This window comes from Topomyia yanbarensis, chromosome 2 (genome assembly GCF_030247195.1).
Source record: "Topomyia yanbarensis strain Yona2022 chromosome 2, ASM3024719v1, whole genome shotgun sequence".
Classification (NCBI taxonomy): domain Eukaryota; kingdom Metazoa; phylum Arthropoda; class Insecta; order Diptera; family Culicidae; genus Topomyia; species Topomyia yanbarensis.
In genome coordinates, this window is record NC_080671.1 from 449,647,759 (window position 1) to 449,714,807 (window position 67,049).

A 67,049-nucleotide genomic window follows, 5' to 3' on the forward strand; every position below is an offset into this window, starting at 1 on the left:
TCACGCTTGAGACTGCGTTTGAGTGATTACAAGTGCGGAGACGTTCATGTTATCACCGGGATGTTATAATGTCTGGAAGAGCGCGGGTATAGGTTGCGTGGATGGTCGCGAAGGGCTCAAGCATTTTTATATTTGTTTGTGGCGTGTATGTGACTTGGTCCACCTGAAGGCATTGGACTTATGCTACTAGGGCCGAGAATAGGAGATTCCGGACGAAACCGATTCATGATCGCGCGAACACATTTGGAGGTACACTCTCGAGACCGGGATTGTTAATTTATAAGTGCTAAACCATTCCCTTAGTCACCGGGGTGTTATACTTTTACGAGATCGTGGCTGTGGTCGTGCGTGGATGATCGCGAAGGACTCGAGCGTTTGTATGTGGACGTTTTTGTCGCGTGTGCTAGTATGTATGTAACTTCGCGTGGACACATTACTTTTATAAGCGTGTGGCCATTCGCATGTTCGCGTATTCTTCAATGATCGCGCGTTCATTTGAGCTCTAATGGTTGTAAGTATTATGCGTATGACTGAAGCTATTGCAATCAACCTCATTGGATTGCGCTGAAGTAGTGCTGTCAGGGACAGTTTCAGTTAACCGTGATAAATTTTATATTGGGATATCTTCCTTGTCTTACAATATTATTGAAAACTGATGACACTTATCAATTTCGGCTGTTTTCAGCCATCTTTTCCGTGCAATTGAGTAATTGTAAAAATTATAGAAGTGCATTGAGCACTGAAATGTAAAACTTGAACTGCTTTTAGCACTGCCAGAGAAACATATATCTTGGTCAAAATAGGTTTTTCGTGTTTCTTTATCTCAACAGACTTAAAATTTTTGTACAGAATAGAATTTTCAGGTCTAGTACTTTAAAGCGTGATTGGAAATAGTAAGCTGAGATAAAGTAAATCCTTCCAAACCCATTAAAGGAGAGCGACAGAGAGAGAGAAAGAATTCTATTCGTGCATGGGACAGGTAAATATTTCAAAGTATTCATTTGCATTGAATTAAATAGAAAAGAGTATTAATTGTCAAGGCTATGTCGGCGATTATGTTTTTGTCGATAGCATAAAAGCCGTGGATACAGTCAATTTCAATGCAGTCTCTTTCCAGTCATCCTTATCGCTTACAAATTGATTACTTCAGAATTCTCGTTGCGGAGATATGAATAAATGAATCCTATTTAAACGGATTCCATGAAAAAGATTACTAATTGTGACTGTTATTGAAACATCAATTGAAACGTTCTCAGCATAAGGCAAATATGGATAACTAAAAACTTCCCTATAAGTTGGAAGAATCGTAATACTTGCATCTCCTATCGAGAGTTCAGTGGGTCTGTGGAAGACTTTTTCCCGGATCTAATTTGTAGATATTTTTTTAACTTTTATCCGTTATTTTTCATAAAAGTTCATATTAATATAATGAATAAATATTATCAATCAGTCTATTTTCAACCATCAAAGACAGCGGTCACGATACTCAGTGTGCTCCTGCTTCTGTCCGAGTCAGTTTAAAGCGAACGAAAAAAAAACAAATAGTTACTTGTGTGCATTGTTTGAAGAACAAAGGATACCGTTATTTGTATTCTTGGGTGATTTTTCAAGATGACTGAGTCTCATCAACAAAACGTGATTATTCGGCCTAACACAGTGGCGATTGACTTCAGGTCTTTTCGCGTAAGACCAAGTATTCGTGATGTGGAACATCTGCTGAAGGTGAAATTGCAGCTCCGGTTTTCGGAAGTCACCTCCATACAGCTTGAACACGTCAGGCATGCGGTGCTGATAACCTTCAACAAATTCGCCCAGGCGAAAAGATTCATTTCGCAGAACAGCTTAAAACAGGTTCTTGTTTGTGACAACGTTGAAATCAAGATCCCTATATACATGGATAATGGAAATATAGAAGTTAAATTACATGATTTACTTCCAAGTGGCAATTAAAAAATTCATGTCGAATTTCGGAGCAGTGGAATCTATTACGGAGGACTCATGGAGAAACTATTTCCCAGGTATTTCAAATGGTGTCTTTGTGGTGAGAATGCGGGTAGACCAACCCATTCCCTCCTACCTTACCCTGCAGTACAACACAGAAGGGGGTGATACCATTACACAGCGAACTCTTTGTACATATCAAGGACAAACGAATACGTGCCAGTTCTGTGAACAAACGGCACACTACGGACAACCCTGCCAAGAAACCGCTGAGGAAAGCTCAGTTGCAGAAAGAAATGTCATCACCCAAGCTCCAATATCATCACCTGAACACACTACCACCAAGGATGTAGTGTTTACGAGTATCAAGGCAGTAATCAAGATGCTAATACGGGCGTAAACGACAACGAGAGAGACGTGGATAACCCCGAAATTTGCGAGAGAAGGAACATCTTCCCGACGCGAAAAAAGATTTCCGCTCGCAATAGCAAGTTGCGCGCACGGGATCTTACAGGCTTAAAATAAAATGTATTGTAATTTTAATTTTTTACATCTTGCAAATACATAAAACACCCATGGCTCCTCTAAGCTAACGCATTGAGCCGTGTCAAATGAACGAATTAAAAAAAGTATTATCAATAATATCACAAAACAGGTACTCTTTGCTTTCAAATGACATATTTGAACAAATTCAATGAGAGATACGAAAAGTTTAAAAAATACAAGTGGAATGAACGATTTCAAAATTTTCATCTTCAAACATCCACATTATCTAGTTTAATTTTATTTTTCTGAGCTACCCCAGGTTTCCTTTATTATAGTATATGTAAGCACTCAGAATTGAATTAAATTTAAGTTGATGTATAATTCAATTTTGGGCACATGCCTTCCCATAGTGCAACGTTTCGAAGGGAGAACATGAAGGGATTCAGGGGAAAGCAAGGTTTGAACATTAATTATTCATAATTTTCTAATCATACAAACATTTTGAAAATTTTGGCATTTGCTTTGCCGAGTAGGATGTGATATTAAATTTGTTTCCATGTGTAGCTCTGTTGTACACTAAAATGTAAAAAACTATTTTTAAGGATACAGCAGACAAAAATTGTGAATTCTGACAATTCTGAAACCTATACAATCCTATCGCACACATCAAACCAGCTTGGATATTAACAAATATTTAAGATTAGCTGATACATTTTTGAAATGGACAGAGAAATAGCAATGCGAGGCATGACAGTTGGCCACGACTACAAAGAGAGAGAGAGATAGAGAGAGATGGGTGGGAAATTGATGAATGGTATCTGATGGTTAGTGCCGTGACATTATTTTTATATATTATACAATATTTTGATTCCCTGCAACCTTATTATAAATAATGCAACTGGTAATGGCATGAGATGGAGGTAAGGTAAGGTAAGGTAATGACATTAAGCTAAGGAAATAGGTATTTCGTAAATGAAAGGCGCGTCGCTAAACACGAAATCAATGTCAATTTTCTTCTCCCAAAAATCATTTTAGAGATTCTTTTGAAAACATTTTTAAAGCTAGAATTTTCTTTTCGTTTCATCTTTGGCTTGTAACCCGGAAAATATACCTGCTTTACCGTACGACCAGATGCTGATGAATGTGTCTTAAACGATGATGAACCATATGCGAAAGCCGATTTCAAACAAATCCTGGAGCTCAAGTGTTACAAAGTTCCTGCTCACGGAATGTTTCCTAGCAGATTCAAGTTTGTACTCATGAAAAAGGATTATGGTTTGGCAAGGAATCTGTTCCCGTCGCAAGAAAACCAGCGTTTTTATCGTGGATAATGAACTATGAAAACGGAGGGGTTCAAAGCGCCTTAACAAATGTCGAGGTAAATTCCACTAACAATATTCTTTTCAAAATAAATTGTTGAAATTTTTTTGACCAACTTTAATTTGTACAATTCAAGATTGATTTTGTGCGATATTATAGTTTTCCAATGGAAATGTAGTATGGGAATATGCAATGAAAAACTACTAAATTTTGTATTGTATAAAGTAGTTCACATGCAAAAGTTATTTTCTCACAATTGTTTTTGTGAATATCACTAAACAAACCTACTATTCTTGAATGTTTTCTGTCATAAACATTTTATTTAAAATAATAAATGTTGAGTATTTCAAATTTCGGGCCCTGACGCTTGCTACGCCCTTGTCCGTAGCTTCACGTTTTGTTTATGGTATTCGCTCATCTTGACAGATCACTATGGCACGGGTTCATTTGTTCTTCAGAGAATCAGTCACGTAACCCTCTCTTCTAAATGGATTCATGGGTGTTCAATATTTTATCGACATTTATTCTCATCTTTTAAATCATTTTCTAATAACATACGATAGAGTGGGGCTTCAAAAGATTAAAAACAATTGACATGGTGGTGAAGAGATCGACCGAAAAACTCATTTCAATGGTCGGATCTCCATTATTTTATCATCATATAATTGTATTTTAAATTCGCTGCCGCCCAGATTGTGTGTGATCTCTCTTTAGAGACAGTCATCGCCCAGTGATAGCATAAGGGTTTGTGCATTGGGCCAGAGTCCCAAGGGTTGCAGGTTCGAATTCTGCCTCTGGGAGATTTTTTTCACATTGTTGCTTTCGTTTAACTCACCATTTTCGATCTGTTTTCCCCGTTGGATACCACCAAAACGTCTTTATACTTTCACGTTGCCAGTGAAGCATATCGGAATCTCAACGCTGTTCTGTATAGATAGTATGTACAACGAGTTCAAGTAGGCTTACGAAGTAATCCTAAAGGATTTTGGAACTTTGTGAATTCTAAACGGAAAAATTACAGCGTTCCTTCCTATGTGTACCTCGATGGAAAGGCAGCGTCGTCCACTGCAACAGCCTGTGAATTGTTTGCCAATCATTTCGCCTCCGTCTTTGCTCTCTGTTCAGAGTCTGATCAGGAAACCGAAATCGCATTAGGAACTGTTCCGCAAGATATCGCTGATTTAAGTATCTTTTTGGTTTCACCCGACATGGTAATAACAGCTGCAAGAAAGCTAAAAAGCTCTTTCTCCCCTGGACCGGATGGGATTCCAGCTGCTGTTTACTGTCGCTGTGCCGTCGCTTTGGCTGAACCTTTGTCTCGCATCTTCAACCAATCATTTGACCAGGCTAAGTTCCCCGACGTTTGGAAGCAATCCTACATGTTCCCGGTGTTCAAAGCGAAATATCAAGCAGTACCGCGGAATAACGAATCTTTCAGCTGGATCTAAGTTGTTTGAAATTGTTGTCAATCAATTCATCCTCAGCCGTACAGGAAGTTTCATCTCCCCAGACCAACATGGCTTCATGCCCGGGCGATCCGTTTTAACAAACCTGCTCGAATTTACGTCAACTTGCATCAATTGCATGGAGAAGAAAATATAAGTGGACACTATATACACAGATTTGAAAGCAGCTTTTGACCGAATCGACCATGAAATTCTTCTCAAGAAGTTGTACAAGTTAGGAGCGTCCGACAAGCTTACATCGTGGCTACGCTCCTATCTTACGTACAGAACGCTTTGTGTGAAATTGGACTCTTGTATATCGGCTCCGTTTACCAATAGATCAGGTGTACCGCAAGGCAGCAATCTGGGCCCATTACTTTTCTCACTGTTTTTTAATGATGTAGCAGTAGTGTTAGGTTCCGAGTGCATAAATATGCGATCAGGGGCAGATTAGTTCCATTAGGAAATTTTGGTTGAAACAATTAAGACTATATTGAAATTTTTCGATTGTGGAGGTTTCTATGAACAAACTTCTCTTAAAACAAAATTTTTAAGCGTGTCATATTCTGCCGTGATACGTACAACACAGCATCCATTCCAAATGGGACTGGTATGCTTATCAATGTAGTATTCTCGACCCACACAAGATGAAACTCAATTACCGCCTGCGGTACGAACAATGAAAGTACAATAATTCTACAATTTCAAACAACAACAAATACGCCGACAGTATCGCCAAAATCTTTCCCAATTGATTCTCCAAGTAGCAAACGTACACGTATTTCGAAAACTTTGCTCCTAATACGCGAACGGTAGATTTCACCGGTGGTTCACCCCGCGCCAGCAACCAGTCCGTATCAGAATAGAGAAACTTTTCCTTCCGTTCTGCTGAACGGAATCGATGCTAAGATTTTGTCGAACGAATCCTTGCCAGGTTGTGCTCTGTGCGATGAAGGTAAAACTGGTGCCGACGAGGTGTAAAGCACAAAGAAAACCACTTATCAAAAGCTTTTATCGTCAATGTTTCATAATTTAATAAGACAAAACCAATAAATGAACCACCTGTTGAACCTCGCTCGCTTGTAAAATGTCTCACTGTCGGCCTGGTTTGCTGCCAAAGGAATGCTCTACGGGTGGAAGCGGTTGTAGAATTGGCCGCAACCGGAGGGGGTAGCAATTCTAAACAAATTGAACACCTTGATTGTTTTGCTATCAGCAACGTGTCTCGCTTCCAGCCAGTCGTCAGAAGGTGTAGAAGGTTCGAAGTGGCAGCCAGTTCGAGCAGAGCCCTTCCAACGTCCCACCACCCAAAACCAAAGCTGTGCGGTGAGGTTTGTAAACTAGATCAAAATTTGATACTCTCTGCTAGTCGCCCAGCCGCATGGTCCCTGCCACCGCTTTACTAGGGGGAGAGAGTGTGTGTTTCTTTGAAAGAAAACTTTGTTCCCCCCGCCTGTTTCCAACAAATAATCGTGTGCAGCCAAGGATCCGTGTTTGTAAAACTTACATGAAATCCGGAGCTGCCTGATTCGAGACGAGATGAAGGTAAGATGATAGTGTAGCCGTTTTCCGGAGATGGTCGGAAGAAAGGAGGAACCGATATCTGGAACCAGGATCTCCGACACGACCGACGTCGATGTCATTTAATTGAAGCTTTTTGCATATAGATTGGGAAAATTTCCTCGTAATTTGATTAAATGGATGGTGATCGTTATCCTGTTTGGGGATTCGCTGCGATGCGCTGGCTGCTTTACAGTAATAGTAAGTGTAGGTACGTACCTAGTTCTAGCCGAGTGTCGACAAAGGCGATGATAGTTTGGTACTCCGCAGTGCAAATTGGAATCTGGTGACAGTCAATTTTTGATGTGGTTTGTCTAGCCTGAGGGTGGGTGAGACCAATTACCGGTGATTGCTGTTGCGGTTTTTGGGCGAGTGTAGTGCCCCGGATCTGGTAGTTTAGTTGTTGGAGAAACGATTGGGCGACTGAGCGGTTACTGTGTCAACTCTGCATACCTGAGATCAGTCCCCCTTGTTAATTACGACAGTATTGATGTTTGACTAAATTATTAGGAAATCTTACCTGCCGGTATGGAAACATATACACCAGACCAAAATATTTTGATAACTGCAATATTTCAGCAGTTTTTTTTCCACGGCCTACTAAAACACAAAGAGTGAAAAAAAAATCCATCTCGATGGCAAAACTCATCAAAGCATTTCAAATTTATATCAACAAGCACCCAGACGGGATCCAGTTAACGTCAAAAACTAGTCATTTGTCAATAATTACTAATTTATATACGGTTACCCATCAACCACCGGGTGATGCGAGTTTGTATGTTTCCTGATGAGCAAATCGGGAAGCCCCGGTTACAACGAAGAAGCAAAGCAAGAAGATGATGACAAAGAAAAAAAACGACTGCCAACTAGATCGAAATGGTGATAAGATTGTGTGTGCTCCTCTACAGCGCCAATTTCGCACATCGACTTTGGGTTGATGTTTAGCGCTTGGTTGGCTTCCGAGACCCTGGGCTGGGTGTGCGATTACGCCCCACTTACACTGGCAGACACTACTGCCACCGATCGTCTCTGGGTGGCAGAAATAACAGCCAACCTTCTGACATTATAAATGGCAGCCCTGGCGATTGAACAACTACCGGAGTATGAGTATGCTACCAACTCTTATGCCATCCACGCAAGCACAGGGAAGCGACTTTGGGGCATAATTTAAGTCGTGTTCCCTCGTGGCACCTCCGCACACCCACCCACGGTCGTCGTCGTCGTCATTGATTGTCATCATCTTCGTCTATATCCATAGGCTGACTGCCATCAATTCGCTCATCCATCCATTCAGTCGATGTGCGCGCATTCATCGGTAATTGCCGTTGTCAGTTGGTTCAGGCCTCCTCCTTTGTCACCATCGCCCCATGATTACTAACCGACCGACTGAAAGAGGGGTAGAGAGGAAATCACTCACATTCTGTACACATGGGGTACTTAAAGACCCGAACGTATGCAATATAGGCAGCAAATCATAATGATTTCCAAGCGCAGCATTGGTCGAGAGTGAACTACATAGAAAAAAAGAAAGAAAAGAAACAACACTTCTTGAACTGCTTCCTGGCGATATGCTGCCGGTTGATGGGTAGGAAGAGGCAGATACCTGTCCAAGTGGTGTGTGCAAGTCGCATGGAGAGGAAAAATTAATGTTGAATTTTCCACTTCAAATACGGACGCTTTGTGTCTCGCTGAATGGCGACGTCTCTGTGCGCCGTTTGCTGATGTAAATCTATGTATTGTTGGGCCTCCTCCATAGAGTAAAGGGAAGGAAACGGTGCTCAGCCAACGAGACCCTACTATCCACCTGGCTTTGTTCGTATATCATGCTTAAACACGTCGTAATTTTTAATTGCAAGTTTACTAACTGATAAATTTGAATTATTACAGATAGCTTCTGCGGTTTAGATATTCCTTCTGTACTGGATCTCGACGATCTAATTTGACAAATGCAAATAAATGTTTAGGGTCACTACTTTCTTCTTGTTTTTTTCTACCTCCACTTATCTTATCGAGTCTCACGGGTGAGTACCTCATTATGATTCAGTGTTTATGCAAAAAAATATTGGCACTTCGAAGCTTTCCTCCAGGGTCCATTTCGAATTAAACTCTGGTATGAGAATGTAAAAAAAAAAAATGAATCACAATACACTTTCTTGAAAATAGATCGACTCATTTAGCTTCGTTAAAAATATTATATCTAGATTTAAAGTACACAGCATCAATAGCAAATGAACTTTATCTGACTAAGGGTTAAGTCGTCCATTTCCAAGCTTACTCATGTGTCCCTATTCTATGCTTTTCTCAACTTCTTTCCTTCACCGTCTCACTCTTCCAAGAGTACTATGGCTTTTAATGCAGAAAAAAACTTCATATCTTCCAGTCCCTTGCTAATTGAATGTCGTTAAAACATAAAAAGTTCAAAACTAAATTGCCCTTGAAATATTTCACGCATTATCGAAATACGTAGAAATAGTGAACATATTCTTGATCTCGAATGACGATTTAGCCATCGCTGGATACGATCGCTGTCAAATGGTAGAATTCGACATAATTGCTTTAAAAATGTTCTCACTGTTGGGAGAATTGCTATTAAAGGTGAATGAGAGAATCAGAAATGTCGAAGACTTTGAAAGACCAGGCCAGAAAATTCACCAAATTCACTTCCTGATGGAGTCCCTGATTGTACAACAGAGATTGTTGGGGTTTCGGTCTCTTCGATAGTACTATACGGCTCTGCGTGTTCTATTTGGTTCTTAACATTTTTTAAAAGTATTTTTATACTTGTTTCGATCCCATCAGATCATTTTAAAAGTTCAGAGTGAAAAATCCTTTCCGCATAGAACATATTCCGTAATTTTTGGATTTTCCTTTATTTGATGTAATTTTTTATCAAATTTTGTATGGACAAATCCACTAGAGTAAATAATCTTTTTATAAATCTCAAATACCATGTTAATTCTTATGAAGTAGTGAAAAATTCTACATTAATCGGAATATTGGAATAGTTTTTTTTAATTAGCATGACATTGAACTTAAAAACTAATGTTGGCTTTTCCAAGCTTCCACGGAAGCGTTTTCAAGCTTCCGGGGAAGATTTTCCAAGATTCCAAGGAAGCTTTTTTAAGTTTCCGTGGAAGCTTTACCAACCTTCAAGGAAAAGCTTCCCCGGAAGCTTGGAAAAGCTTCCTCAGAATCTTGGAAAGTCTTCACCGGAAACTGCTGTGAAAGCTTGAAAAAAAGATTCTGCGGAAGCTTGAAAAACGCTCACACGAAAGCTCGAAAAAGGTTCTACGAAAGCTTGAAAAAGGGTCTACGGAAGTTTTGAAAAAAGATTCCACGGAAATGTGAAAAAAGCTTCCACAGAAGCATGCAAAAAAGTTTCCTCAAGAGCTTAAAAAAAGTTTCTAATGAAGCTGAAGCTCGAAAAAAGCTTCAATCTAAGCTGAAAAATTGCTTCCAAAACAGCTATAACAGAATCTTGAAAAAAAAGCTTCGATGAACGGATGAAAAAATGCTTAAACGGATGGTTAAAAAACTCACACCAGAAGCTTAGAAAACCTTCAACAGGAAATTTAGAAAACCTTCAAACGGAAACTTGGAAAAGCTTCCCCGAAATATTGGAAAACTTCTCCGGAAACTTTAAAAGCTTCCTCAGAAGCGTGGAAAATTGTTCCCAAAGGCATGGAAAAGCTTCCCCACAGGCATGGAAGAGCTTCCCCGGAAGCTTGCAAGAGCTTCCCCGGAAGCTTGCAAGAGTTTTTTTAATTAAGAACTAATGTTGGATTTTCAAGCTTCCGGGAAAGCGTTTCCAAGCTTCCGAGGAAGCTTTTCTAAGCTTTCGTGGAAGCTTTACCAACCTTCCGGGAAAAGCTTCCCAGGAATCTTGGAAAAGCTTTCCCGGAATCTTGGAAAGTCTTCACAGGAAACTTCTACGAAAGCTTAAAAAATGATTCTAAGGAAGCTTGAAAAAAGCTCACACGAAAGCTCGAAAAAAAGTTCTGCGAAAGCTTGAAAAAGGGACTACGGAAGTTTTGAAAAAAGCTTCCACGGAAATTTGAAAAAAAGCTTCCACAGAAGCATGCAAAAAAGTTTCCTCAAGAGCTTAAAAAAAGTTTCTAATGAAACTGAAGCTCGAAAAAAGCTTCAATCCAAGCTGAAAAACTGCTTCCAAAAAAGCTATAACAGAAACTTCGACGGACGGTTGAAAAAATGCTTCAACGGATGGTTAAACACTCACACTGGAAGCATAGAAAAGCTTCAACCGAAAATTTAGAAAACCTTCAAACGGAAGCTTGGAAAAGCTTCCCCGAAACGTTGGAAAAGCTTCCCCGGGAGCTTTAAAAAGGTTCCTCAGAAGCGTGGAAAAGCATCCTTAAAGGCATGGAAAAGCTTCCCCATAGGCTTGGAAAAGCTTCCCCGGAAGCTTGGAGAAGCTTCCCCGGAAGCTTGGAGAAGCATCTCCGGAATCTTGGAATGGCTTCCCCGGAAGCGTGGCATGGCTTCCCCGGAAGCGTGGAATGGCTTCCCCGGAAGCGTGGAATGGCTTCCCCGGAAGCGTGGAATGGCTTCCCCGGAAGCGTGGAATGGCTTCCCCGGAAGCGTGGAATGGCTTCCCCGGAAGCGTGGAATGGCTTCCCCGGAAGCGTGGAATGGCTTCCCCGGAAGCGTGGAATGGCTTCCCCGGAAGCGTGGAATGGCTTCCCCGGAAGCGTGGAATGGCTTCCCCGGAAGCGTGGAATGGCTTCCCCGGAAGCGTGGAATGGCTTCCCCGGAAGCGTGGAATGGCTTCCCCGGAAGCGTGGAATGGCTTCCCCGGAAGCGTGGAATGGCTTCCCCGGAAGCGTGGAATGGCTTCCCCGGAAGCGTGGAATGGCTTCCCCGGAATCTTTGAAGAGCTTCCCCGGAAGCTTTGAAGAGCTTCCCCAGAAGCTTTGAAGAGCTTCCCCGGAAGCTTTGAAGAGCTTCCCCGGAAGCTTTGAAGAGCTTCCTCGGAAGCATTGAAGAGCTTCCTCGGAAGCTTTGAAGAGCTTCCTCGGAAGCCTTGAAGATCTTCCCCGGAAGCTTGGAGGAGCTTCGCCAGAAGCTTGGAAAAGCTTACCATGAAGCTTGGAAAAGCTTCCCAGGAAGCTTGGAAAGGCTTCCCGAAATGTTGGGAAAGCTTCCCCGGAAGTTTGGGAAGGCTTCTTCAGAGCTTGGAAAAGCTTCTCCAGAGCTTGGAAAAGCTTCTTCAGAGCTTGGAAAAGCTTCTTCAGAGCTTGGAAGAGCTTCCTCGGAAACTTAGAAAAGCTTCCACGGAAGCTTGGAAAAGTTTCCCCAGAGCTTGGAAAAGCTTCTCCAGAGCTTGGAAAAGCTTCTTCAGAGCTTGGAAAAGTTTCCACGGAAGCTTGGAAAAGCTTTGAAGCTTGGAAAAGCTTCACGGAAGCTTGGAAAAGCTTCCCCGGAAGCTTGGAAAATTTTCCCAGGAAGCTTGAAAAAGCTTCTTCAGAGCGTGGAAGAGCTTCCCCGGAAGCTTTGAAGAGCTTCCCCGGAAGCTTTGAAGAGCTTCCCCGGAAGCTTTGAAGAGCTTCCCCGGAAGCTTTGAAGAGCTTCCTCGGAAGCTTTGAAGATCTTCCCCGGAGCTTGGAGGAGCTTCGCCAGAAGCTTGGAAAAGCTTACCCGGAAGCTTGGAAAAGCTTCCCTGGAAGCTTGGAACAGCTTCCCTGGAAGCTTGGAAAGGCTTCTCCAAAATGTTGGGAAAGCTTCCCCAGAAGTTTGGGAAGGCTTCTTCAGAGTTTGGAAAAGCTTCTCCAGAGCTTGGAAGAGCTTCTTCAGAGCTTGGAAGAGCTTCCTCGGAAACTTAGAAAAGCTTCCACGGAAGCTTGGAAAAGCTTCTCCAGAGCTTGGAAAAGCTTCTCCAGAGCTTGGAAAAGCTTCTTCAGAGCTTGGAAAAGCTTCTACGGAAGCTTGGAAAAGCTTCCACGGAAGCCTGGAAAAGCTTCCACGGAAGCTTGGAAAAGCTTCCACGGAAGCTTGGAAAAGCTTTCCCGGAAGCTTGGAATAGCTTCCCCGGAAGCTTGGAATAGCTTCCCCGGAAGCTTGGAATAGCTTCCCCGGAAGCTTGGAATAGCTTCCCCGGAAGCTTGGAAAAGCTTCCCCGGAAGCTTGGAAAAGCTTCCCCGGAAGCTTGGAAAAGCTTCCACGGAAGCTTGGAAAAGCTTTGAAACTTGGAAAAGCTTCCCCGGAAGCTTGGAAAATCTTCCCAGGAAGCTTGAAAAAGCTTTTTCAGAGCGTGGAAGAGCTTCCCCGGAAGCTTTGAAGAGCTTCCCCGGAAGCTTTGAAGAGCTTCCCCGGAAGCTTTGAAGAGTTTCCCCGGAAGCTTTGAAGAGCTTCCCCGGAAGCTTTGAAGAGCTTCCCCGGAAGCTTTGAAGAGCTTCCCTGGAAGCTTTGAAGAGCTTCCCCGGAAGCTTTGAAGAGCTTCCCCGGAAGCTTTGAAGAGCTTCCCCGGAAGCTTTGAAGAGCTTCCCCGGAAGCTTTGAAGAGTTTCCCCGGAAGCTTTGAAGAGCTTCCCCGGAAGCTTGGAAAAGCTTCCCCGGAAGCTTGGAAAAGCTTCCCCGGAAGCTTGGAAAAGCTTCCCCGGAAGCTTGGAAAAGCTTCCCCGGAAGCTTGGAAAAGCTTCCCCGGAAGCTTGGAAAAGCTTCCCCGGAAGCTTGGAAAAGCTTCCCCGGAAGCTTGGAAAAGCTTCCCCGGAAGCTTTAAGCCGGCGCTAATCTATTCCGACAATAAGTTAGTGTCGGTTTCTGATGAGGCGAAGCCGAAACGCAACAGAGCTTGAAGAAGCTTCCCCGGTAGCTTGAAAAAGCTTTCCCAGAAGTTTGAAGAAGCTTCCCCGGAAGCTTGAAGAAGCTTCCCCGGAACCTTGAAGAAGCTTGCGCGGAAGCTTAAAGAAGCTTCCTCGGAAGCTTGAAGAAGCTTCCTCGGAAGCTTGAAGAAGCTTCCCCGGAAGCTTGAAGAATCTTCCCCGGAAGCTTGAAAAAGTTTCCCCGGAAGCTTGAAGAATCTTCCTCGGAAGCTTGAAGAAGCTTCCCCGGAAGCTTAAAGAAGCTTCCGCGGAAGCTTAAAGAAGCTTCCCCGGAAGCTTGAAGAAGCTTCCCCGGAAGCTTGAAGAAGCTTCCCCGAAAGTTTGAAGAAGCTTCCCCGGAAACTTGAAGAAGCTTCCCCGGAAGCTTGAAGAAGCTTCCCCGGAAGCTTGGAAAAGCTTCTTCGAAAACTTGGAAAAGTTTCCCCAGAAGCTTGGAAAAGTTTCACCGGTAGCTGAAAGAGCAATGTCAAAATAATATGCTATTAAATAGGAAAACTTCTCTTAAATGACTAAATTAATTCGTGCGACCAACGAAATCGTTCGTAATATACTAAAATATTTATAAAAATAAACGAATCATTTCGTTTCATTCACGAATAATAATGTCGTTATCAACGATAACATTTGTACAGTGTACGCTAAAAATTTAAAATTTTTGAAAGCTTTCTTTCACCAAGCGTCCATTTTTGTTCATGAAATGAACGAAATCTACTATTTACAATACACGAAAATACTTCGTTGCAGAAAACGACGAGTGAACTCGTGCATTGCATGATCAATTTAATTAAATTTACGATTTTTTATTACCAGTGAACTTACCAGTGGCCAAGTCTGTCAGATACTAATGATTTACTATGGTTATGGATATTGTGCTCTTTCGGCTCAAAATGGTTTTAATACAATTTTCTTTTAACTAAAAATACAAATGCATTTTCCCTCTACCTATCGTACCTTGAATTGCATCGGTATTCATCATTTGCTCATCGAAGTGGGAAACAATTTGTGTCGCCAGAAATTCACTCATCCATTCAGTCACTCACTCACGGCGAAAATAACAGGTTTCCAAGAGTGTAGATTTTCGTCACACGAAAGCTCTCATCCGGCGAATGGAGAGAAATGTTTGTTTGAGAAAGAGTGAAGGGGGCAGCAAGGGACTCGATGACACTGTTGCTATCTCATAGCATTTATCTGCCTTTCTTCGTTCACTAGTGAACGAACAATATGGTGGCAATTAGGTAGAAGAACAATAATTATTATGTAACTTGACGATGACTTGCTGCGGTGACGGCAATGAAGCAAGTCCGTTTCTCCGTTTTACGTTGTTGGACAGGAGAAAAAATATGATATCTAAGCATTTACCTAGTAGGTAAAATTACAAATCTAGAAGTGACGTGAAACATAATCCGTGCACAATGGAAAGGTCTCATACAAACATGTGAACAAACAAAGTTTGGTCCTTTATTCCTTCAAAGTTGCTTGTATGAATCATTCATTGATGCTAATCGTCGACGGGTTTTCAGTTTCGGTTGTCACGGTAAAGATGGACTTGTCTGTCTATACCAGGACACAAGCTAGTGAACTCGGGTGATTCGTAGTTATGCTGCCTAAGATATTTGAATTCTTTCCAATCTTGTACCCTACCCCATCGATTTTCACCTTGAAACCAACACTGCTCGGACTATATCATTCTTTACCAGCTACAGTGCACTGTATCTTGTCAGAGTTTATAGTCACTCCGATCCTTGCGACCTCCCTTTTAAAATGAATGACTCTTCCACTACTCTATGATCAACGCAAATGATGGCAATGCCGTCCGTGAAACCAAGAAGCATGTTCCTTTGCACATCAGGTCTTCGTAGATTAGAGAGTGCATCACCCTAATTCAATCTGTGAAACGTCTCACTCAAACGAGTCGGTTGTCAGCGGCTATTTGATCCATATACTAATATATACACACACGCATCCATACACTTTTACCATTTTCAATTTCTCAAGTTTACTCGCCGGTGATAGTACTGATAGTTCCTACGAAATCGTTAAGTATTTAATTAGGTGGTTTCTCACTATGCGCAATTTCTTCTTGATGAAAAGTAGTTCGTCATAATGAAGTTATCACAAACCTGTTTTAAACCGGACCGAACGGTTCCTTTTTCTAAGAAAAGCGTCAATGTGTGATAGTATTTACATGAGCTTGTTTTGTTAGTAGAGAATTATGAACTACACATTACAATTTCTTCCGAGAGTCATATTCATGTTCGACATCGGGGCAAAGCGATACCGTGTTTGTCCACGACGTCACCCCTCAGCAGATCTCATGATTATCAACCGCGACAATCATTGACAAAGCAGAAGGGCAACCAAGCGAGAGAGTGTCTTCAACTGCCTACCGGTCGCAATGTCGCTAGCAATTTCCGAGGCGTTCATGTGTGCATTGTGCCCCTCCCAGGACGGCGTGGCACATCGACAACGTGCAAAAATGATGCTCCGATTGTACCCGGAAGCTTGCCGATTGAATTTAATTAAACACGCATTTTCAAAACAAACTAAAAAAAAATTATGCATTATCCATATTTCGTCTTCCGACCCGAGAAAGTCTGGCGACCCTCAATCCAGAAGCCTAAACGGCCGACAAAACTTGCGCCTCCGAAAACACCGGAAGCTACCGCGGCAATTTGTCTCGATCACGACCCTTTCGCATCGCTCGCATTCCTTTGGCAAACGCCAACGCCACGTTCGAGCACGGCTGCCCAACACCACGCAGTAGGCATCGGATATCGGTTGCCAAGGTAGACAGCAACAAAACAAACAAAAAAATGTGCGCCAAATCGAACATCTCTGGAATGGCATCAGCAAACGAACGAGAACCCATATTGTATCGAACATTAAGGGTTCGAGCAGGAGGAGAAAGAGGACACATACGAATCGACGTGAAGCAACGGGAAACAAAGACCAGAAACATTTTATTGGCGACATGTTCACAAATAAAGCTCACCCCAAGTGGTCCTTGTCCGGTTGCAGCCTCCTCGGGACACTTCCCCCGCCCGACCCCGGTCAGAACTTATGAACTTGGTTGCTTGGCGTTTCCTGTCCGTTTGTAAGAGGCGAGAGATTCCAATTGCCATAAATTCAATCGATACCAATAGCAACGGGGGTTGGATCGGTGCCAACTGCGATCCAAGTGCGGGCCGCTGGCAAGAGTTCGACTCTGTCGCGGTTCGGTCGGAGGCACCCAGCAGCTTCATGCCCATTGACTTATTTGTAATTTCGCATGTTACTGGTCATGTTTCGCTTTCTCGATTAAAATAAAAGTTAGTGTGTGCGATTTATGGTACTGGTTTATCGATAATTTTTAATTGCGGTCTATGAATTTATTGGATTGACTTAAAGTGTTGCATTTCTCCTGCATCGAACGGTCGTCCGCGTCCGGACTACCTTCCGTTCAGGGAGCAGAGTGCGACCGGGCCGATCGATTTATGGACATCATAAAACCACTAAACTACATTCAAATGACTTTCGGAACGCGAATCTCAAATTTCAGCTGAAACAATTCAATTAGATATCTACCGTTTCTGCGGGCCGCGGAATTTGACCTTTGCGGTTATCTCGTTGTCGAAACCGAACGAAACGAAACAAAACGTGACGATACGTTTTCGAGCCCCCAACACAGAACTCATAATAATAAAGAGCTCAGCGTTCTTTACGATCTTCGCCAAGTTTGTGCTGCTCGTACTACCGACGACGGTCGCGAACCACGTGAGCTTTCCGAGGAGAATCCCATGCTTCCAGGCTGCTGTCCGATGGTTCTGGTGGAGATTATTAAGAATTCATATTTTTCGATACTTGCTCACAACAGAAGGGGCAGATGCTATCAGCAGCATACCGAGCGCATCTTGTTGGCCGACTTGGTCCACACGGTGGCGGTGATAGTTTATGAGCTGAGTCATCTCACATATTAGCCTTTCAGTGCGCAACATATGAGACACGATGGCCACGGGAATGAGCGAGCTGCTGGCATGCAAGAAATGTGGAAGCCCTTTTATCCCCGATCGGTATCGGGAGTACGTGCTTTGCGACTTTTGGAGGGGGTTTTGGCTGCTACTCGATTTTGATGCGAGTTGGTCTGGCGACAAATTATTTGGGGAGAATGTGCACCGAAGGGTTGGTTCAGTGATTTCTGTTTAGCGGTCAGGAGCGTTTTTCGTTCAAATGTCTTTGAATAGTGAATAACAATTCTGTACCACTTTGATTTCTAATGGCAAAAAAAATTAATATTAGCATAAGAACTTCAATTTTTATCAAACATCAATCAAATTATGAATTTTTATTAACCAAATCAATTCGTCAATTTGTTTTGTTAAGAAAATTTCAATTAATCTTTTGCTTCACGTTCAAACAACGGACAAAAGTCACAGAACCACATAACCCATTGCCGTCAGACTCTGGTGAAAGAATTTGGCACGGCCATTGTTTCGAAAGATACAAGGGTTAATATTTTAACCACAACTTTTTGAAAATATGGGGATGAACCTGTACAGAATCCATTTTACTGAACTTTACACTAAGCCACGTTTTTTTCTCTTGATTAATCCAGTCCAAGATCGATCCGCACCTTAAATTATCCCGAAATTAATATAGAGTTAAATAGGGCGCAATCTTCTACCAATCGTGCTGGCAGGTGCCTCGACTACAGGAAACAATACATTATCAAGGATCTTACATTTTTACCATCAATAAAGTAATATAAAAGAAGAACTTGTTTCTAAATTATCTACTAGTATAAATACCATACTATCGTTTCGCCAACCGCAATATGGAAAAGTTTTTTTCCTCAAAAATAAATCGCGGATTTTCCCTTAGACATTCTCAACGGCATTCGATTGGCGAGAATGCGATTGAAACACCTTATTCCTTCCTTCGTGACCCTGCAACCCAGATATGCCTATTCTCAGACCTCGCTGTGTACTTTTGGTGATCAGTTTCTCGCGTGTCAATACTGCAAATAATCTGCACTCTACGAAAACCTTATGTTAAAGAATCCAAAACAAAAAATCTACCGTAACGAAAACAATGTCAGAACCATCAACATTTACTAGATAAATCAGCAATGTCATCATCCTGCGCTTTTTGAAAAAAACTACTAGCACCACCAAAGAGAAGACAAAAAACCTAAGAATATGGTTGCACTACTATAACCCGCGAACCGAAGAAACAAATCAAAACAATTAAGAAGAATCGCCGCACGGACCAGTAAATTGCGACTGAAGAATGCGATGGATACGCAATAAATATGGTTGAATTAGTATTAAACTGCACCAAATAAACAAAAGGTACATGGATCTGTTAAGCACGCCCATCGAGTCTTGTTGATTAAATTAAATTGGAGAAAGAATCACCGATGAGCAATAGCTTTTAGAAGAAACTTTATTTGATGAGATTTTTTAATCTACTTTCTTCTACACAAACCTAGGTGTAAGCTTTGTGGAGTCATGGATATTTTACATTTTCAGTGAATAAACAAATGAAAGTTGTAGTTGGATTATTGAATTTATCGTACACAGTTTTTCAGTAAGGACGAAGATTCTTTTCCGCTGCGTTGTAACTTTTTCAAACCTTCGCGTTCTTCGCTTCACTTTTTTTGAAAACTTTAACAATACGTTTGTTGGATGGATGATTTTACCTATTGTTCTGTAGGGTCATGATGTGGGGACAGGGAGAGGTTACCCACTCGAAAGTTTAGAACAAACCAAAAATTGAGATTAACCACGTTGTGTGCCGCGCACAAAATGCATGCGTCTGAAATTCTTGTACAACAATTTCATATTTTTATTCAGATACAAATTTTATTACTTTACAATTAAATTTATTTGAAAATATGAGATAATATTTAGGATTTGTTTTTAAATTTGAAATTATTTTTTCATATTTCATCACATCTACATATATCTTAAAACAAGGAATGCAGATCGAAATATAAAATAAAATATAAGAAATATTTTTAAAGACTAGATATGCAATTTATAATTTTTTAACAAGAACCCAGAAGATCACAGCCATGAACCGGATCGCTGACTGGCCCACTTAGATCTGCTGGGAATTCTTTTAAGGATCAGATTTCCATGTAGCCATATAGGGAAGATCGAGGTTAGCCAGCGCATCTCGGACAGGAACGAATCCGAAGGGATTTGGTTGGCGGTGATCTGGCGTTAGGACACTAGGTGCACGACCAGACAACATGTTCAATGTCGCGATAACCGGCACCACAAGCGCAGGGATCGCTTTCCACGACCCCAATACGCCCAAGATGTGCATTCAAGATATAAGATTGGACTTGACCCGAGATATCACCTGAAGGAAGTCACGACCTGCATCCATTCCCTTTAACCAACGTTTGTTGATACCTTTGGGATCCCTAAACTTCCATTGTCCCACGAAATTTGCCAATTTGCGAGCGTCTTCGGACAAGAAATACTGAACAACTCGTTGAAGCTATGAGATCGACCTTCTAATGCGCAAATGTCCGCCTTCTCATTATATTCTAATATAAGTGTCCCCTTTCTTATTACCCGGAATGAAGCAATACGAAAGAACTCAAACTAATATATGTATCTGGTAATCTGGTACGATTTTTCAGATAAAGCACTCGGAAACTGTCATTTTTCATGATCCATAGAATGGAGAGCCTCCTTGGAACTGTAACGATGTGGGCATACTCGTTGATAGGTAATGTTTTGTAGGGAGAATGTTTGCAGCACAGCCTCTTTTATGATCACCTTTACAACTACTGTCATAAAAATTAGTATAAAGGCTATCCACAGCTTTCATCATCTGACGAAAGTTACGGTGATATGCACACTAAAATGCTTAGCGCGAGCATCTTTATTTTCAGAAAAATCTGTGTGTTTAACGATCAATCGTTACGTTTATATACAGAATTATAATTTCATTGTGAAGCGTCTATCGTTTGCGTACTGATCAACATGGAATGCTGCTGTCGCCGAAAAAGGATTCTTCGTTCGGTATATTCCGATTAAAAATTGAATCGAATACATAACGTAGGCTCTAGCCACCAGACGAAACTTTGTTTCTCTCGTTAGTCCGTTGGCGAACCGGTGCCAATAACCGCGTTTTTCAGCTTTAATCAAGTTTTTTATTTGCGTTTCCAGTGTCACGTATATTCGGAAAAATTCGGGCGCATCAACGTTTGAAAAGTCCTTATAGGATCTTTTCACATAAAATTCAAAGCAATCTGGCCCATTACGGAATGGGGGTCTGTTGACGGTTGTTCGCGCCAGCCACTCGTTTTGTCTGACCTTTAATCGTAGTGTCGAGAATCAAGCCATCCAAAACCTTGTATGCTTTCACCGGAGGAATTGCTTGTTTTGATTCGATTGTTTCGGATATAGTGGACATGTAGCTCTTTCAATCGATGGGCACACTAGGTGTAGAAAGGTCGAGTACGATTATAAAACTAACGCGCTAGAATGCGCTAGTGGAGTAGGCATTCGTGTCATTTCCACCGTATTCCTGATGATCATATTGAAACTGTCGCGAATATCATGCAGTAAGATAAAAAGGTTATCATTGTGAAGACAACGCCATGGCATACCGTGAGAGTTTAAATCTTCTGGAACCAGCTGAAGTGCGATGTGTATAGAAACAATGTCAATAAGCCTTTGTCTTTGATTTGGGCTTGACAAGCGAGCAAAGGCGAATCCGATTGAAATAATAGTGCGTTTTGATTCCCAAAATGCTTCTCTAAAGTGTTTTTTCGGCCCTGGCGAATAATGTTAAAATTGTAAAAGATCTACGCGAGAAGTTTACGTTGTGAAAAACCTAGAAAAATAATAGGACTAAATTATAGAGACATTTGGAGTTTTGGATATCCCATGTGAACTTTCCGATACCAGGAGCCACTTATTTCGGTTTTGTAAAAGCATCCATCAAGGGACTCTCTTAGGCCTTTACGAGGAAGCTTAGGATAGGAAATGATTCTCCTCTTTTAAAACTTTTTAGACACATTAGAAGATGTTTCCTCAATAGGATTGCCAGAATCTCGCTCATTAGTGAACAAGGGAGCGCAGAAACTAGTCGTGGCCGGTGGCGTAGCCTTCCTTTGCGTTTCTTCTCGAAGGTTTCCACAAAAGAATGCTTCAGTTTTCCCCGTATGCGGGATATGTCAACAGTTCATTAGGAGGAGTCTCTCCACAGAAGAAAAACTTTTGGTGATTTTCTCCGTATTTTCCAAACCGTACTTTGTTTCTGCAATGGGTAGGGGAAAGAGGGTAACAGTGGAACTATGAAAACGTATTGTTTTCATAGTTACACTGTTACCCTCTTTCCCTTAACTCTATGGCAAACAGGTAGACGAGCCCTGTTCAAAAGAATAAAGTTTGGAAGAATAGATCCGGTGAAAGACTCGAAATGAGGCTCATGGAAAATAAATGGATTACTTATTTCTCGAGTTTCACTTAACGCAATTGCTAGCATACCAGAATTTTCACTGACCGAAGCAAAAGGTTCTGGGAGGAGCTAACCCCATATTTTGTAATTAAGACCCCTTCCGGAGACTACTCCATCAATCTCTATTGCCCGGACGGGTACGTAGACTAAATCCTTCTTCGTAAACTGTCGAGTGTTATTAAGTTAAATCACGCGATATATCTATGATGTTCAGGGCTGTAGAGAGAAATTTTGTGCCCGAATTGTAGATTTTTCAAACACGGAAACTGTTAAGCTCGAAATCTCACTTAGTGCCGTTAATTCCAATATTTTTTTCCATTTCAAAGGGTGTAATGGTAATTTTTTTTCGTTTATTTTTCATCGGTCTCAGTCTGCACTGAGTGCCAGAGTCAAAGAGGTGCCGCCACAACCAAATATCGGTTTATCAACACATGAACCGAGACCAACGGCTCTACTTCCCTTGCGAAGGAAAACGTGATACTGAGTTTTCACCTCATAAAATTACAACAACCCCAGACCCACTGGGCTGAGCGGCGATCACGCTTACCACTCAACAACTGGCGCCGTCTAAGATCAACATTTGATCAAACAACAAGGATTATTTTCATATTAAAAAAAAACAATTTTCTCATAAGTTCGATTAGTATAAAATACAGAGAAATATTCAGCTAAGCTTTCGGTTGAGCGTCTTTTAACTACTACCAGGTGTTCGCCAGTGCCAGTTAATTTAAACGATTTTGGGGTTTCTTCAGTTACCGCTTGACAATGGACTAATATTCTTTCATTGGGCCGAGTTCTAGTGTGTTGGGAAGATTGTTGACCTTAGGCGCAACCTGAATGTTGTAGGCGTCATACCACTACATGTCCTTTTATCCGTTTTGACAGAATCAAAAATCCGACCAAAATAGCGTGAAACAATCGTGTTGCGTCATGAAAGGTATCATACGTTTTTTCATGCACCCTTTCATGTAATTATTCTTGTTGGCGGGCTCGGTCGCAATGAAAATTTCACTTTTAAAACCACAGGTACAGAAAGCATGCCAAACCAGATATTTCTGTGTGAAGTTCGATAGTTTCATATGCTTAATATCCGCAACTTTTCCTTCCGGTTGCCATTACGCTTCCGACAGTTGATTTGGTTACTTTTAACGATTTCTTTAAATTGGCGTGCAAGTAGTTTGGATTGAGGCTATACGCGAGCAAAAGTTCTCTGTGTTGTTGCTCATGCTTGGACGACACTTTTATAATTGAGAAGTAAATAAAAAAATAAAAAATCGGCTTCTTTCTGCTTTCTGATGGTTTTTCAAATTTGTTGAATATCGCACAAAGAAATGCATCAAGTTTAAGTCGACCCAATTTTGATCGTAAAATCAATTAAGGGAGTGGTGGTGGGTGGGAGGGGATGGGTGAAAGGTTTCAGCGTGAAAAAACGCGATTTTTTTAGAACTTTGCGTGAAGCAAATTTATCAAAACTTTAGTACATTATAGTGTATCGTTTCAATAAATAATTTCTGGTTCCAGTCTACCGTTGAACAACCTACTTCCGGCTCCGTAGCTGATATTCGTCTAGCCATCCGCAATCCATGTAATGATGACCGCAAGACTGTTTCTCCAGGTAAAGCCAAAGAGGGTATATGTCCTCCCGAAGTTACCTACGATACTGCACCCCCTCAAAATAATTTTCGGTTCCAGTCCACCGTTAAACAACCTACTTCCGGCTCCGTAGCTGATATTCGTCTAGCCATCCGCAATCCGTATAATGATGACCGCAAGACTGTTTCTCCAGGTAAAGCCAAAGAGGGTATATGTCCTCCCGAAGTTACCTACGATACTGCACCTCCTCAAAATAATTTTCGGTTCCAGTCTACCGTTGAACAACCTACTTCCGGCTCCGTAGCTGATATTCATCTAGCCATCCGCAATCCGTATAATGATGACCGCAAGACTGTTTCTCCATGTAAAAGTCAACTCAAAATGTACTATCAGAACGTGAGAGGACTACGCACAAAGATCGATGAGCTGTTCGTAGCTGTATCCGACGCAGAACATGATGTCATTATTCTGACAGAAACATGGCTGAACGACGAAATCAACTCGCTGCAGCTATTCGGACCTAGATATTCGGTATATCGTAACGACCGTGACCCGATCGCTGCTGGTAAAAAAAAGGGTGGTGGTGTACTTATAGCTGTTTCCAATCGGTTAGCATCTAAACAAAAGAGTTATGACAATAGAGGTCTAGAACAACTCTGGGTAAACATTAATAGCCAGGGCACTAACACATGTGTGGGCGTCGTATATCTTCCTCCGGACTCCGCAGATAACATAAACGTTATTCAAAATCACATTCAATCTGCACTCGACATCGCCAATTCGTTAGAACCCCAAACCTCTCACTTGTTATTCGGAGATTACAACCAGCCTGGTCTTGTAATTTTCGTCGATACTGATACAACTGTTTGAAATATATGTCCCAGCACCGCGTCCTAGACGTCCAATCGACGACTTCGAGAACTTAAACGACTGAGAGCAGCCGCGCTTCGTCACTATACCAATCGACGGAATCCCAATACAAAACGTGAATTCATTTACGCCAGCAACAGTTACAAAGCTTATAACCGCTTCCTCTATTCTCGGCACGTGCTACAAATGCAATCTAACCTTGAGCGAAACCCCAAACGTTTCTGGTCTTTTGTTAACGGGAAGCGCAAGGAGAGCGGACTTCCTTCCAGTATGACTTTAGCTAATGAAAGTTCTAATACGACTCGTGGCATTTGTAATCTGTTTGCAAAACATTTTTCGAGTGCATTTGAAACAGTTCCGACTACTCCAGTACAGGTTGAAATCGGACTACGCGATGTTCCCAGTGACGTGATGAATCTAGGTAGCATCCGTTTTTCCGAAGAAGATATTGTTGCTGCCATTGAAAAATTGAAATCCTCGACATCGGCTGGTCCAGATGGGATTCCTGCTATTATTTTAAAAAGATGCGCTAGAGCCCTTTCTGCTCCTCTAAAACTGATCTTTAATCAATCGTTGTCGCAAGGGACGTTTCCTCTGTGTTGGAAAAAGTCAGTTATGTTTCCTGTCTTTAAAAAAGGTGATAAGCAGGACATAGCAAATTATCGAGGCATAACCTCTCTCTGTGCGGGGTCTAAGCTGTTCGAAATTTTAGTAAGCAATGTGTTGTTCCGGGAAGCCAAAACATATATATCGACGGATCAACATGGGTTCTTCCCAGGTAGATCAACATCAACGAACTTAGCACAGTTCACTTCACATTGTATTAAAAGTATGGAAGGCGGAGCACAAGTAGATACTATTTATACTGACCTTAAAGCAGCGTTTGATCGTGTTGATCACTCGCTTCTACTGGCGAAAATAGAAAGGCTGGGTGCCTCACTCAACTTCACTAAGTGGCTGGAGTCATACCTTGTTGGCCGTACCCTATCTGTCAAACTAGGAAATATCGAATCACACAACTTCATAAATTTATCAGGTGTACCCCAGGGTAGTAATCTCGGACCCTTGCTGTTCTCCTTATTCTTCAATGACGTTTGTTATATCCTTCCACCAGGATGCAAACTTATCTATGCAGATGACCTTAAACTGTTCCTCATTGTGCGATCTGAATTGGACTGCATCGAACTACAGCGACAACTAGATGAGTTTTGCAACTGGTGTGCTCGAAACCGGTTGACTCTCAGTGTATCTAAATGCTCAGTAATTTCTTTCACGCGTAAAAAAAATCCAATCTTGTGGTGTTATACTATCTCAGGGAAAACACTTGAAAGAGTGTCAGTTGTCAGGGACCTTGGAATACTGCTGGATTCTAAATTGACGTTCAGAGATCACTATTCCCACATCATTGCGAAAGCCAACAGGAACCTTGGTTTTATCATCAGAATAGCCAAAGAGTTTACTGATCCATATTGCCTGAGAGCACTGTATTTCTCTCTCGTTCGCTCTGTCCTGGAAGCTTCAGCTATCATCTGGTGTCCGTATGCGAGTATCTGGATTAACAGGATTGAATCTATACAAGCTAGATTTCTCCGATTTGCTCTTAAATCTCTGCCATGGCGCAACCCGATAGAGCTGCCACCTTACATTGATCGTTGTCGTTTGCTTGATATGGACACCCTTTCAAAAAGACGAAATATCTCCAGAGCAGTGTTTGTAGGAAAAGTTCTAACAGGTGAAATAGATGCCCCAAATATACTGTCACAGATAAATGTAAACGCACCCCCTAGAAGCTTAAGATCGTGGGATTTTCTAAGACTCGACTATCAAAGTACTAATTATGGACAGAACGAACCCGTAAGGGCGATGTGTAGTGTTTTTAATAGTGTGTATGAATTTTTTGACTTCTCTGTTTCATGTGATATTTTTAGAAATAGGCTTAAGCGGTTGACTTAGTGCATTAGATTTTGATTTGTTAGATGTATTATTAATTAAGTAATGTAATGTAATTTAACGTGCAATATTGTTTAATGTGTATGTGTGAAAAGATAATGAGGTTTTTACGCCCATTTGGAGGGTGTCACACTAACTGCAAATGGGCTTTTCCTCATTCCATATTTCATATTTCATGTAGACCATGTAGGTCAGATGGAAAATCAATAAATCAAATCAAATAACGTGTTGTAATTTTTCTATGCAAAAATATCGACAAAAGACTCGGTGATGTAGCTTTTTGTAGATCGTCTCTCGTAAAAACATGATTTGCGGTGTTACCTGCCCTTGAAAAACTACTTAACCGATTTCTTTCAAACTTTGCATACACATTCTATGTTAAAAACACCTAACCCCTACGTTGAATTTTTGAGATAATTTTTCATTTAAGGGGGGATTTTTCCGTGAAAAATAGTAATTTTTATTTAAAATGAGTAAAAAACCCCCTTAATGAAAATTTATCATAAAAATTCAACGTAGGGGTTAGGTATTTTTAACATAGAATGTGTATGCAAAGTTTGAAAGAAATCGGAAAAGTTGTTTTGGAAAGGCAGGTAACACCGCAAATCATGTTTTTCCAGAGATGTTCTACAAAAAGCTTCGTTACCAAGTCGTTTGTCCATATTTCTGCATAGAAAAATTACAGCATATTATTGAAATGATATACTATAATATACAAAAGTTTTGGCCAGTTCGCTTCACATTAGAGACGCGTGAATTTACCTATCTTCTTCGGGCAGGTTTGGCGGCCTTCTTTGGCTCTGGAGTCTTCGGCTTGTTCGCTGCAGCCTTCGATGTTTTGGTGGCATTTTTAGTAGCAGTTGCTACCGCCTTTTCAGTGACAGCGTTTCTTAGCAGCAGCCTTTAGCTTTTTGGCCTTCTCACCGCCACCACCTCCACCAACGTTTTTCTTCTTCGCTCCGGTGGTAGCCGATTTGATCGGTCCTAATACCTAGCACGCACGTCCGTTATGCTCTGCATCTTACACACGTCTGGCTTTGAGAAAAACCTGCGACACCCCTATTTATAGGTTTTATCATTAATGTTGATTCTCATTTAAAGTAGTTTTTGAACTATTTAAACAAATTTTATATAGCAAACAACGTATCAATAGCAAGCGTTGAACGTTTTCCTTCCGACTTATAAAACAAGACGAGCAATCCGTTTAGTAGAAGGAAAGTTATTAAGGTTCAAAATGTACGTAACGCTTTCGCTAATGTGCACTACTATTGCTTTCTCGCTTGTTCTCGTGCCGTGCATGAGCCTTTCCTTTCCGTTCGGTTTCTAATGGCATAACCAAAACGAATATGCCGGCTTTCCCCCATCAACTACTCTCGTCAAGCAACCCAATACGAATAATCAGAGGAACAAACTTGTAGTGGACCTATATTTAAAACTTTTCATCATTTTATTGTTCGGTTGGTGCACCATATTGACGGCTCTGTGCGGGATGGGCTGAAAATTTTCACTTTTCGGAGTCGTTTTCGAAAGATTTTTCAAAACATTATTATTCCGTTGATAATGAATGTACTACATATTCAAAAATTTAATACAACATTGGTACAAATATTTTCGACAAAATGCCGAAGAAATTGATTAAATCCATCCAGTACAACAAAAGATATAAGCGTTCAAAGCCTTACCACATTTTTCTTCCGAAATTTTGAAAAGGGGCCCCTATATTGAAAGGTAAGTCGTTAGTCACGACAAAATCAAAAGAAACATTCAATGGAGGTAAAATTTAAAGAGAGAAAGACAAAAAAGGAACAAACGTAGAGAAACTAACAAATAGATAAAATGAAAAACTAAAAATGACATATAAATAATGGAAAAAGATTAGCAATATAATCGTCAAAAACCTACCAATATCAAAAACTAGAAGAAAAAATCCAATGCGGAGAAACAACAGAAAATTAACAAAGTTAAGACAATTTAACCCTTAAAGGCGCAAATCAATTGTTTTAGAATTTTGTGAAAATCGTCTAACAGCTATATCACGTTAATACAATAATTTTTAGACGATTTTCAGTATGTTGTTTTAAAACAACATTGTGCATTTAAGGGTTAAAAAGTAAAATTTGGAAGTATGTAAACGATTTGAAGAATTAGCTTAATAAAAAAGTTGAATAATTGAAATATTCAAATTAAATGAAAAAGGAAATCAGACAAACTGAAATTGATAGAATTGAAGAAATAGAATTTTTTTACAAAATGTAGAAAACGGGTAAACATCAAAATGAAAAAAAAATATCATAAGTTTTGAAATCAGGAATCACGACAAAAAGTAAAGAAATATCGAAATGAACAAAATGGATCCACTGAGTTGGACGTAAAAATAACAATAACTAAACCTGTTTGAAATATAAAAATCAGCAACAAAATAAAAAATATAAAAAGCTTGAAAACAGGAACATGGGAAAATGTTTTTTAATCAGCTCATTTAGAACTGAATAAGTGAAATGGGAATGGGTACAATTGGACGGAATAGATTAATGAAAAAATATAAAGCAGGAGCAAGTAGGAATAGCCCAAAAACATACAAAAGTGAAATAAAATATAAGAAATGTAGAACATGTAAAATCAAAATGATTTAAATGGGAAAAAATGAAGAAATAGGTTGAATAATAAATAAATCTATATAAAGTAAAAGTAGAAAAAAAATCAAAATTTGATGAAATGGGAAACAGATAACATTCACAAAACGCAAAAAAAATGGGAAAAATGTTCAAATGAAAAAATATCAAAATAGAAAACATGGAATTCTAAATTGTTTCAATGGTCAAACAGTATATGCTAAATGTAATGGAAAAATTTGAGTTTATTGAAAAAAATCACACAAAAGAAAAGTATAAATCTCAAAACTTATAAATGGAGAACTGAAAAATTCATTACATAAAAAAGTAAAACGAAAAAAGCAGAAATTTTTTTAAGCAAATCAGAGAAGCCTCAAATGAAAAATATGGAAAAAGTGCGGATAAAGAAACACTAAAATAGATTCATCGGAAAAATTAAAAAAATGCCAAAGGAAGCGGGTCTTCTAAATTTCCAAAAGGAATCCCAATACATTGAAAACCCGTTTTTATCAGCCCCTAATTTCATCAGCTTCTTGATACTATTTTATCAACTAACCAGTATTATGAGGCTATGTCTAGGGATTCAAGAAGAATATTTTTAGAGCTTCGGTTTATTAAAAATAAATTAACAAATATGTTTTGCCATTGTCCCCATTTTGTCAACCTAATATAAACAAATGGGGCTGATAAAACGGGTCTTCGCTGTAGTTCAGTGAGAAATGTGGAACAAAAACTGCTTTTTTTCAAATATTCTGTGCAAGATGCCAGAAAAAATGCAGCACTACACACGTACATTTTTCAAAAGATGCCAAATCACTATAAACGACAGAATACTGTAAGGAAACCGCGTTCGCGTAAGCTCTACACTCAACTATTGATGAAACCGTATCATCTCGTCATGAATGATGGGATCTATGTGAAAGCAGACTTCCGGGAGCTTCCTTTTCTTTACAGCTCGATATTCCTGAGGAAGCTAAAAAGCAGAAGATTTCTAAGGTTGCTAAAAAACGCATGATTTGGCAGGCAATTTGCCCGTGTGGTAGGCGGAGAAGTGCGTTCGCCATCTCACACTGCTTTCAAGGTTTCTCACTGCATGTGATGATCGATCGACGGAGAAAACAGAATACAATAGAGGAAGCTTCCAAAAATGTTGCTGTGCCGCACCAATACTAAAACTGCTAATAAGTAACCCTTATTTAATTCAGAAACGTAGCAATAGAATTGATCATTCAAGAACAAATTTAAAATAACTAGCCCATTCTGTTAGCATCAAAGTGCAATTATTTCTATTCGAATCTTAATCCTAGTAGTGTCCGCCGGGTGGTCCCCGAAATGCTTTCCAACTAACTTAATCTGAAAATAAACTTCCAACAGCTAATAAAAAGTAGCTCCTGTTTCAATTCGGTAGGTTCTACCGTGAAGTGTGTTCGCTTCCACGAACCACGGTCGGTCGACTCTTATTTAATTAAAAAGTGATATGAAATCTAATCGAAATCCGAGAAAAACCTGGATCCCTACATCAACGATGGAAAGCTAAATCGAAAACTGGTGGCTTATCCAATTAACACGCGTTGAATTTGTCAACTATAGCGTAACGGTGGGTGGCACTGGTTCCAGTTTAACGCATTGGAATAGCCGCTGGGATGAAAAAAAAATATCTTTGGAGTCTTTCTAAAGTAATAAAACCGAAAAACATAAAAACTGACCCAGCATGGATCCGAAGAGATCGTAAGGACAGCCGGGCCGTTAAAAAAATTGTTCGTAGCAATTAATCGAACGTAAGTTTAGGTCGAATCTAATTATGAAAACTACGATCCTATAGAATCACTGCTGCTCCAGTAGCGCTCTCCTTTTGGGTAATAAAATTCAAAGATACCTCCAGTAAGTCATGGTTTTGATACGAGAAGAACTAGTTCCGATCCATAATAAAAGGAATCGACGACACAGTTTATCAAGAAATTACAAGGAAAATATAAAACTTTTACGACTTTTCTCCTCGACTTTTCCAAGCTGACTTGAGGGCGGTCCATCGACCGCCAGTATCACAAACTAAGTAAAACAAACAACACTCATTATCTGAATCTGAAGGCTCAAGAAGTGGATATGTGCTTTTCTAGGATTTCAGAGGAATCCTTCACTGTCGCCGCAAACGGGAGTCACATTTATTTATGATTGTCATATCCAAAGCTGTGCGTCTCTTTTTTGCCAGTAGCCTACTCTCATTTGGTGACATAAAAATATAGCAATAAAAACTATATGATCAGGTTCTTGCTTCTTGTATGACTTTCTTCGACTGATTTTATACGATAGTGCGACCTCCTCCCAAAGACATAGGACCCATAATTTTACGACTTTTGACGAAATTGAAACTATGAAAGCTTCGAAGTAAAAAAGAGACACAATGTTTATACGTGAAATTGAAACATCCTTTGCCGAACGAGAAAGCGGAGAAAGGAAAGGATGTTCATTAGGCTGGAAGCTGCGGACAGAATTCATTCGAGGATGCTTTATGTTTATGGCAGATATGTCTCTGTCTGCTCTTTATTCCAATTATCTATAAAAATAAGTCATTATCGAGTTTTTGCCATCTTTATGTGTTTTTGTTGAACCTTTGGTTAACAACAATTTGGTTTGATTACTTAATATAAAAAATGATAAACTAACGTCAGTTCTGTGTATTGGCTCCAACTGTGGAGACGGTGAAAGAACTAATAATCGATTTGTTTCATCAACCTCAAACAAACCCGCATCCAAACCAATCTTCGTGGCGGTATCCGAATCCAACTCGTTTAGCGCCCATCTCAGCATCACCATCGGATCAGTTCTGTCCTGTGGCATCATCATTCAACTTCCCATCGCACTGGAACTGACTGCAAGTGCACCTGCACTCTTTCGATAAATCCATGGGCATTTCTGCCGGAATTAGCTCACCTCACTTCAGAAGGATCTGTGCTCTATTGTTGGACGCACCAGGCTAAACAGTGAGTCGTTGTAATCCGGTTCCTACACGCATTGCAGAACCGTTCCGATTTGAGGTTTCCCTTTGAACTTTTCCACCGGTAAGCAGAAGTACATACATACATATACCACAACGTTGCATTGGAGGCAGAGACCCCTCACCATCACCGCGACCGGTTAGTCGGGTCGATCGTCGGTAGGTCTGCAGTCGGTAGGACAAATCTGTGGACTTGGGCACTACTCAGTCAGTCAGTCGAGTGGGTGTTACGTCCTGTCTGGAATCTGATGGATACTCAAACAGACGACAGAAGGCTTCTCGTTCTGGACATGCAGCGGAGAATAACGGATGAAGGTGTGGCTTTTCTTCGGTCTGGGTTGTATTAAGGGTCTCATTGTTATTGGTTTAGGTAGAAGAATGATGTTTTTCGTTCCAAAAATGTGAATTTTCGCTGATAAAAAGCTATACGGCCGATGACATGAATGAATATTGCTTTAAATTTTGCCAACGGTTCACTGTTACCAATATAGCGAATGCAAGATTAACCTCTGCATACTAGTTAATAAAATTACGTATTAAGATGTGATCAGTTAAATTTAATGAGAATTGGACTAATGTGATTTGATTGGAGATAAATCCTATTTATAAAATATATGCTATGTTTAGTATATTTGGAAACACTTCCTCGTATATTTATAACTTTTACCTTTCGCCTTCAAGAAAGTTCTTTGAGCAGTTTCACATTTTGTTTTGTCCATATGATTTCCGACACGTTGCGTCTTTATCACAATTTTAACATTCACGTGACACACGGTTTCAAACTTCACTGACAGCTGGGCCAAGCTATATTAGGGAATATACTGCCAATTGTGTTTTTCTGCCCGTCTGAGTGGTGTGCTCGCCAGGTCCGTAATCGAAGCTCGCTTGAACGGTAGTGATGATTTCGATAGAATGATTGGCACTGGTACAGGGGTACAGGGAAAGGCACGGGGGCACGTGCCGCCCTATTCAGTCGAAAGGGGTTTTAGTAGCTGTGTTTGTATTTAATTGTAATCAGAGTTATAAATATTCAAATTCATTGAATGAAAATTGATCATATTCATCCGAATTCATTTTCAATATACAGTGACGCAGTCAAAAGAACAAACCGCCCATTCATCCATGCAGATTTTCATTCGTCTTTGATTTTTACACAAAGCGAATGTGCAGCGACGAATCAAACGCATCAAAGTAGGCCTTGACACATTGTAAGCGATGATAATTGTTATTTTGTATGCTTTACCGGCATTTGAAGGCATTTGTCCAGAAAATTAGTGAAGTGAATATTATTGAACGATATTCAACTGAATGAATAACATGAATTTTTGAATGAACATTTTTTCTATTCACCACGAGTCGCATCAGGTTCATTTTCAGCCGTCAAAAAAGAGCTTCGATTATTTTTAATTCTGGTTGTAATATAAATGTTTTTGCAATTCCTGGGTCAATGCATGATCATGTTATGCAGTCTACTGGCATCGTAATACACAACAACAGCATCTGCTGTTATCCCATATCATCAGTTCTCGTTACATTAACCCAACTTTTTTCTAGTGAAAACGGTGGGGCTAAGAAACACTAAATTTTTTCATAAAAATAGGTGCTACCCTTGCAGTACTGGAAGCTGGTCAATTTTTACCTTCTGTTTGCGCCAGCTTTTGAATTAGATTCATACGAGGTAGTGAGACTTCACTGTAGTACAGGACAGTTAGGTATAGCATAATGAATCGAGTAGATAGGCGTTACGGAACAATTTGTTGCGTTTCGTTACCCATACTACAGCTAGGTTCTAGAAGATTCTTACTCCCTGAACAGAACAGTTGTGTTCATCTAATAGTGGTAGCAACCTATAGTACAAATTACAATCAGAACAGTCAGTCATCATACAAGGTTAATTAGTATCAAGAGTTATTATCTATAGTCAGTCACTATTAAAATTTACCACCAACAGCGAAGACTGCATATCAAGAAGACTGGCAACTCTGTCCAGAATCTGGAGACAGTAACAGCAACGCCACTTGCGGGTAAAGGTGGTACTTCCCATAGTGATGCACACACACATATACACTTTTACATTAAGCTTCCTACCTTCCTCCAGTAGAGGCGCTGGAGCCTCTGTCGCTCTTCGTTTTTATGGAGGAAGGAAAGAGATATCAGTCTTCTTAATATGGAGTCTTCGACCAACAGCTAGAAGCTATCATGTCGTAGTAAAATACATTGGGTCGTATGAATAAAAACTAGCATGTGCTCAGATAGTAGTAAATGCTCGAAAGCAAAGTAAAGTCTTAAAAGTAAAGTAAACGGTGCGTCGTTATGAATAACAACGATCAAAGCATGCACTATATACGAAAAAGTAAAAGCTAGCGTTTGCTTCAATTCAAGCTGTAAAGCATTCCCAATTCATTGTGTTCGTGGTCGTCGTGAGGAATTTCTTGTATATTTCCGGGTAAAAAACGAAAAATGGAATCAGGAAACCCAACGCTCGGTGAATATCTGGACGAAAACAACATTCGGATGGACCAAATAGATGCAAATAGTACGGTAAAATCACAACCAGTTAAGCGTGTGGATGATACTTTTTTCGCTCTTTGTTTGCAAAAATACGGATCGGTTTTGTTTCAAAAAAGGCAAACTCCCGTTTTGAAATCAATGAAAAAGAAAGCTATTCAAGTGGTTGTTGAGCACATTTCAAGGAAGAAAGGTGTTTCGCTCACCGAACAGCAAGTTCTGAAGAAGCTGAACAACTTAAAGAACCGGGTGAAAATGAAATCCGACGGAAAGGCGACTGGAAATAAAAAAATCGATTTAAATCGTGGTGAAAAGATCATCTATGACCTTCTCGGAGCTGCTGAAAATCCAGCAATATCCAAAATTCAATGTAAGTATCATGCTCACGGAATAATTCGCCCGCATAGTTACTTTTATTATTGATGGTTTTAAATAGATGGTGTATCTATTGAAACGTGCAAGAAAGCCGTAAGCTATTCCGAATCCAATGCAAGCGATTCTGGTTCTTTGAGCCCAGGAGAAGGGACTTCACAAGACAAACGAAACTTCTCATCTGAGGCATCCACGAGTTCCAAAGCCTATAGAAGCGGTCGACAAAGAAAATCGATGCTATCGAAAGGATCCATTCCAACAAAACACCAGGTATAGTGAAACTTCCAAATCAGCAAATAATCAATCACTTAAAAACAAGTCATAAACTCAAATCTCCATTAATTCCCATTTCAGGGGTATTTTGAGACGACAGAAACGGCTACTTTGAGCACACCTGATTTGCAGCGCCTCGTGCTTGTGAAGCAGTTGAATTACTTTACTGAGCAAACTGAATTGACAAAAAAGATAGAAAAGGTGCTGTCGAAAGCTGACCAGGTGTTGAGATCAAAAATCTCCAATCAAGAAGATGAACAGTTTTCTGGAACCATTCATTCTGAGGGAGTAAATAGTGAATGCGACAATCGTCGATCAGATGATGACTACAAAGAGCAAAACCACCAACCGGATACAGATACGGACGATTCTATTTAATCTTATTAATTAACGATAATTTTTATACACATAATCGAATTTCTTTTTCTACATGCAGGCTACGCAACAACTTAGAAATTATCCATTGGAATTTAACTAAAATTGGATTAAAAAACTACGCACAGAAATATATTGAAATAAGTTATGATATATTTATGTAATATGGCGTTTACAATTGAAATAAATATGTTGTAATAGCATTACGTCGTGCTTGACCTCTTTTTTATCATTATTATTTATTTCATCAAGCATTGGAACATGTATATTTCTATTACTTGTGGGTCGAACCTCTTTAAATTCTTCATCCTTTAAATATTTGGCTATATTGCGCAACACAAAACAAGACAGAATCATGCTTGGAATGCGACGTGTATTAACTCGTACTTTCGATTGCAGGAATGGAAACCTCCGCTTGACCTGGCCAAACACTCGTTCTATTATGACTCGTTCACTGCTATGAATTTTGTTGTTCCGTTGTTGTTGGGGGATTTTGGGATTTCTGTATAGAGTCATGACCCAAGGAGCAATTCCATAGCCATCATCACCTAGCAATAAGGCTTCGGTAGGATTCTCATGCATTACCTGAAACACTGATGAATTTTTCCATATTCTAGAATCGTGTACAGATCCTGGCCATGTACAATCAATACTGGTGAACAATTCGTTTGCATCACATGTAGCTTGTATATTGAACGATTTTAAACCTTTTCTATTCACATATTCATCTGCATGCTCATATGGACTTTGGATAATGACATGAGTGCAGTCCAATGCTCCTATTGAGTCCGGAAATTTGAACTTTCTACGCCATATATTCTTAGCCGCATCCATATCTTCTTTCGTAACCGGAAATTTAATCCAATCAGAAGATTTTGATGCAATTTTTTGGCATGCGTTCCAAACAGTTTTGCTGACAGTCGTTTGGTGTATTCTAATATCTTCCCCAACACCAACCTAGAAATATGCACATATTTCATAAATTTAACGTTCTTAGATGTATAACAAAAAGCTGTTTTATTATTCCAAAACAAAACTGTTTACCTGGAATCCAGGATCTCCAACATATGGAAGAAAAAATTGCATCTTTTGGAAATTACTTAAAGCACCGCCTCTAGTTTCATGAGATGAACCGAGAAAATGAGCAGCTAACCATTCGACATTATTTTCTGTAAACCTGTATAAGTGCTTAAAACTGCCTAATTCATTGCTACGCCGTGTTCTATATATTTTACGACGTCGAACACTAAAATCCATAAACATGGCCATTTTTGTGATGGATCACCAGTATGTTGTGTTCTTATTGTTTCCAAGAAGCAACGGTTACTAGATGGATTTTCATAGGACGCACGAAAAAATAGCCTACTTAGCACAACTACTTTAAATATGTATGAAATTTTGAAAATGTTGGTTGCTGTGAAAATCACATATTCCATTGACATAAATGGTTACACGCAAGATGTTAGAAAAAATTAGAAAAATAACTGTAAATTCACTGTAACTGTAAACTAACACAAACTAATTCTTTATAAAATGCATATAGGTCATTCCACGCGAAATGATCGAATAATGGGCAAATTTCAAATAGGCCTTTGTGTATTTAAACCTATTTTGGAGAACTTGTTCATCTATGGTCAATATGAAACCTGTTTTAATCCACCTATCGGTGCAATTGTGCCTTTCTCATTTCTGCATGATCGATTATTTTCAATATTTATTATTATTTTTCGAGATTTCATCAAATTTCGACGTTTTATGCATTTTAAAGACACTTTCTCTCGATACCTATGCCGGTTTGTGAACCAATTAGCTCTCAGTTTGGTTACGATACAAGTGAGCCATTTAATTCTCCGCTTCTTCGCGAGCTAGTCGATGTAGTCCTCGGCGGTAGATCAAGCCTCCATAACGATCCAACCAGTAGGTGCCGAGGTCTGTCGTCAATTTTCACTACAAGAAAATATTCTCAGAAGATAACTTTTGAAAAAAAAACTTAGAGAATTTCGTTTAAAATATTAGGCACATTTTGTCGAACATATAAAATTTTTCAAATTTCAATTAAATATTTCGGGGAGGTGCAGCTGCAAAAAAGGTGTTTCGAAAAAAACACAGTTGAACATTTCAGCACGCTCATTTCATCACCATCACCACCGCCGCTGCCACTGGTCTACAGGGCGTCGGCCATCCCAACCTACCGTGGTAGTGAACCATGAAAATTTAGAATGTTTCTTTTTATACCAAGTGTAGCTTATCAAACGTCCAAAATGTTCTCTGTATTCCCAAAACCCCGGAAATCGGTAAACAAAAGAGGCCTTTAATGCCCGTTTCAAGACTTCAATACCAGAAGTCGGAGTTTTAGCAAGTCCCTGGGGGCATCGCATTCTTCCGAAGCGAGATACTTATATGGTGTGCCGACTGATCACAAAATTAACATGTAAGGTTTTGTCCTTGATACGTTCACAGGTCTGAGCAGTTCAAGTGTCTGGTTTTTGGGTTAATATCGGCAGACCTTCTTTGGGTTAGCCGCGTTCTCTGCACTCCACCCAGTTTACAACGAAACGTCCCATTTGTCTGAATTGTGATTTCCAGTCAAGTCCAACGAAGATTCGTACGATAAGCGTTATGTCAACTGTCGTAGAATGATCAACTGAATCTGCCACTTTACGATGGTCGATACGTCTATTCAGCAAGTCACATAGTCCTAAGCTTCATCAATTTTTCTTGACTCACTTGACTTGTTCTACCTCGGATTGCTTCGTACAGCCGTTCATTTCCGACTTTTAGAAGTTCACCCGGAAATACGCCTTCAACGGACCTACCGTTTTTCAGATCTCGTATAGATCAATTCAGGTAAAAACTATTTTTCTTCCATTAAGGGGAAAAATTATTTAAAACCATTTTTGCGAGTGGAGTGCAAAAACCCAACAACTAAATAAGTTATATAATTTGCGTTTCGACTGCGTCTCATCAGAATCCGATACTAACTTAGTGACGGGACTAACTTAGCGCCGGAGCTAGTTCCAAAAAACGGAATTTCATTAGTTCTCATCAGCTTAAAATGAGCTTCTTTTCTTGCGGGACATCACGCTTGACTAGGGGTTTGTTCAGGAACACAAATTGTGTCTCCGTTTGTTGGAGCTAGCGTAAATCCAGCGCTGGCTTAGTGCTGTCACTAAGTTAATATCGGATTCTGATGAGACAAAGTCGAAACGCAAATTCCATAACTAATTTATATAAAATTGTTTATTTTACCACAAAACATTATATACACTAAATGAAATGCATTAAACACAATAAAACAATGTAAAAGCACCAGGGTATCACACGAATTGTGTACTGGACAGGGAAAACCAGGTACAGGGATAACCAACAGGTGGGTAAAGCAGCCTAGAAATGTTCCATCAGAGCTTTAGAAATTTTGTGATCAATTTAGTGACTTACTTTTAGGTCTACAGAAGACCACAAACTGACCACTTGAGAGATCTGGGTATCGTTTAATTTAACTACTACGATCAATTTTATTGGTTTGATGTCCAAATTGTATTTAGCTCAGCTTCAACTGGTAATGATATTCCAGGAGCAGATTGTAGTTATAATATACTTGTGTGAAAAGTGAACCAAGTATTGCGAGTAATTTTGCTTATTATCAGTCGATTTAGTTTGAATTTAGCGGCCGGATTATCAAAAAGTTGTGGTTGAATCGCAATGTTACTATTGACCACAGGCTACTCCAGCCTGGTGGCAGTGGTTCGTTAACAGTGCTATTTTTAAAAATAAGCACTCTTGTGTAACTAATTTTGATGCGATCTTATTTTGTTGCAAAGAAGTTTTGCACAGTAAGGTTCTAAGGGAAATGTATCTGCCAGTTGACGTCAATCGCGATGACATTTCCTTGAACTGAGCAAAAAAAAACTAAGGCATTTAATGTGCGTGGGAAATACGCATGGTGTTGTCTGAGTGGAACAACAAACAAATTCAATAAATGAGTGAATAAATAAATAAACGCATAAATAATTGGAAACCTTGCTCCGATTATTATCGCGATTAGTGGAAAATCATTTGGTCAAATTACATCAAACAAAAAAACGATTACAGTAAAACTAGAAAAGTGTATTTGACATTTAATTAGAAATCATGAATATGAAACATTCAGTAGCTTTCGAAGCAATGAAAATGTTTTTAAGCCAGCTCATCAAAGAATTTTCATGAAACTTCTTATTACCAGATGCAAGAGTAGAAGATGTGAAAATTCCATGAATCCTGATACCCAAGAATAATAAAACAAGGATCAAGGATGGTTGATTAATTTCCAAATCATAATGAAATCTATCTTCATTCCTTTCAACAAATTATAACCGTTAGTATATTTATTTTTCCCCACACAAGAATACACCCAAACCGAACAAAAGTGCTTTCATCCACATTTTAGTACACTCGTTCCGACCAACATTGTCATAATAATGCCGTCAAGTCGAACCATTCGTGCCGCGACTTGCCCGATCATTCGTTTCCAAATTGCCGCAGAGCCAAAGATTGAAAGCAACCTTCAAATCGCCCATTAATGAGTAATGAGACGCTTAATTGAACCCCCGAGGGATAGCATTGACGCGCATTCCCCAGCTCTTAGCGTGCGCTGATCGGCTCAGAGAGCATCTCGGAAATCCAATAAAGCCGCTACGGATTTCCACACCCGACGTCAAAAGACCGCCTCGGTCTGAGTGAGAACCGTCCCGAACCCATAAATAAACATTCTCCGAGGATCATTAATCAATACCATCGATGAATGAGTGGCAAGCTCGGGTCGGCCCTTTGTTGGTGATCTTTCCTGGGTCCGTCAAATGCAGAGCTGATGGATGCTGACGGATTGTGATGGACCAGCGTTTATTCTCGCTGTATTATGCTTCTCTGCCGTGCCGGCAGCTAAGGTTAAGACCTTGCTGAGCGGCGGCGGCAGAACCGATGAAAGGTTGGTTCCCCGGATGACGTCGTCCTCGTCGTCGACGTTGAATTGAGAGATTGAAATGTGAATGATTTTACGGCTCACATTAGGAATCATTATTTGATTTCTTATTGTTCCGTGCTCCGGATCGTGCTTTTTTTTCTGTGGCGGTGAAAAATTTGATTGTTTTGTTCCAGTAATTGAGCAGTCGTTTATTTCGGAATTGAAATTGTGAGGAAATTGGAAATGAGTTACTCGATGAAATAACCGGCGTGAAAGACATATGAGCTTTTTTGTATCAAGCTTTTGATAGCAATCTGAAGGTTCACTTCAAACGTCGAAACCATTAATCCGTCAATCAACCAGCTGCTACCAGAAATTCTACTTCAAACGTACTCAGAAGTCGCTAACAATTAATCAACCAATCACTTACAAACGTAATTTATCGACCTCCAATGGTCGAAATTTGTATCCAGCCCAACCCGAAAAAGTTCGATTTCCAACCCACCAACGACAGTCACCAGCCAGCACGGAATCATTAATTATCTTCCCGCGGGGAATATAGCCGACCAAACCAATTCGTTATCGATCTTTCCAAGCCACTAATTCGATAAGTATCGAAGAACGATCAGAAGACGGCTTTCAGTCCCAGGCGGCAGTTTGACATTCGGAGCGCAAAATGTTCGGTTCGGTTTGGTGTTTTTTTTCACTCACCGAACCCTGCACTGTTTGGACTCGAACTGAAACGACAGTGAGAAAGAGATTCCGATGGTCGATAAGCGAGGAACGCGATCGTTAGCCGAAACCGGTGATCGTCAATAGGCCTGCTCTTCGAACAGAGCTTCTGCTAATTGTGGTTCGGTTGGTAGGCAGGCAAAAAGCATGTTCCATTCTCGAAGCAGGATATTGGGAATATCGAAATTATAATATTTTGCCAATAGTCATTTGTCAGAACGGTGACAGTGGACATTATTGCTTTGTTTTGGGTTATTTTATGGGCTGTTATTGATGATCGTTATTTTCTGTGTTCGTTGCTTCTGGAGAGCAATTTTGGATATCGAAGTCGTTTAGCTTTATTCAAATTTACTGTGGCAATCGAGCAAAACGATGGGAACGTGTTGTTTCTTTAGCGGCGAAACAAGTTCAGTTTTTGGAAAGTTTCTGAGCACCGACCTAGCCAGAAATTCTGCTTGGAGAATGTTTCAATTCCAATATCAAATATTTAGAACGCGCATAAAATTATGTGATTTTATCATTTTTTCTTGAAAAACTTCAAAGGACAGCTCCTATACGGTTGCACGAAATGTTGATGTAGAACTACACTAGTGAACATAGAATATTTTGTTTTCTTTTGCATATTTGAATGTATATTTGTTCGATCCAACGAGTTTCGTAGCAGCAGGTCGAATAATTTTTAAGCCGCAATCCGACCGATCTAGGCATCCTAAGAACTCCCAAGAAATCCTAAGAATGCTCGTGAAGTTTCCATTCCACGTTTCTGATTGGTCGATATGCTTCTGCGAATAACGTCATCATCAACTATTTAAGTTTTAGTGTTACTTAGGTGAGCTCATCGAACGCCGGCTCGTGAACTACAGCTGCCGTTTCCAGGCATACCTAAACACAGTGCTAACACTATGGAAATTTTATAACATGATATAGCGCAGGTTTTGATTTTTTTTCTGTGATTAATCCCCCTTAAAGAAATAATGGAGAATCAACTCTTCAAAAAGCATAATATAGGGACTCAGTGTCTTCAGTACAGTTGTTGAGAAAGATGTTAGAAATAACTTTCTTGAAGACAATTATGATCTATGTATTCAAGGTTTCGGGATGTATTAGGTTATTTGCATGAAAATCTCATTAAAACAAGTTGTTCTAATAGTAACGTTTACGATACCCCTTACATTTATTTGGCGTTCTGAAAAGCCGTTTTAAACAATGAAACACACATTTCACCAATGGTATGATTCTGCAAATCGTACTGCAATAAGTTAAATATAAGAAAATTGAATTTAATGAAACTTCGTAAAAATTGGTTTATATCTCGATATCTTGTGTATATTTAGCTCTCATGTCTTCAACAAAGTTATTTATTATAATATCATTTTTGAAAACTTTACTGAAAACACCAAGTCTATAAATAATAATTTTTGAAGGGTTGATTCTCCATTACTACTTTTAGGTTAATTTACCTAATATATTTTTAAAGAGATGCACAAAATCATGCTATAAAACTTCCTAGAAGACACTGAACCTACAAACTGCATAGTTTCGAAATTAAGTGATCTTGACCGTAAAATTCATTTAATTCAGTATGTTCGCCATTAATAGTGCATAGCTTGGTAACCTTGTATACAAAATCTAAACACGCCATTCTACTCTGTACCCTATATTCTCCAGAAAACAGGAAGGTAAGTCACTGTTCACCTTTTTTATATAGAAAGTCTGTACACGACTCACTTCGTCGCGATCGGAAAATGTTTCAGTGAGTGTATTTCATTTCCGTTTCTTAAAAGTGGCTGGGTCAAATTACATAAACATTGTCTTAATTAAAAGTTGTCCCATCGAATGCCGTTGTATTTTTTTTCTGATCTGACTTACTGTTCCAGAGTTACGAGTTGAAGAATGTTTATACTAAGATAATCAAGTATAATAACAATGTATTAGACTCTATAACAATTGAAACCATACTTTGGGGAAAAAACAGAGAAACTAGAAAAAGCTTCCAGTGAAGCTTGGTAAGAAGATTCTACGGAAGATTGATAAAGAGCTTCTACGGAAGTTTGGTAAAAAGCTTTTACGGAAGATTGAAAAAAAGATTCCGTAGAAACTTTGAAAAAAAAGCTTCAACGGGGGCTTGAAAACATCTTCCACGGAATCTTGGCAAAAATTTCTACGGAAGCTTGGAAAGCATCCAAGGAAGTTTGGTAAAAGCTTCTATGGAAGCTTGATAAAAAGCTTCCCGGAAAGCTTAGTAGAAAGCTTACATGTTAGCTTGGTATAAGGTTTCCACGGAAGTTTGGTAAAAAACTTCCAGGAAAGTTTAGTGAAAAGCTTCAAAGAAAGCTTGGTAAAAAGTGTCCACGGAAGCATGGTAGAAAGCTTTCACGGAAGCTTGGTGAAAAGCTACCATGGAATCTTGGTAAAGTTTCCCTGAAAGGTTAGTAAAAAGCTAACATGTAAACTTGGTAAAACGCTTCCACGGTACGTGGAAAATTGACGTTACAAACTTAGTCTTAAATGAAAGGTGCAACGTTCCCATAGGCTGCTATTGAATTTTATTCAATTCCGATTTCCGGTTCCAGAGTTAGGGACTGAACAGTGCGGTCACGCATTAAATTCCCATATTAATCGGAATCAGCATGTTATCTAAAAGATTCAAAACTTTACAAGATGTGTTTCAAATTGCTTCGATCTATAGCTTCGGCGAAAGTATTTTGATTACAAAGTATATCCGTTGTGCTGGTGTAATACGGAGCTGAATTCTGATGCATCTTAAATGTGTAGTTAATATTACCAATAATATTAATGTACAAAAAGTTTTAATCAAATCGCTTCACCCAAATTTGTAAAACAAATTCACAAAAAAAGTTTTTTTTTTACGCTCAAGCCCTCACCCTCTCTCCCCTCCCCCTTAACGCAATTACTTGCATACCAGAGCTTTCACTTAGGACCGAATTAAGCTTAAATCCCTTCGAACTTTCTCGAATCTGAGGCAGCCCAAGACCACGTGCTCAGAAAATTACTGTCATTTTTGTTAGAGCATTGGCTTTATACATCACTTAGAAATTATGCACAACCTAGCCTATGCTGTATAAGTGAGTGAGAGGAGAGGACTGGAATGGCTTAACGCCCGCTAATTAAGTTTTTCTATTGAACCTAGTATGTTGTGATATTTGAAATTGAGTGCGCTTGGGTATGGACCACAGTTGGGGATGACTAAACAGTAGGTGGATGCGTAGGCGAATGGACGAAGGCGGTTTTATGAATGTAAGGGTTACTTGACACGAATTCGTTTGTATATATTTTTTAAACTCTGTCTTGAATGAATATGGCTGAGCAAAATTTCCAGAGAAGGTTGCAAAGGCCTACGAAAAAGTTGGAAGAAGTTTTCAGAAAAAGTCGATAATATTTCCACGGAAGCTGAAAATAGCTTTCATGGGAGCTTGGAAAAGATGCCACGGAAGCTTGAAAAAACTGCCACGGAAGCTTGGAAAAGCTTCTACGAATGTTTCAAAAAAAAGCTTCCACGGAATCTTGAAAGACGGTTTCCACGGAAGCTTAAAAAAACTTCCATGGAAGCTTTACAGAAAGCTTTTACGGATGTTTGAAAAAAAGCTTCCAAGAACGCCTGAAAAAAGCTACTATAGCTTCAAAAAACTGCTTCCACCAAAGCATGGAAATAGCTTCAAAAACTTGAAGGTTGAATAAAAGCTTCAACGGAAACATAAAAGAAGCTTCAATGGAAGATTGAATAAAAGTCTCCACGGATGCTTGAAAAAAGCTTCCAAAGCTTGAAAAAAAGCATCCACGGAATCTTGAAAAACAGTTTGCATGTAAACTTGAAAAAAGGTCCCAATGGAAGCTTGGAATAAATCTTTCGTGGAAGCTTTAAAAAAATCTTCCACGAATGCTTGAAAAAAGCTTCCAAAGCTTCAAAAAACAGCTTCCACGAGAGCATATAAAAGAAGCTTCGATAGAAGATTGAGAAAAAAGCTTGCACGGAAGCTTGAAAAAAACTTCAATGAAAAATGGAAAAAAAACTTCCGCGGCATCTTCAAAAAAGCTTTCACGGAAGCGAAAAAGCCTCCACGAGAGCTTAAAAAAGCACGGAAGCATAAAAAAGCTTCCACGTAAACTAAAAAAAAACGGTTCCACGAAAACTTAGAAAAAGCTTCCACTGAAGCTCAAAAAGAGCTTCCAGGGTAGCTTGAGAAAAAGTTTCCACAGAAAAGGAAAGTTTCCATGAAAAAAAAAGCTTCCACGTACCAGAACTTCCGCGGCAGGTTGTAAAATAGCTTTTTGCTGAAGCTGGAAAAAAATTATGCGAAAACTTGAAAGAAAAAACGGCAGCGGAAGCTTGAAAAAAGCTTCCATTTTGCCTTCAAAAACGATTCCAGGGAAGTTTAGAAAAAGTTTCCCCAAAAGATTAAAAAAATTTCCACGAAAGCTCCAATGGAAGATGGAACAAAAGCTTCAATAGAATAGAAACTTTTATAAAAATGAAACTCACACGGAAGCTAATAAGGCTTCAACCGAAGCTTGAATAATGATTCCAAAAAAGTTTAAAAAAGCTGTCACGGAAGCTTGAAAAAACTTCCATTGTATCTTAAAAAAATACTTCCGCGAATGCTAGATAAAAAGCTACCGTTGGTGCTTCTACGAAAGCTTGCAAAAAGGCATCAGCGGAAGCTGGAAAAAATTCTTCAAAAGCTTGAAAAAAGTTTCCACATAAGCTTGAAAAAAAAGCTTTTTCGGAGGCTTGACAAAAGTTTCCAGGGAAGCTTCAAAAAGGAAGGCTGTTAAAAAGGCTTCCACGGAATGCTACGGAAACATGAAAAAAGCTTCCACGGAAGCAAAGAAAAAAAGCCACGAAAGCCTAAAAAAGCTTGAAAAAACTTTCACGGTTGCTTGAAAAAAGCAACCATGGAAACTAGAAAAAAGCTTTCACGGAAACTTAAAAAAGCTGCGACGGAAGGAAGCTTGGAAAACCCGAAGAAAATAGCTGGCCAATAGCCCGAGCGTGCTATATTGTGGTATGTATATCAAAGCACGGTATTAATTGATTATTATGCCTCATTGAGGTATTAAGAAGGTATTGAAGAAACATTTTTCAATGCCTGTTTAATATCTTAATGATGTATAATACTTTATTTTAGTATTATTTATGCGTTCTAGTGATTTTTACAAATACCTTATTGAATATCTCTACACAGTGAATTTTGTTATTAGAAGGTTGAAAAATGTTTTATTATTATCTCTCTCGTTTCATTATCAAATATCATTATCAAATAGTTATTCGTAGCACATGGCTGTGTTATTATTTTAGGCATTTTACCTCCTATATAGAGCTTATTAAGACCATATTGTGGAAAAAAGTCGGTGGTATGGAATACCTAAATTTAGTATTCCGCAGATATTTTCTTCTGCTCGGATTGAAAAAAAAAACTTTCCGGGAAGCTTGGAATGAAGCTATCCCAGAAGCTTGCTGGAAAGCTTTACCGGAAGTTCGGTAAATAGCTTGCACGGAAGTTTGATAAAACAGCTTCCACGAAAGCCTTAAAAATAGTTTGAATGGAAGCTTTAAAAAAAGTTTCCACGGAAGATTGAAAAAAAAACTTCTACTGAAGCTTAAAAAAGCTATCACAGAAGCTTCTAGAGAAGCTTGAAAGAAAGCTTCCAGGGAAGCTTGCAAAAAGGTTTCTACGGAAACTTGAAAAAAACTTTCGCGGAAACTGCTTTTGTTAAAGCGGAAACAGCTACGGAAGGAAGCTTGGAAACAAGCTTCTCTGGAAGCTAGGAAAAAAGTTTTGGTGGATGCTTGGAAGAAAGCTTTTCCTGAAACTTGGTAAGAAGCTTTGACCGGAAAGTTGGTGAAAAAGCATCCACGGAAGCTTGGTAAAAAATATTTCCAAGATGCGTGAAAATAACTTCCAGGGAAGTTTAAAAACAGCATCCACGGAGGATTTAAAAAAACTTCCACGGAGACTTGAAAAAAGCTTCTGCGGGAACTTAAAAAAAGCTGCTATGGAAGGTTGGATGAAAGCTTTCCCGGAAGCTTGAAAAAACGCTTTTCCGGAAGCTTGATAAAAAGCTTTCATGGAAGGTTGGTAAAAAAGCTTCCACGAAAGCTTAACAAAAAAGCTTCCAAGGAAACTTGAAAAAAGCTTCCAGGGAAGCTTGAAAAAAAAAATTGCTTTCACGGAGTCATGAAAAAAGCTTCCATGGAGTCTTGAAAAAAACTGCGGTGGAAGGTTCGAAACGTAAGCTTGGAGGAAATCTTTTTCGTTAGCTTGGATAAAAGCTTTCTCGGAAGTTTGGCGAAATGCTTCCATGCAGCTTAGTAAAAAGCTTTTAACGGAAGCTTGGCTTCTACGGATACTTGATTAAAAAGCTTCCACTGAAGCTTAATAAGAAGCTTACAGGGAAGTCTACTATAAAGCTTGCAAAAAAGTTTCCACGGAAGCTTGAAAAAAGCTTCCACGGAACCTAGGTAAAAAAGATTCCATGGAAGCTTTATGCAAAAGCTTCCCCGGAAGCCTTAAAAAAGCTTCCATGGGATTTTTAAAAAAAGTTTACACGGAAGCTATAACAAAGATTCTGTTGAAGCTTAAAAAAGCTACCAGGGAGGCTTAGAAAAAAAGCTTTCTGGGGAGTTCAAAAGGAAACTAAAAAGGCTTCCACGGAACTTTTTAAAAGCTTCTGTGGAAACAAAACAAATGTTGCGACGGAAGGACGCTAGGAAACAAGCTATCCCGAAACTAGGAAGTAAATGCTTCCACGGAAGCTAGGTAAAAAAGCTTCACTGAAGCTAGGCAAAAATGCTTGATTGAAAAACTTCCATAAAATGTTGGTTCAAAAGCTTCCACGGAGGTTTGAAAAAAATCTTCCACGAAAGCTTGAAAAAAGCTCCCAAGGAGCCCTGAAAAAAAGTTTCCACGGAGAAAAAATCCGCGGAAGCTTATAAAAAGTTTCCATGGATGCTTGGAAGACATTTTCGTGAAAGTTTGCAGGAAAGCTTTCACGGAAGCTTGAAACAAAAACTTCCGTTGAAGGATGGGGAAATTCTTCCATGGAAGCATAAGAAAGCTTCCACGGATGTTTGGGAAAAAGCTCTCATGGAAGCTTGGAGAAAAAGCTTCCGCGTCAATTTGGAAAAACTTGAAAAAGTTTCCACGGAAGCTTAGAAAAGCTTAGCAAAGCTTCTACTTAAGCATGTGAAAGCTTCCACAATGAATTTAACGTAAGATGTTGCGAGGATCTTGATTATGATAGTTAAGAGGGACAATATTTTGCATGGTTGCTCGGGAGCGCATACTGAAAGCCATAACTGAATGTAATTATTAATCAAATCACCGCCACGTACTAGTTAATTTTATGCGCAGAAACGTAAATTCACCAAAAATTCAGAGAAAATCCAAAAACAGCACCACTGTTTCGAGCTAGCAAGCCGACCAAACAAGGGCATTGATTTTGGCTCCCCCGGCGGACTTCTTATTCCGAGTCAATGTTGCATTGTACGAAAACGGCATATTCAGTAGGAGTGATCAGTTTTTTTCAACTCATTCAATGTCCCCGGTCCAGCGGTTCTGAACATCTTTCATTTCGGCCACCATTACTATAAGGAAATTACTATAAAAGGGATCATTTCACCGGTCGAAATTGTACGCTTCCAATTATTTGGCTTGCAGAAAGAATATTTGGTCAGGCACAGCCCAAAAAAAAAGCGACCACCATCGGAGAGTGGTGTTGGCGAGGTTCACCGCTTCGCATTATCGCCACACGGAAAGACGCGTGCCCGCACAAAGCCCACAAAGACACCGTATGGCCAAAAGTGAGCGTGCCGTGGGTGGGTGGGCCTCTTTTTGCAGTCCTGTGCCTGCCGCCGTGGTGGCTAAGCAGTAACTGCGAGTGATTTATAGCTGTTATTAAATATTGTTTTAATACACTCTTACCTTCTTTTCCCCGTGCGAACTTCAAAACACCCTCGCGCGTGACATATGCTGCCTGTCCGCCCCACCAATCGCATGTCGATCGGGCGTATAAAGCAAATAAAAGATAAAATACGGGAACAGCTAGAGTAAAAGTATGAAATATCGTTAAGATTAAAACGTATAATTGAATAGTTGCCATAAAATGGCCAGTTTCCGACCAACGGCAGTGGATTAAAATGGGAGGTTGGTTTTGTTCATTGAAAGCATGGATGGGTGCGTATAATTTTAGTGCATTTCGACTGAACAAAAAAAGCGCCATAAAATTGTCGCAGCGGATCACGAATAGCGCAATTCGGGTATTTAGTTTTTTCATAGATTAATCATATTTACAGGCTTACGCAAATAAAGGGGAGCAAAGACATATGTGCTCCTGAAACTGACAGAACCATGTTGTAGCTTAATATCCTTTTGGCGTGATACGAATAGGTTGGATAAACATTTTATTAGATTCACAAATACTCGTAAAGTTGCAGAAATGTTCCATTGTTTCCCAACCATGAAGTTCGATCTACAAATGAGAAAAAATCCCTTCTAAGTAAATGAGAAAATGTTCAAACTTTGACCGAGCCCACCGCTTCCGGCATCATGCGTGTGTGTTTAATGGACTGCCTTTACCCAACAACAGCGCCTGAGTGTGAGAAAGGATCAAAGGAAACTGAAGGATTCGCGAGGGATAATGATTTTGACCCGTTGTAGGTGATGCATGAAATAAAGTTTCAAATTTGAAAGCAATAGTTACAGTTCGGGTTTGAAGTTTGTCTACCCCAAAATTTTTCCTACTCGATTAACAGAATTAAGAGGGAAGAAACACGCCCAACCGTCCTTTTTCCAACCACAAACACAGAACTTCAATTTCCTGCAGATGACCGACCGGCACCAAGATTTCATCGCTCGCAAATGAATCGTAATCACGGAATAGGAAATCACTGTCCGCGCAGTGACTGCCGCCGAGCCGAGGATAACAAATAAATTAATTTCATTTTTCTTATTCGGAACAAAATCACCCAATCTTATGCAGAGATCTGCATGTAGATGAAATTTTAATTAATTTTTTTTTCGTTCATCCGACTGGTCCAACTCGACTAACCGACCAAACGGCCAGAAGTGCGAGCAGTAGAACGAGACACGCGGAAGTCCTTGGCCGAGCTTCCTGTCCTCGATCTCTCGGTGTTTCTTTCGTGTCGGCGCTCGTTTCCCTACGCCGGGGTCATTCCGTTCTGTTCCGGTGTGGATATTAATCAAAGTTTGAATTTGGTCCCGGGGCAAACCGAGAAGGTGGGGGTAAATGAAGCTGTAGATAAGAGAAAAGCGATTTTCTTCATTTTTTGATTTTTTTTTTTGCTCCTGGTCCTGATTCTGAGAAAGGGAATTTCTCAGCTCGTTTGCCATCAGCCATCCTAGTAGTTGATCGTTTTCCTTTCAAGCGCGCATTTTTTTTCGTTCTCGTCGGAGTGCCGACCGGACGGTGTTTCGTTTGGGTGTTTTGTTTTCGGAAACAGAGCGATTATTACTGGCGCAAGTCGTACGATTCCGTGGTGTTTCCGTAGATTAGGAATGTTCAGTGTATTGCTATGGAAGTGAGCTGTCCCTAATCATCAGTTGGTAAATGCTCAACGATTTCATAGATCCATTGATTTTAATTTGTTTAATTTAATTATTTACACTCGTATCACTTTGTTCTAGTTCATACATTTGTTGCTTGTTTATCTAAAGCGGATTCAACACGAGACAAGAATATTGTCAATAAAAATATTGACAAGGCTACTACAATAAGTCAATCCCATTTGAATTCCACGGGATCAATACTCTTAATATGCCTTCACACCATCAATATATTAATTAGTATTTGGTTTATTGTTAATATTTTTGTTCGTGAGCACGATTTCGAGATAGCACACATTGATAGATTGTTTTTCGTGGATGGGGCGTCGAAGACTGAAGCAAGCTGTGCGGCCAGTTAGAAGTAAATTTGTTGTATGATGCAAATTATTACAAATTTCAATTATTGCGATTTTCAAAGCTTCCGTGGAGGTTTTTTCCAAGCTTCTGTGGAAGCTTTTCCAAGCTTCCGTGGAAGCTTTTCCAAGCTTCCGCGGAATCTTTCCCAAGCTTCCGTGGAAGCTTTTCCAAGCTTCCGTGGGAGCTTTTCCAAGATTCCAAGGAATCTTTCCCAAGCTTCCGTGGAAGCTTTTTTAAGCTTCCGTGGAAGCTTTTCCAAGTTTCCGTGGAAGCTTTTCTAAGCTTCCGTGGAAGCTTTTCCAAGCCTCAGTGGAAGCTTTTCCAAGATTCCGCGGAATCTTTCCCAAGCTTCCGTGGAAGCTTTTTTAAGCTTCCGTGGAAGCTTTTCCGAGCTTCCGTGGAAGCTTTTCCGAGCTTCCGTGGAAGCTTTTCCAAGCTTCCGTGGAAGCTTTTCCAAGCTTCCGTGGAAGCTTTTTCAAGCTTCCGTGGAAGCTTTTTCAAGCTTCCGTGGAAGCTTTTCCAAGCTTCCGTGGAAGCTTTTCCAAGCTTCCGTGGAATCCTTCCTTAGCTTCCGTGGAAACTTTTCCAAGCTTCCGTGGAATCCTTCCTAAGCTTCCGTGGAAGTTTTTACAAGCTTCCGTGGGAGCTTTTCCAAGATTCCGCGGAATATTTTCCAAGCTTCCGTGGAAGCTTTTTTAAGCTCCCGTGGAAGCTTTTCCAAGCTTCCGTGGAAGCTTTTCCAAGCTTCCGTGGAAGCTTTTCCAAGCTTCCGGGGAAGCTTTTCCAAGCTTCCGTGGGAGCTTTTCCAAGATTCCGAGGAATCCTTCCCAAGCTTCCGTGGAGGCTTTTCCAAGCTTCCGTAGAAGCTTTTCCAAGCTTTCGCAGAATCTTTCCCAAGCTACCGTGGAAGCTTTCCAAGCTTCCGTGGGAGCTTTTCCAAGATTCCGTGGAATCCTTCCCAAGCTTCCGTGGGAGCTTTCCAAGATTCCGCGGAATATTTTCCAAGCTTCCGTGGAAGCTTTTTTAAGCTACCGTGGAAGCTTTTCCAAGCTTCCGTGGAAGCTTTTCCAAGCTTCCGTGGAAGCTTTTCCAAGCTTCCGGGGAAGCTTTTCCAAGCTTCCGTGGGAGCTTTTCCAAGATTCCGAGGAATCCTTCCCAAGCTTCCGTGGAGGCTTCTCCAAGCTTCCGTAGAAGCTTTTCCAAGCTTCCGCAGAATTTTTCCCAAGCTACCGTGGAAGCTTTCCAAGCTTCCGTGGGAGCTTTACCAAGATTCCGTGGAATCCTTCCCAAGCTTCCGTGGGAGCTTTTCCAAGATTCCGCGGAATCCTTCCCAAGCTTCTGTGGAGGCTTTTCCAAGCTTCCGTAGAAGCTTTTCCAAGCTTCCGTGGAAGCTTTCCCAAGCATCCGCGGAATCTTTCCCAAGCTTCCGTGGAAGCTTTTCCAAGCTTCCGTGGAAGCTTTTCCAAGCTTCCGTGGAAGCTTTTCCAAGCTTCCGTGGAATCCTTCCTTAGCTTCCGTGGAAGCTTTTCCAAGCTTCCGTGGAAGCTTTTCCAAGCTTCCGCGGAATCTTTCCCAAGCTTCCGTGGAAGCTTTTCCAAGCTTCCGTGGGAGCTTTTCCAAGATTCCAAGGAATCTTTCCCAAGCTTCCGTGGAAGCTTTTTTAAGCTTCCGTGGAAGCTTTTCCAAGTTTCCGTGGAAGCTTTTCTAAGCTTCCGTGGAAGCTTTTCCAAGCCTCAGTGGAAGCTTTTCCAAGATTCCGCGGAATCTTTCCCAAGCTTCCGTGGAAGCTTTTTTAAGCTTCCGTGGAAGCTTTTCCGAGCTTCCGTGGAAGCTTTTCCGAGCTTCCGTGGAAGCTTTTCCAAGCTTCCGTGGAAGCTTTTCCAAGCTTCCGTGGAAGCTTTTCCAAGCTTCCGTGGAAGCTTTTTCAAGCTTCCGTGGAAGCTTTTCCAAGCTTCCGTGGAATCCTTCCTTAGCTTCCGTGGAAACTTTTCCAAGCTTCCGTGGAATCCTTCCTAAGCTTCCGTGGAAGTTTTTACAAGCTTCCGTGGGAGCTTTTCCAAGATTCCGCGGAATATTTTCCAAGCTTCCGTGGAAGCTTTTTTAAGCTCCCGTGGAAGCTTTTCCAAGCTTCCGTGGAAGCTTTTCCAAGCTTCCGTGGAAGCTTTTCCAAGCTTCCGGGGAAGCTTTTCAAAGCTTCCGTGGGAGCTTTTCCAAGATTCCGAGGAATCCTTCCCAAGCTTCCGTGGAGGCTTTTCCAAGCTTCCGTAGAAGCTTTTCCAAGCTTTCGCAGAATCTTTCCCAAGCTACCGTGGAAGCTTTCCAAGCTTCCGTGGGAGCTTTTCCAAGATTCCGTGGAATCCTTCCCAAGCTTCCGTGGGAGCTTTCCAAGATTCCGCGGAATATTTTCCAAGCTTCCGTGGAAGCTTTTTTAAGCTACCGTGGAAGCTTTTCCAAGCTTCCGTGGAAGCTTTTCCAAGCTTCCGTGGAAGCTTTTCCAAGCTTCCGGGGAAGCTTTTCCAAGCTTCCGTGGGAGCTTTTCCAAGATTCCGAGGAATCCTTCCCAAGCTTCCGTGGAGGCTTCTCCAAGCTTCCGTAGAAGCTTTTCCAAGCTTCCGCAGAATCTTTCCCAAGCTACCGTGGAAGCTTTCCAAGCTTCCGTGGGAGCTTTACCAAGATTCCGTGGAATCCTTCCCAAGCTTCCGTGGGAGCTTTTCCAAGATTCCGCGGAATCCTTCCCAAGCTTCTGTGGAGGCTTTTCCAAGCTTCCGTAGAAGCTTTTCCAAGCTTCCGTGGAAGCTTTCCCAAGCATCCGCGGAATCTTTCCCAAGCTTCCGTGGAAGCTTTTCCAAGCTTCCGTGGAAGCTTTTCCAAGCTTCCGTGGAAGTTTTTACAAGCTTCCGTGGGAGCTTTTCCAAGATTCCGCGGAATATTTTCCAAGCTTCCGTGGAAGCTTTTTTAAGCTACCGTGGAAGCTTTTCCAAGCTTCCGTGGAAGCTTTTCCAAGCTTCCGTGGAAGCTTTTCCAAGCTTCCGGGGAAGCTTTTCCAAGCTTCCGTGGGAGCTTTTCCAAGATTCCGAGGAATCCTTCCCAAGCTTCCGTGGAGGCTTTTCCAAGCTTCCGTAGAAGCTTTTCCAAGCTTTCGCGGAATCTTTCCCAAGCTACCGTGGAAGCTTTCCAAGCTTCCGTGGGAGCTTTTCCAAGATTCCGTGGAATCCTTCTCAAGCTTCCGTGGGAGCTTTTCCAAGATTCCGCGGAATATTTTCCAAGCTTCCGTGGAAGCTTTTTTAAGCTACCGTGGAAGCTTTTCCAAGCTTCCGTGGGAGCTTTTCCAAGATTCCGAGGAATCCTTCCCAAGCTTCCGTGGAGGCTTCTCCAAGCTTCCGTAGAAGCTTTTCCAAGCTTCCGCAGAATTTTTCCCAAGCTACCGTGGAAGCTTTCCAAGCTTCCGTGGGAGCTTTTCCAAGATTCCGTGGAATCCTTCCCAAGCTTCCGTGGGAGCTTTTCCAAGATTCCGTGGAATCCTTCCCAAGCTTCTGTGGAGGCTTTTCCAAGCTTCCGTAGAAGCTTTTCCAAGCTTCCGTGGAAGCTTTCCCAAGCATCCGCGGAATCTTTCCCAAGCTTCCGTGGAAGCTTTTCCAAGCTTCCGTGGGAGCTTTTCCAAGATTCCACGGAATCTTTCCCAAGCTTCTGTGGAAGCTTTTTTAGGCTTCCGTGGAAGCTTTTCCAAGCTTCCTTGGAAGCTTCCGTGGAAGCTTTTCCAAGCTTCCGTGGGAGCTTTTCGAAGATTCCGCGGAATCTTTCCCAAGCTTCCGTGGAAGCTTTTTTAAGCTTCCGTGGAAGCTTTTTTAAGCTTCCGTGGAAGCTTTTCCAATCTTCCGTGGAAGCTTTTCCAAGCTTCCGTGGAAGCTTTTCCAAGCTTCCGTGGAAGCTTCTCCAAGCTTCCGTGGAAGCTTTTCCAAGCTTCCGTGGGAGCTTTTCCAAGATTCCGCGGAATCTTTCCCAAGCTTCCGTGGAAGCATTTTTAAGCTTCCGTAGAAGCTTTTCCAAGCCTCCGTGGAAGCTTTTCCAAGCTTTCGTGGAAGCTTTTCCAAGATTCCGTGGGAGCTTTTCCAAGATTCCGTGGAATCCTTCCCAAGCTTCCGTGGAATCCTTCCCAAGCTTCCGTGGAGGCTTTTCCAAGCTTCCGTAGAAGCTTTTCCAAGCTTCCGTAGAAGCTTTTCCAAGGTTCCGTGGAAGCTTTTCCAAGCTTCCGTGGGAGCTTTTCCAAGATTCCGAGGAATCCTTCCCAAGCTTCCGTGGAGGCTTTTCCAAGCTTCCGTAGAAGCTTTTCCAAGCTTCCGTGGGAGCTTTTCCAAGATTCCGTGGAATCCTTCCCAAGCTTCCGTGGAGGCTTTTCCAAGCTTCCGTAGAAGCTTTTCCAAGCTTCCGTGGAAGCTGTCCCAAGCTTCCGTGGAAGCTTTCCCAAGCTTCCGTGGAAGCTTTCCAAGCTTCCGTGGGAGCTTTTCCAAGATTCTGTGGAATCCTTCCCAAGCTTCCGTGGAGGCTTTTCCAAGCTTCCGTAGAAGCTTTCCCAAGCTTCCGTGGAAGCTTTTCCAAGTTTCCGTGGGAGCTTTTCCAAGATTCCACGGAATCTTTCCCAAGCTTCCGTGGAAGCTTTTTTAGGCTTCCGTGGAAGCTTTTCCAAGCTTCCGTGGGAGCTTTTCCAAGATTCCGTGGAATCCTTCCCAAGCTTCCGTGGAGGCTTTTCCAAGCTTCCGTAGAAGCTTTTCCAAGCTTCCGTGGAAACTTTTCCAAGCTTCCGTGGAAGCTTTTCCAAGATTCCGCGGAATCTTTCCCAAGCTTCCGTGGAAGCTTTTTTAAGCTTCCGTTGAAGCTTTTCCAAGCTTCCGTGAAAGCTTTTCCAAGCTTCCGTGGAAGCTTTTCCAAGCTTCCGTGGAAGCATTTTCAGGCTTCCGTGGAAGCATTTTCAAGCTTCCGTGGAAGCTTTTTCAAGTTTTCGTGGAAGCTTTTCCAAGCTTCCGATGAAGCTTTTTCCGAGCTTCCGTGGAAGTTTTTTCCGAGCTTCCGTGAAAGCTTTTTCCGAGCTTCCGTGGAAGCTTTTTCCGAGCTTCCGTGGAAGCTTTTTCCGATCTTCCGTGGAAGCTTTTTCCGAGCTTCCGTGGAAGCTTTTTCCGAGCTTCCGTGGAAGCTTTTTCCGAGCTTCCGTGGAAGCTTTTTCTAAGCTTCCGTGGAAGTTTTTCCAAGCTTCCGTGGGAAGCTTTCCCAAGCTTCCGTGGGAAGCTTTTCCAAGCTTCCGTGGAAAACTCTTCCAAGCTTCCGTGGGAAATTTTTCCAAGCTTCCTTGGGAAGCTTTTCCAAGCTTCCTTGGGAAGTTTTTCCAAGTTTCGTTTTTGGCTTCCACGGATGCTTGGAAAGCTTCCACGGAAGCTTGGAAAAGCTGCCATGAAAGCTTGAAAAAACTTCCACGGAAGCTTGGAAAAAGATTCCACGGAAACTTGGAAAAACTTCCACGGAAGCTTGGAAAAAGCTTCCACGGAAGCTCGGAAAAAGCTGCTTCGGAAGCTCGGAAAAAGCTTCCATGGAAGCTTGGAAAAACTTCCACGGAAGCTTGGAAAAAGCTTCCACGGAAGCTTGGAAAAGCTTCCACGGAAGCTTGGAAAAGCTTCCACGGAAGCTTGGAAAAGCTTCCACGGAAACTCGGGAAAAGCTTTCTCGGAAGCTCGGAAAAAGCTTCCACGGAAGCTTGGAAAAGCTTCCACGGAAGCTTGGAAGAACTTCCACGGAAGCTCAGAAAAAGCTTTCTCGGAAGCTCGGAAAAAGCTTCCACGGAAGCTTGGAAAAACTTCCACGGAAGCTTGGAAAAAGCTTCCACGGAAGCTTGGAAAAACTTCCACGGAAGCTTAGAAAAAGCTTCCACGGAAGCTCGGAAAAAGCTTCCTCGGAAGCTTAGAAAAGTTTCCACGGAAGCTTGGAAAAACTTCCACGAAAGCTTGGAAAAACTTCCACGGAAGCTTGGAAAAAGCTTCCACGGAAGCTTGGAAAAACTTCCACGGAAGCTTGGAAAAAGCTTCCACGGAAGCTCAAAAAAAGCTTCTTCAGAGCTCGGAAAAAGCTTCCACGGAAGCTCGGAAAAAGCTTCCACGGAAGCTTGGAAAAGCTTCCACGGAAGCTTGGAAAAGCTTCCACGGAAGCTTGGAAAAGCTTCCACGGAAGCTTGGAAAAGCTTCCACGGAAGCTTGGAACAAACTTCCACGGAAGCTTGGAAAAAGCTTCCACGGAAGCTCGGAAAAAGTTTCCTCGGAAGCTTGGAAAAACCTTCCACGGAAGCTTGGAAACAACTTCTTTTTTTGGTTTCTACGGAAACTTGGAAAAGCTTCCACGGAAGCATGGGAAAGCTTCCTCGGAAGCTTGGAAATGTTTAGAAATGCTTCCACGGAAGCTTGGAAAAGCTTCCACAGGAGCTGGGAAAAGCTTCCACGGAAGCTTGGAAAAACCTTGGAAAACCTTCCACGGAAGCTTGGAGATGCTTCCACGGAAGCTGGGAAAAGCTTCCATGTAAGCTTTTCCGAGTTTCCCTGGAAGTTTATTCATGAGAGTATCATCCTCGTGTTCTAAGCACCGTCACCCTCATCTCCCGCATTTGAAGCCAAGTTTATTATAGCTACAGTAGGTGGTCCAACTGTTTGCAGTTAATGCAGTTTATGACCCGCGATATAAACAGGCGGTCGGATAGATCCAGAAGGGTGCATAATTTGAATTAGAAGAAGGTAACCCAAAACTAGTCTGATGCAGAATAAATTCAGGTATTATTCTCCGTAATTGACTTTGAATGAAATTGTCACCTGTTGAAGTAAGGTTTTCGTCATATCAACCGAAATGAACACCATCAATCTCCACTGATCGGGCGGGTACGTAGACGTACTGGTGCCGCATGGAACGCTCGAAGCTAGCAATCTTGTTTGCTGGGTTGAGGTCATTCACTATGGCATGTACCTTATTAGCTCGAACTCGTGTTTTCTGATTTGCAGCCGGATTCTGAGTAGTCTAACAAATCCGTCTATTTTTTCCAGTTCGAAAGTACAGAAAGGCCCAAATGAGTGTTAAGGATATTAGTTATGCAACGCTGAATTGCTTAAATCAGGAGCAATCAGTTTTGAAGTAATTAGTGATGTGCATGTAGATTTCTGAAGCTTTTTGGCATTCGGCCATGCAAGTAGGAGAGAAAAAAATAAATAAAAAACTTGCGGGGAAATTAAATAGATCTAATGTGTTGGGTAGAATCTGCGATCGTGTGTGATCTCGCTGTGCTAGCAGGGTACGATCACCGTCGCTAGTGCGATAATCGTATCGAGACATTCACCGAAACGTACACGCCGCACCAACTGCTCACTGAAAGCCGCTCTAAGGTTGCCAGCAAGTTTTTGGTGTAACTAGTAGTTGTATGTGCTATTTGCGGTAGTAATAAGCCTCCCATTTTGGTTTAAACACTAGGAAAAATTTTAAAACAGAATTCGATTGTTAAGTATAGCTCATTAAAGCAATATTATCAATTCTGTAATCTGAAAAGATTTTTTGAATTTAACTGAACGTGGTGAACTTGGCAGCACTTACATCTGGTATACTCATAACGCAGGGCTGGTTTTTGGAACAAATAGTGTTCATACTCAGCCCTTCATTATGCAAACTTGCGACATTATGACAGATTGGCTAAGCGCGGTCGTTCTTTTTGATCGGGAAAGACCGCATGGAATTTTGGGCAAATGCGCTAATGTGTTCTTTCTGGAACGTCATCACGTCCCAGGGATAGGGTAAGGGGTAGTGCATTTGGCCGAAGTCTCGAAGGTTGCGGGTTCGAATTTCGCTTCGAGAGGAATGTTAATTCCCACCTAATTGTTTTCGCTTCACTCCCCATTTCGGTCAGTTTTCTCCATTGGATACCACAAAAAAAATCTTAAATATGCACTTACGCCAAAAAACCAAATAAATGAATTATTAGTTTAAATGTAAAACTGCTGCTAACCTCTGCTGCGATTCCTCTTCACAAACGTACACCCAAAGGCACGAACGCTCACTTTCGCTACAAAATAATCTTCGATTGAATAACACAGAAAAAGCTCCGAACGTAAACGCATGAAAATTTTATTGACAATAACGAAATTTTAACATATTTGGCTTAAAGAATACTGAACTGAAAGTGCCGTTAGATTTGATGTTCAAGGTTTCGTTTTCAAGTTATGGACTTACAAAGTAAAAGAAATTGAAATATATTACATAAAAATATATTTTTTGGAATATTCGAAGAAGTTTCGCATCATGGAATAAACATCCTTTAAAAATAATTTAGGTAATAAATCCTTCTAGAAGTAATTACGGACATTTCTCTCTTTCAACAAATTTAGCTATAAATTCGATGTCTTCAGCAAAGTTGTTGAACTTTGTTGAAGCCATCCATGTTCTCTATTTTCGAAGCATCGCGTAAAATAAAAACCTGTTTCTGAAAAAGCGTACGACAATCAGGAACTCTATCAGCTATATGTCGATGCTGATTGACAAATTTAAAACCTAGTTGGAAAAAATGTAATATTTAATTAATTTACTTTTTTAATCTTTTACTCTTGTGCTACACATCGTTAATCAGTCGTTTGGCCACACTTCTCTACCAAAGGACGGAATTCACAGCCAAAAACGTTACTGTAGACCAAGCCTGCCATCGCCGAAAGCGCCTCGCAACGTTAAACAAGGCGAATGGGACTGGCGCCTTACTGGATCATGTTTTCGCTCGAAATTCTTCGAATGTAACTCCAGAGTAAACCCGATGCATCATTTCATCATCGCTGTGTGGAATGATGCATGAGGTGGTGGAGAATGCGGAGGTGCTGTGAGCTCATGTTTACTTTTATCTGGGCACCTCCACACCTTCCCCTAGGGGGCTCGAAATCACTCGCTGCATACTGAGCTGCGGTCGAATGGCTCCCAGTTCCTAAGAGTACACATACGCACACACATCTTCTGGTTCAGGTAAACTTGCAAAGCGCCACAGCCAAATTCTGCTCATTGTTACATAGGGTAAAACTTTTGTTTTCTTTAAATTACTGGCACGAATTGCGCTTTCCGAGATGTTTTTCACATGTCGGCAGTCGGTCGGTATACTGACGTGAGGGGTTTGCATTCTTGGCTCAATCTCGAAGAAATCGGAGAACAAAATGATGTGTGTATGGCACCGCGTAGTTTCTGCGAGGGGTTCCTTCTATTCGCCATACTGTTGCCGGATCGGCAGAAGGTTGGGGCTGGAAAAGCGAGATGAGTTATGCTCTGGCTCGGATCAAAATGCTGTAGCGCATTGCAATCCTCCTTTCCTCCGATTACCACCTACCCCGTCCCAGAACCGTGGATCCAAATGGCAAATGAGACCGAATAAGATCTTCCTTCGGAGCGAATGACAACAACTCCCCAGAACAAACAAATCACGAAAGGCGGTTGTCCTCTCTCTCTCTGCTGCCGCCTGCACGTTTGCCGCTGCCGCCCGTAGTTTTTATTTGCGTTCTCCGGTGATGGGATGATTAGGTGGAAATGATAAAAATCACACCATGTTTGTACCTGCCTGCAACCCAACACTGCATAACAGACCTCCCCACCCCTCATACGACCAAGTTCGGTGCACGCGAGGATGGCGACAAATATTTCATCACTCTGATGCCACACAACCCGGCAAACCGGAGTGGCGGACGTTGAGATTGATGCGTGCGGCAGTTAAAAAACGTAGACACGGAATTTGGAGCGCTCTGGTGCAGAATACGTTGTCGTTAATTGTTCTAATTACCTACACTGATTTCATGACATCATATTTTTAACTCGGGAATCAGCACATCGCACGGTTCAGAGGTTCTCTCGTATCCAAGCAAATGGTATCGGGATTTCACGGCAGAAATATGAAACTGGTGAATGCGACTTGTTCATAAATTTACGACTATCTTGTATTGAGTGCGGAACATCAAGAGTGTTTTTTAGTTAAAAGAAAGTATTGAATGTAAGAAATAGTAAGGAAAATTGCATTTACACTTGAAAAAGTATGTTATGATAGCACGTCAAAAACAGCTTTGAAGAAGAAGACAAATTTCGATACAGAACATCTCTTAATGCAACTCGAGATCACTGGCCACTGTTGAACTAAGGGGTTCCTTTTACTATACAATAGGATGAAGAAAAATTGATCCTTAGCATCAAGAACCTATTTCTTCACCATGCCACACTAAAATTCTGTTGCAAAATTGAGCCTAATCTGTCATCATTTAGTATATCACCATCTGCCGATCGCTGTCTCCATCGATAACGGCTCAAGGCCATTGGAAACAATCAATATTTTGTATGACCTCACACGAAATATCGATTGGAAGAGCTATGCTGCCGCGATAGCCGACAACATCGAATCTACTCAAGAACTTCCTCCGGAGGAAGAGTACAGCTTTTTGGCTGACTTGATTCTCGACAGTGCGAATCAAGCTCAGACTAAGCAGGTACCCGGCACGAACATACAAAAACGTTCTCCCAATCCCTGGTGGGATAAACAGTGCTCAGACGTGTACGCGGAGAAGGCCGCTGCGTATAAGACCTTCCGGAACGACGGGTTACCCGCTAGTTTTCGACAGTACGCGATGTTACACAAGCGAATGAAGAGTTGGATGAAAGCCAAGAAACGCGGTTATTGGTGCCGGTTCGTCGACGGATTAACGAGAGAAACATCGATGAGCACTCTTTAGGAAACAGTACTAATGACAGCGTGGAATATTCAAACCGTTGGATATTCGATTTCGCCAAGAAGGTTTGTCCGGATTCCGCCCCGGCACAGAAGATCTACCGCGCCGCGTCCCCTCACGATAACGCGAACAAAACACCTTTTTCGATGGTGGAGTTCTCACTTGCTCTCTTGTCATGTAACAATAAAGCTCCAGGGCAAGACAGAATCAAATTTAACTTGTTGAAGAATCTGCCAGACTCTGCCAAGAGACGCTTGTTGAACTTATTTAATAAGTTTCTTGAGGCTAACATTGTCCCACACGATTGGAGGCAAGAGAAGGTCATCGCCATCCAAAAACCAGGAAAACCAGCCTCCGACCACAATTCGTATCGACCGATCGCAATGCTATCTTGTAGCCGGAAGTTGTTCGAGAAAATGATCCTATCCCGCCTCGACAATTGGATCGAAGCAAATGGCTTACTGTCAGATACCCAATTTGGCTTTCGCAAAGGCAAAGGGACGAACGATTGTCTTGCGTTGCTCTCAACTGAAATTCAAATGGCCTATGCTAGCAAAGAGCAGATGGCATCAGTGTTCCTAGATATTAAGGGGGCTTTTGATTCAGTTTCGATCAACATTCTTTCAGAGAAGCTGCACCAGCATGGTCTTTCAGCGACTTTAAACAACTTTTTACTAAACTTGTTGTCGGAAAAGCACATGCATTTTTCGCATGGTGACTTATCGACATCACGATTTAGCTACATGGGCCTTCCCCAGGGCTCATGTCTAAGCCCCCTTTTATACAATTTCTATGTCAACGACATTGATGAATGTCTTGACAATTCCTGCACGTTAAGGCAACTTGCAGACGATGGCGTGGTGTCTGTTACGGGACCCAAAGCTGTCGATCTACAAGGACCATTACAGAATACCTTGGACAATTTGTCTGCTTGGGCTATTAAGCTGGGTATCGAATTCTCCACGGAGAAAACTGAGCTAGTTGTATATTCAAGGAAGCGTGAACCAGCACAACTACAGCTTCTATTAATGGGTCAAACCATCGCTCAGGTCTTCACAGTAAAATATCTAGGGGTCTGGTTCGATTCGAAAGGTACTTGGGGATGCCATATACGGTATCTGAAACAGAAATGCCAACAAAGGATCAACTTTCTTCGTGCAATAACCGGAACATGGTGGGGTGCCCACCCAGGAGACCTAATTAGGTTGTATCAAACAACGATACTGTCGGTACTGGAATACGGATGCTTCTGCTTTCGATCCGCCGCGAACATACATTTCATCAAACTCGAAAGAATTCAGTATCGTTGTTTGCGTATCGCCTTAGGGTGCATGCAGTCGACCCATACAATGAGTCTCGAAGTCCTGTCGGGCGTTCTCCCGCTGAAAAATCGATTTTGGGAACTCTTATATCGATTGCTCATTCGATGCGATATCTTGAACCCGGTCGTGATTGAAAATTTCGAAAGGCTTGTTGAGCTCAATTCTCAGACCCGTTTCATGTCCCTTTACTTTGACTACATAGCGCAGAATATTAACCCTTCTTCTTACAATCCCAACCGTGTGTATTTCATAAATACTTCTGAATCTACTGTTTTCTTCGACACATCCATGAAAGACGTGATTAGTAGAATTCCGGACCACATACGCCCACAAGTGGTTCCAAACATTTTTTTTATAATAAATTCCGAGAAGTCGACTGTTCTAAGATGTTTTATACTGACGGATCAAACCTCGAAGGGTCCACTGGCTTCGGTATTTTCAATCAAAAGTTCACCGCCTCCTACAAACTCAGTGACCCTGCTTCAGTTTACGCCGCAGAACTAGCTGCTATTCAGTATACCCTTGGAGTCATTAACACATTACCCGCAGACCATTACTTTATCGTCTCGGATAGTCTGAGTTCTATTGACGCTATTCGCTTGATGAAACATGGAAATCACTCCTCGTATTTTTTGGGGAAAATACGGGAGCTACTGAGTGTTTTATCTGACAAATCTTTCCAGATTACCTTGGTATGGGTCCCTTCTCATTGCTCCATTCCGGGCGAATGAGAAGGCGAACTCCTTAGCTAAGGTGGGTGCCCTAGAAGGTGACGTTTTTGAAAGACCAATTTGCTTCCACGAATTTTTCAGTTTTACTCATCAGAGAACCCTCGAAGGTTGGCAAACCTCGTGGAGCAATGGGGAGCTAGGAAGGTGGCTACATTCGATCGTCCCTAAGGTATCGACGAAACCTTGGTTCAAGGGGATGGATGTGGGTCGTGACTTCATTCGTGTGATGTCCCAACTCATGGCAAACCATTACACGCTGGATGCACATCTCCGACGTATTGGGCTCGTGGAAGTGGTATCTGCGCTTGCGGTGACGGTTATCACGATATCGAGCACATTACCTGGGCGTTCACCGAGTACAGTTTCGCCACGTCTCGGCTTATGGACACCCTCCGGGCCCGAGGAAGACCACCCAACGTCCCGGTTCGAGATGTGTTGGCAAGCCGCGATATCCTCTATATGTCCCTTATATACACCTTCGTAAAAACCATCAATATAAAAATTTAACTGCCCCTTCTTATTTCCTATCATTCTCAGAAACGCTCTCTTCCACCTGTACCATACACCTACGAAGGTTTGGTGGGACTCCAAGGCGACACAAAAAATCTCTATCGAATGAGCCAACAAACACGGGACCTACAGTACGAACATCACACGCGCAACTCGAACTCTTTCCGATCCGCATCTGAGCCGTCTGGAGGAACCCCTGCTGACTAGAGGAAGAACACCCGGCCTCCTTGTACATAATTCTTCTTGATGAAGGCCAGCCGAGTCTACATCCTATGCCGTTGATCTCCCGATGCCTAAAACTGAAAGTTAATAACTTTCTTCTCAGTCATTTTTGTCCACCCTCCCTCCCCTGTCTCTTATACCCAGAAGTATCACCCCTTACCCCCCCCCCCCCCCCATCAACCAAATTGCTCCCCGAAGCATTTAGCTCTTTCTGTCTCTTCTAGTTCTAACTATTATATTAAATAATCTCATTGAAAATGCCCAACTCTACTACCACAAAAAATAACTCTAATTAATCTCCCCGAATCTTTTCAAACTTAATTCACGCCTAGTTATTCCTAGTTTTAAGATAGTTATAAAAATTGTCCCCTTTAGTTAAAAATTATTTGCTTCAATAATCTCCCTGCTAAAAATGTCAAACCATATTGCCATAAAAACTAAATGACCCCCCTAATCTTACGAAAATTATATTACCCCCTTGTGTATATGTATAGCTATAAATTCTCCTAAGTTTAATTTAAAAAAATCAATATGTAATCCCCTAGTTTTAAGTAATTTGAAATGTAAAACAAACCAAGATTGGCACCCTTAAGCTAACGCAAACCTGCCTTATCAAATAAAAAAATTGAATAAAAAAATCATTTAGTATAGAAAAAGTCTTCAAAATATGTGGAGAAAAAACACAATTTCAGATTTCCTGGTTTCCCAGGACATGTCCTGCTTTTCGATAGCCTGTCCTGGTGTCCTGGGACTTCATGGGACGTGCTTAATTTGTCCTGGTTTTTCTCTTCTAAGGCAATAATAATTTTTCGCTTGATTCATTCTACTCGCAACGTAAACAAATCGACCCGGTTCTGGACGTGGACCAAAATGTGGGCACTGTCGATGTTGATGTAACGATTGATAGCTGAGCTTCTTGTTGGTTGCCGATATTTTTAATCAAAAAAATTTTTATAATTATTTCGATCCTACTTCACGAGAGAGATTTCCTGGTACCCACATTTACTTCAACATCAACCAATACCTCATGGAAGACAACTGATACTGTTGATGTTTGTGCTGTACTTCATGACTGTCTTTCGGAGTTTTCATATTCGACGTCGTGTTGTATGTTGTTTTTCAGTACGATGCTTTCTACCTCGTCCACGGAGAAAGTTATCGCTGCCTTCAATTTGTTTCTTATTAGATAGTGAAAATTTTAAATTCTGGAAAAATGTATTTGTCGTGAAAGTGAAAATATCTTTGGAGAAAGACTAAGAAAACGCATTTGTGACAGAGGAACCGCTAAAGGAAAGGATTCCGAAGTGGTAGAGTGACTTTAATATCCAGTTGGTTCGAGGTGTTTAAACCCGTTCTAGTTATATAGTACAATTTATATCTATATTGCTTGGAGATTGTTCTTCCAGTGTAATAGTTCTTTTGTTTCATTGAGGATTTCATTAGCGAGAGGATAGAGTCCACCAATAAATTGATAACATTTATCTTTCTCCTGAGAAAATCAGTCTAGATGCAGTGTGGCATTGGGCCACTGCAAACAGGATTTGATCCATTGGATTCTTGCTGAAAAAATTCTTGCATCTCACCGATTTTTTTAGTCTAGTTTTTAGTTTTTTAATTTTAATTGTATTGGTCTGTTCTTGTGGACGTTCAGAAAATATGAAAAAATAGGGGAGATGATCCAATAGTGGATGAACTATGCCAAGACCTGAGCAATTCTAAAAGTAAATTAACTCAAATTCACCTATATATGCTCTGAATATGTATTTATATGAAAGAGTTTTAAATTCCCCAGCTAAAAAAATCCGTACATGTTAGTTAAACCTCTTCTAATTTATTGTAACTTAGCCCTGTGGAACGAGCATTGGAAGACTTATTTATACTTACAAAGCTGCTTGAAACAACTGCAGTGGAGGATTTCAAATTTAGGACCATCCATAAATGACGTGGCATTATATGAAGGAGAGGGAAGTTTTGTATTTTGTGATGATTTGTGACGACAGGGGGGTAGGGAGTAATGTAATGCTACGTAGCCTGATGTCACGACAATCTTACCTGTTTCATCTAACAAACATCGTTCTTCATTTTTTTCAATTTTTTGCGGTGACAAGGGGGAAAGGTTACCGTCAAGCTACGTAATTACCAGGGGAGTATTTAGAGGTTTGTGACGAAATGCTACGATGAGGGAGGGGGTGTTAAAAATCAATCAAAAAATGTTAAGTCATTTATGGATGGTCCCTTTCCAGTAGCACGGAATATCACTAGTGATTAAATTATCCCGTTGAAGGCGACTGGCATAAGTA

General features: G+C 41.0%; 1 protein-coding gene across 1 annotated transcript; it reads right to left on the reverse strand.

Annotated features, from left to right (window-relative positions):
* Positions 1 to 35,754: 35,754 nt before the first annotated feature.
* LOC131681098 (putative nuclease HARBI1) lies at positions 35,755 to 36,922 on the reverse strand. Its single transcript, XM_058961807.1, has 2 exons — positions 36,643 to 36,922; positions 35,755 to 36,555 (listed from the first exon to the last, which is right to left on the reverse strand). Exons 1-2 carry the CDS (start codon positions 36,865 to 36,867, stop codon positions 35,755 to 35,757), a joined length of 1,026 nt encoding a protein of 341 aa, XP_058817790.1. The 5' UTR covers positions 36,868 to 36,922.
* Between the last annotated feature and the right edge of the window lie 30,127 nt (positions 36,923 to 67,049).

Coding starts and splice junctions, on each gene's coding strand:
- LOC131681098 (XM_058961807.1), bottom strand. CDS start 36,867: ATGGCCATGTTTATGGATTTTAGTGTTCGACGTCGTAAAATATATAGA. Junction 36,556..36,642: donor TTGGAGATCCTGGATTCCAG/GTAAACAGTTTT, acceptor GCATATTTCTAG/GTTGGTGTTGGGGAAGATAT.